We start from the raw sequence: 72,089 nt of genomic DNA, 5'->3' as shown, positions 1-72,089 counted from the left end.
TTTTTTATGGGGACAGTGCAGAGGGAGCTTTACTCTGTAAATAGGCAGGTTGTCTCATGAGGAAAGGTTGGACAGGCTAGGCCTGTATCCACTGGAGTTTAGAAGAATAACAGGTGACTTGATTGAAACATGTAGGATCCTGAGGGGTCTTGACAGGGTGGATGTGAAAAGGATGTTTCCTCTTGTGGGTGAATCTAGAACTAGGGGTCACTGTTTAAAAATAAGGGGTCACCAATTTAAGACAGAGATGAAGAGAATTTTTTTCCCTCAGAGGGTCATGAGTTTTTGGAACTCTCTTCCTCAAAAGGCAGTGAAGCAGAGTCTTTTGTTAAGGCAGAGGTAGATTCTTGATAAGCAAGGGGGTGAAAGGTTATCGGGGGAGGTGGGAATGTGGAGTCGAGGTTACAATCAGATCAGCCATGATCTTATTGAATGGCGGAGCAGGCTCGAGGGGCCGAGTGGCCTACTCCTGCTCCTAATTTGTATGTTCGTATGTATGTATCTATCTATCCCATGCTGTACCTGATCTGGGAGCCCTTGGCTTGTGATGACTAAGAAGTGTTCGTATCTCCAATAGTGATATTATTCATACTGAATGCAACAAATCCAGGGAACCCAGTAATAACGTATTTACCAGTCCTCAATGGTCAAGTATTCTGAGCTTGAATCTGCATGTAGCCTATCTCTTTTCATTTACTAGCAGCTACCCTTCACATTCCAATTGCCATTGCCTCATCCTGCTCTTATTTATCGAGCTTTTCAACAGCAACTTGCCTTTATAATGCACGTTTAACGTAGTAAAGTGTGCCAAGGTGCTTCACGGGAGAGTTATCAAACATAAAATATTAGCCCCAGGCAAGGAGACATTAAGACAGGTGACCAGAAGCTTGGTCAAAGAGTTAGATATTGAGCAGCATCTTAAAGGAAGAAAAAAAGAGAGGCGGAGAGGATTCGGGAGGGAAATTCCAGAGCTTGGGGCCTAGACAGCTGAAGGCACTGCCACCAATAGCGGAGCAAAGGAAATTGGGAAGCCAAGGTGGCTTGAAATTGATGTGGCCGGGGGTAGTTAAACGTTGATCCCTTCTTTCTTCTGCTTTCAGAGTTCTTTCCAAACCTCCATTATAGGGATGCCAGTGAGATGCTGTGCGAAAGCCGATAGTCTTGTTCCAATTTATGTAGACCTCCCTTGGCATTGCTCATGGTGCACTTAGTTGGCACCTCGTGGACATAACCTGCAATTACAGAATTAGCAAGCCTAGGTTACTTAGAGAATTCCTATTGTAACTGATGGCATTAGCATTTTCAACGTTAACCATTGAATAAAAAGGATGACCCAATAACCAGAAGTTAGGTTTGTGGTCAAGAAATGGAGGCATACACAAACTTTTAAGATAATGTATAAATTTCCTGCTCGGAATCATGGCGTGTTATGGCTCCACTGGTGCCAACAGCCATCTGGTGCCACGTCCAAAATTGGAACTTCATTTAAGCTGCTCGTGGCCCTGCCTAGTCTTGCCTATATAGCTTGGAGGGGTCGGTTTGTCATGGTGGCATAGTGGTAATGTCACTGAGCTAGTAATCCAGAGGTCCAAGCTAATCCCCTGAGGATAGGGATTCAAATCCCAACACAGCAGCACTTGGAATTTAAATTCAATTAATTAATTTAAAAAATCTGGAATTGAAAGCTAGTCTCCGTAATGGTGCCAGGAAACTATCATTGTTGTGAAAACCCATCTGGGTTCACTAATGTTTTTTAGGGAAGGAAATCTGCTGTCCTTACCTGGTCTGGCCTACATGTGACTCCAGACCCACAGCAAACTGCCCTTTGAAATGGCCGAGCAAGCCACTTGGTTGTCAAGGGCAATTAGGGATGGGCAACAAATGCCCACATCCCATGAAAGAATAAAAGAAAACTAGTTAATTTTGCAAACTAATGTACTAATTGGTAGTTCTAATTGAACAAGCAATGGGATCTACGCAGTTTCACTTGGTTAAGCTTCAGCAGTACCCCTGTACCTGGATTAGGTAAATTACGGATATCTGGGCTAAAAGGGATAAATTATGAGGACTGGTTGTATAGACTAAGCTTTTTTCCCTTGAGTATAGAAGATTAAAGCGTGATCTAATTGAGGGGCTTAAGATGACTAAAGGAGTTGATAGGGTAGATAGTGAGAAACTATTTCCTTGAGGAGGCGGGTTGTGGGGGGTTGGAGGAGACCAAAACAAGGGGCTGAATCTTAAAACTTGACCTGGGCTGTTCCAGGTGATATCAGAAACCACTTCTTCACACAAAGGATAATATAAATCTGGAACTCCCTCCTCCAAAAAAAAGCTGTTGAGGCCAGGAGTCAATTGATTATTTTGTAACTGAGGTTAGTAGTTTTGTTAGACAAGGGTATTAAGGGCTATGGAATCAAGGCAGATAGATAGAGTTAAGATATAGATCAGCCATGATCTAATTAAATGGTGGAAGAGGCTCAAGGGACTGAGTGGTCCCCTCCTGTTCCTATGGGAGAAAGGAAATGTGTATCATGGTGAAGAGACTCTTAAACATAGTGATGGGTTTTGGGGTCACACACACCAGAGTAAAGGTTATAAACATTAACTGTAGCACAAGTAGCATGTGTCCCAACAATGGTATCCCATACAAGTAAATTTTGAGCTGGATTCTGCACTTGCCCCTGCTATCGCCTTGTGTGACACACTCATGGCCCGATACATTCCCGTTCCATCACGTGCAGAAAACATATAGTTTTTCCCACACACAGCACTGCCAACACGGGACTAACCATATATCGGAGACCTGTACCCATACCGTAAACTCCCACATCCCCGCCATTGGCTATCCGACATTCTCATCACAAAAGCGAAATACTGCGGGTGCTGGAAATTTGAAATGAAAACAGAAAATGCACGGCGGCTCAGGCAGCATCTGGAGGGAGAGAAACAGAGTTAACGTTTTAGGTTGATGAACTTTCTTCAGAACTGGAAGGATCAGAGATTTAACAGTCCATGAGTGATAGGACTAGGAAAAGGAGGGGAGGAAAAAACAAAAGAGAAGGTCCGTGCTAAGATTGAGGGCGACAGAGATTAAATGACAAAAGAGATGATAGCACAAGGCAAAAGGGGATGACAGTAGGATAAGTAAAGAAACAGAAACAGGGCCAAAGAAGCTGTATTGGCAACAGTAGAACCATTACTCAACATTGAGTTCAACAAATTCCAATCATTACCGCATCTCCCATATTTCCAGGGAGTAGATACTGATAATGATTTCTCCTGTGCTGTCTCTCACTAGAGTGAGAGATCTGAGAGACAATGATGAAGGCAAGCCTATCCCCACATTCATAGCAATACCGAAACCCCTCTATCAAAAATATGCCATTGAACTTTTCACAGCCTATTATTTGAATAGAGGACTGTCACTATTGCAATGGATTTTGGGTGGCCCCAAACTACATTACATTCTCTCACCTTCCCTGTGAGAGACTGCACGGGAAATGCTGAATGTTACAGGCATAGTGCAATAATGATCTTTAGGTGCCAGCACAGGAGGATGCAGTCTTTGATGAGTGATTCTGGTGGCTGTGGTAGGAGTGGCTACATTTTCATGCCCTCCGATTCAGGCCCAGACTCCGTCTCAGACAAAGATCTGCAGTGCTCACATACACAAATCTTTGCAGGTGGAAGGACAAGTTGATAAAGCTGTTGAAATCGCATCTTATAAGCAGAGGCACAGTGTACAAAAGCAAAGGAAGTTATGCTAAATGATCATAAATCACAGATTTGGCCTCAGCTGGAGCATTGTGTCCAATTCTGGGGACCGCTCTTGAGGAAGGATGTTAAGGCACAGTGGCGCAGTGGTTAGCACCGCAGCCTCACAGCTCCAGTGACCTGGGTTCAATTCTGGGTACTGCCTGCGTGGAGTTTGCAAGTTCTCCCTGTGTTTGCGTGGGTTTCCTCCGGGTGCTCCGGTTTCCTCCCACATGCCAAAAACTTGCAGGTTGATAGGTAAATTGGCCATTAGCAATTGCTCCTAGTATAGGTACGTGGTAGGGAAATATAGGGACAAGTGGGGATGTGGTAGGAATATGGGATTAGTGTAGGATTAGCATAAATGGGTGGTTGATGGTCGGCACAGACTCGGTGGGCCGAAGGGCCTGTTTCAGTGCTGTATCTCTAAACTAAAACTAAAAGGCCTTGGAGAGGGCACAGAAGGGATGTCTGAGAATGGTGCCAGAGATGAGGGACTTGAGTTATGTGAGACTAAAGAGCAGAGAAGGTTAAGGAGAGATTTAATGGAGGTGTTCAAAATTATGAAGGAGAGAATAAGCAATGAAAAACTGCTTGCACTGGAAAGAGGGTTGGTAATCAGAGAATACAGCTTTAAGATAATTAGCTAAAGAACCAAAGTGGAGATGAGGAGAGATATTTTAATACAGTGGGAATGCATTGCCTGAAAGCAGATTCAGTAGTAACTTTCAAAGGGGAATTGGATACATACTTGAAAGGAAAAAATTTGTAGTTATGGGGAAAGAGTGGGGGAGTGGAACTAATTGGATAACTCCTTCAGAAGGCACAGTAAGTCGAATGGCTGCCTCCTGTTCTGTAACTTTCTGTGGTCTCAAGGTGCATAAATCCTTCTCAAACGCTGCTGGCAATATCACACGTTCCACGCCACTTAAATCTTGGTGTGAGAACAGAAAGCTCCCAACAATTCTGTTCTGCAAAACAGAAAGGCAGCTTAAAAAAATGCAAAGTTAATGAAGGCCTCAGGCTACGTTGTAGAAACACAAGTACCTTCCCACGTGATCTCCCTCCTCGCCGCGGCCCCACTGGGTTGAAGTCGAGACTCATTGTGTCGTCTCCTACTCTAACTCACAAATATAAGACTCGGCGTAAGGGGTTTAGGTCAGAGAGTTATACAGAGGGCTGTGAGGCTGTGGAATAGACTGTGAGAATTAGTGATTGCTGCACAGCCGACGTCAACATTGAAGAACGGGTTAGACAGGTGGTCTGCAGAAAATTGGACGGTGGCTTATTGTAGGTTTGTGGTTATGGTACTGGACTAACAATTCTTGTTGAAATGGGATAGCATCAAAAATAATTTTCTTTGAAAAAAAAAATCAGCTGGTTTGTGGGATGGCTCCAGAAAGTAACCGTGAAAACTGCTGGGTTGTTGTGAAGAACCCAACTTGTTCACTAATCCCTCAAGCTACACGTGACTCCAGTTCAACACTATGTGGTTGCATCTAGATGCCCGCAGGCCACTTGGGGACAGACAATAAGTGCCACTCATTCACTAACAACATTTACATTTAAAATGTAAAAAACCTACTAAAACCAGAATCAGATATTCCACTTTCTACGAGGAAGAGTTGACATTTTAACTTGGAGATTCAGGCAAATCTACTGACATAGCAAGGGCAGGGAACTGCACCCACTTAAGAAACTGTGATGAGGGGTGGAAAGTATATATTGCATGAAAGAAGGACAATTAGTGGAGCATCAAAGTAGGTCTGCTGCACTGGGTATGCTGTCTTACTGAGAGGTGCACTGTTGGTGAGAGCTGGTATTGAAGGTGGCGCACCTGACTTCTGACTGACTGAGATGCTTTTTTTGGAAGCTAAAACAATTACATCATTGGCATTAAAGATTTTGTGGGGGTACCCGGGGGCGTATCAGTGACAGAACAAACAGGTCAAGCCTACCTGGCAATTATGACACATACAAGGAACGTTTCTTAAACTGATTCATCCGCACATCACAAATGCACACTGTATTTATAGGAGAACTTCAGGACATCCCAAAGTTCTTTACAGTCAATGAAGTACTTTTGAAGTGTAGTCACTGTTAAAAATGTAGGCAATGTGGCAGCCAATTTGCACACAGCAAGCCCCCCACAAACAACAGTTTGATGATGGCCAGATAATCTGTTTTTAGTGATGGTGGTCTAGGGATAAATATTTCCCAGGATACTAGGGAGAACTCTCCAGTTCTTCTTCAAAGTAGTACCATGGGGTCTTTTATGTTCACCCAAAAAGGCAGCCGTACCCTCGGTTTAATGTCTCATCTGAAAGACGGCACCTCTGACAGTGCAGCACTCCCTCAGTTCTGCACTGGGGTTGTCAGCCTGGATTCTATGCTCAAGGCTCTGGACTTGAACACACAACCTCCAGACTCTGAGGCAAGCGTGCTGCCCACTGAACCACGGCCGACAGCAAAATTAATTTAAAGGTTATACAATAGCAACATTTGATTTGTCACATATTGGGAAAATATTAGGAGTTGAGGCTTAGCTGAACCAACCAGGCTTCATGGATGGAGCAAAACTCAAGGCCCAGGCTCCTGACAGAGGACAGGCCTCTCAGGACAAAAACTAGTGGGATGGATTTCCAGGAACTCGTCATCAATTTAATGAGGGTGTTTACAGAATTTATTTTGTGAAGTATATACAGCTTTATATTACAAACCTTATTTTTATAGCACCATGTCTTCAGGTTGCAGATAAAACAAGATGGCAATCAAGAACATTTTCAAAATATTTTGAGCAGTTCCGTTGGTTTGCCTCGACCTCCTTGACTGTGCTAACTTGATAGTGATCTGTTCATTTTCTGTTATTACTTTACTTTTACTGCCCATTGGTTTGTTAGGTTCCTGACCTGGTCGGCCAAATAAAGCAATCAGCATCATTGAGTTCACAGTGATTTGTTATTTAATGAGTATATTTAAATCAGTCACAAGTCACCATGATGTATCCACGCAAGTTAAAAAACTTTCATTTTATAGATAAATGCTATATAATAATATACACATGGTGCTGTAGCCCTTTATTAACAATGCATATGCACAGTGCTGTATCATAAGAGAACGAAAAGTGCCATAGATGAAATGCCAGGTTGCCCAGCACGTCTAGTTGATCAGGATCGCCTCAGGTCAAGGTGTGGCTAAGCCTTTGCAATTCTCCCAATGCATCTAAAATAAGCCGAGCTGTCCTGACTCACTATACTGCAGGAGGATCTCCTCCTTTGCACTGTTCCACTGCCCTCTCTGGAGTAGTACCTTTGGGAGGCTTCCCTGTTACGTTGGCAGTCAGGAGCTGGCAAAGGTGATGCAGACTCCTCTCAAGAGAGTCGTATGCCTTCAGGAGTGCATTGTTTCAACCAGATGCTCAAGGGTAAGACCATTGCAAAGTCTAATACTGCATGGTTGCTCAAACTATCCTGGTTCACCTCACAAACAGACTGTGAAGCTGTCAATCACTCCACACTGCGTAACAAACATTGCCAATTATAAGTACACAACCTTGTAACAACACTTGCTTGTACATAACTAAAGAAACATTAAGAAACTGGCAAACATTGGTTGTTACAAGTCCTCAGCCCTGTACACTTCAACAAAAAACAAGGAAGGTCAGCACAGATTAAAAGCTGAAACGAGCTTGCCCACCATTAACCCTTTCCTTCTCGATCCGGATCAGGTTGAGTCTCCCACTCCAGAGACTTGAGCACACAATCCGTGTTGTACTGAGGGAGTGCTGCAGTGTTGGAGGTGCCGTCTTTCGGATGAGAAGTTAGTGAGGGCCCCTTCTGCCCTCTCCGATGGATGTAAAAGATCCCGTGACACTATTTTTGAAGAAGAGCAGGATTATTCTCCTGGCGTCCTGGACAATATTTAACCCTCAATATCTAAAACAGATGATCTGGTCATTTATTTCATTTCTGTTTTGGAGAGCTTTCTGTGTGCAAATTGGCTGCCGATTTTCTCACGTTACAACAGTGACTACACGTCAGAAATGCATCATTGGCTGTACAATTCTTTGGGACATCCAGAGGCGAAAGGTGCTACATACTTTTTATCGTTCTTGCTTTGTTTCTCTCCCTCCTCTTAGTGCATTTTTCTCCCCTTTAGCCGCGGGCACTGAGGCCAATTGTAGTGCCCGAGCTGCTGTCTCAGGCTGAGATCAGCTGACTCTGAGATCTCATGTCACTTATGTCTCAGTACCACACCAGGCAAAGATGATTTGAGCTGACTATTGGGACCATTCCAAAATGTGTTGAGACAATTAAATACAAAAGGAGTGTTGTTCGAACACCTTACTTTGCAATGCTTTGGTACGCCATCATTTGGTTGAGGTCACCTAAAGACATTTCTGAGGTTCAGTGACAAACTGTGAAATGGCTCTAATTGCACAACTGTGTATCCTGCAAAAAAATAAGACTCAGAGATGCATTTCCAACCAATAGTGGAAAAGAGGTTATTGATTCCAAAGGTAACTGAGTGGACATCTTATAGAAAGGTATAGACCAGTAAAACAGTGCAGAAAAGGTAACAACAGAACACTATTTCAAGGTAAACTATGGCACCATTCAAACCGGTGAAGGGTGAATTGAGGTCTAATGTCAGGAAGCTCTTCTTCACATAGTTATTATAGTCTTTGTGGAAGACTCGAGGAAGTGAAAACCTTAGTGTCATTCAGGAGTAAGTTAAGCTGCTGTGATGTGGGCACTCTTCCTGAGTGGAGGAGCTAAAATGAGCCAAATCTCCTTCCTCCGCCATATTTAACTTGCAATGGCCCTGCTCTCTGGAACTTCAATTTTAAACCCATCCATCTTTTTTCTGACCTCAAAATCTACCTCTTTGACAATGCCTTTAACCAATGCCCAGTTTCTTGCTTGCTTCTTGCTCTCTGCCATCACTGCTTCTGTAAAACGTCATGGAGGGTGTCAATTGTTTTATTTTATTTATTTATTTTTTTTAGAGATACAGCACTGAAACAGGCCCTTCGGCCCACCGAGTCTGTGCCGACCAACAACCACCCATTTATACTAACCCTACAGTAATCCCATATTCCCTATCACCTCCCTACACTAGGGGCAATTTACAACGGTCAATTTACCTATCACCTGCAAGTCTTTGGATGTGGGAGGCAACCGGAGCACCCGGCGAAAACCCACGCAGACACAGGGAGAACTTGCAAACTCCACATAGGCAGTACCCAGAATTGAACCCGGGTCCCTGGAGCTGTGAGGCTGCGGTGCTAACCACTGCGCCGCCCATTTTATTGATAATTAAACACAATTACCACCCAATCATTGGAATTCCAATTCCCATTTACTTTTGAGCAGCAATTTACCATTTCCTCAAATTCAAGATGTCGATAGAACAGTAGATAGAACAAGACAAATGGTTATGTGGTATTGCAAAATGTCTACAGCACAGAAACTGGCTGAATTCAGCCCAACTGATACATGCCAGTGTTTTTGCTCCACACGCACCTCCTCCCACCCTTCTTCACCTCACCCGATTAACTCATCCTTCCATTCCTTTCTCCCTTATATGCTTATCTATCTTCCCCTTAGATATATCTATGCCAATCATCTCAACTACTCCTTGTGGTAACGAGTTGCACATTCTCACTACTCTCTGGGTAAAGAAGTTTCTCCTGAATTTCTTACTGGATTTATTAGTGGCTATCTTACAGGGGTCAAGTCCCACTCCAGAGACTTCAGCACATAGTCTAGGCTGACACTTCAATGTAGTACTAAGCAAGTGCTACAATGTCAGAGGTCCCAACTTTGTTGAAACTGAAGCCCTATCTGCCCTCTCAGGTTGATGTAAAAGATCTCACAGCACTATTTCAAAAAAGAGCAGGGAGTTCTCCCTGGCCAATATTTATCCTTTCAACCGACACTAAAACAGATTATCTTATCACATTGCTGTTTGTGGGAGCTTGCTGTGTGCAAAATGGCTGCTGCGTTTCCAACTTTACAACATTGATTACACTTTGAAAGTACTTCATTGGCTATTAAGCACTTTGGGATACCCTGCAGTTGTGAAAGGCACTATAGAAGCGCAAGTCTTTCTTTTAGTCAGCAAAAATGATGCTCTTGACCCTTGTTTAACAGGTTTTTTTTCTGCTGATGTCAACTGAAACAAAATGGTGCCAAACCCAAATATGAGGGAAGCAGGAACTTCACACAGTCGTGAAAGGGGAAAATGGCATCTATTCCCAAAATAATGTTTATCTATAGGATGTTGAGGGGGAGGGTAGCATAGTAGTAATGTTATTGGACTAGTAATCCAGAGGCTCAGACTAATGCTCCAGAGATATGAGTTCAAATCCCACCACGGCAGCTACCGAATTTAAATTCAATGAATAAATCTGGAATAAAATGCTACTCTCATTCATAATGATCATGAAACCACCAGGTTGTTGTAAAAACCATCTGGGTTCCTAATGCCCGTCAGGGAAGGAAATCTGCCACCCTTACCTGGTCTGGCTTACATGTGACTCCAGACCCACAGCAATGTGGTTGACTCTGCCCCCTGAAATGGCCTCGCAAGTCACTCATTGTATCAAATCGCTATGGAAATGAGCACTGTGGTTGTGCCTGGTTGTGGACTGCAGCGGTTTGAGGAGGTGGGTCTCCACCACCTTCTCAAGGGCACTTGGGGGATGGGTAATAAATGCTGGCTTTGCCAGCGACGCTCACCTCCCAAGAACGAATATTTTTAAAAAGGATGAAAATAACACCCCCTCCAACACCCCCTCCCCCACCCTCGAAAAGAAAACTAAAACAAGAAAGGATTCCAGAAAGTCCCTCATTGACAAACGGAAAATGATGATGATGGATTATTACGAAGATCGGAAAAGCAGGGCCAAAGGTAGTCTTGTGCCTGCAAACAGTGTACCAACTGCTGCAGACAGAAAGGCAACTAAGCATTGATACTGCACAAGGAGGAAGAGCAGATCCACTCAAGCCCCAGAATCTAGTAGGTTATTTTTAACATTCTATTGTGCCATTGCATTTGGAATGTAATTTATTGTATGTGAAGTGTTCTGAGAGGTTTCTGAGAGATGGGATAAGGCTCTTTCTTTCCTTAACTTCCTAATGAGATAGAGTAGGTGAAGCCACTAAAATACCATCATTAATGCTTATCCATCCCCAACTAAATTACATTTGTGACTTAAGCTGTGTTGACACGGTGTGCAAGGTCATTTAGGTTTAGACACCGCCTTGTATATCCACTTAGTTGATTCCACAGGAAAAATACACCATTTCTCACCTTGAAGAAGAGGCAGAAGATGAAGGACGAGTAAGACACTTGCCATCAATTAACTGAGGATCATACTACTGAGAACATGGAAAGGTTGGGAGGATGTCACTTCAGCAATCACTTATTCTGCAAAGCCCCCTCAGTGAAGAGATTGTCCTATTTTGCAGCAGGAAAACATGAAGTGATGGGTCAGCAATGTAGTCTCAGAGCTGCCTTCTTATTTTTTCCATACTCTGAGAGAAGGAATTTGTTTTTGTTACTGTGCCATTAGTTTCAGCTGCTTAATGGTCATTCATCTTTATGTCACATTGGTTGAGTACTGGTAACTGGGAAAGTTATCTGTCCCGTTTAGGCTCACTCACCTACAATGGCTCCCAGTCCGGCAACACCTCAATTTTAAAATTCTGATACTTGTTTTCAAATCCCTCCGTGGCCTCATCCCCCCCACCCCCCCCCCCCCCCCTCCCTATCTCTGGAACCTCCTCCAGCCCCACAAACCTCTGAGATCTCTGCACTCCTCCAATTTTGGCCTCTTCAGCTTCCCCAATTTTCTTCACCGTCTCCATTGGTGGCCATGCCTTCAGCTGTCTGGGCCATAAGCTCTGGAATTCCTTCCCTAAACCTCTTCACCTCACTCCCTGCTGCCTTACAACCTACCTGTCTGACCAACATTTTGGTCCGGCTAGGCTAGTTCTCCTATCCTAAAATCTCCTTACGTGACTCGGTATCAAATTTCGTCTGATAACCCTCTGTGAAGCATCCTTTCTCACTCTTCAAACAATGCAGAGAAAGACTTCATCCCCAACACACTAAATAACATTTATTGGATATGACTACAGGAGGAAGGGGAATGTGTTTCGAAGATTCCTGACATTTTGTTATAATGGTCTGTTCTGATTTCTATCAGCAATACCCCACTTTCCTGGAAAGAGAGTATTTTTTAGTTCTTGAAGGTGTTATCATTTACATTTTCTCTTCAGCCCCCTTGGGCTACCAAAGGAAGAATTAAGCAAGGTTTCCTACTCCAGGCCACTATCTAGCGACCCCTGATGCTATGTTAAACTTACTATATAAATCTAACCAGTTGTCATTCCTCATCAAGCAGCCACCTTCCCCTGGCCTAAATCCCATGGATGCCACCAATTATACCTTCTTAGAGTCTTCACACAGCCAGCTAGGCTAGATCTTTGTTTTTGTATAGTGTGATGATTTTCACATCACGCATTTCCTGTGGAAAAGAGCCTACATTCCAGCAGTGAAGAAGAAGGTCCTAAAGGCTTGGCAATAGATTGGACTGACTGTGCTTGAGCAGTTCAGCTGTAATTCCATCCTTGCCGGGCGCCCTTCTGTTTGCTAGGCAGTCTGTGGCCTTCTCGAGCTCCAGTGATGAGGGTTTTTCATCTAACTCATCCATGACAGGACGTTGCGGGACAGCATCAAGCACAAACTGGGAAATGTCCGACTACAGGAGTACAGCTCATAGTGGTGTTCAGCCCAGCGGGACGTCTATTTACTTCTGTCGGTGAGTAACCTCACCATCTTCCAACTTCAGGGGAGCAACTTTGGTGATGGCAGGGCCAGGTGCCCTCTTGATCCCTTCTTACATAGCTTGTAGATTTCCTTTTTCACATGCAGTTTGTATTTCTTGACATAAGTTGATCCAGTGTATGTTCGCACAGTTTCTCCCTGTCCTTTGCACGTCTGTCTTGGCTACCTTCAGGTCGTTCAGTGTCTTAGCTGTTGGGTTTATGTTGTGCATCGTGTAGGCTTTGTTTTTTGCATCAATGACAGATATTATCTCAGATGAGTAGGTCTCAAACCAGTCCTTGTGGATTCCACTTTTACCAAAAGATGCTTCTGTTGTTTTATAGATGATTGAGCTGAGTGACTTCCAAGCTTCATTGTAAGATCACTGGTGCAGGTTCAAGCGCTACTGTGTTCCTCTCTGAAACTGACTTTCAGGAGCATCCTCATAGTGACCCCAATGTCCGACTCTGAATATAATTACATAACAATTACTGCACAAAAACAGGCCATTCAGCCCAACCGATCTGTGATTGTCATGATGTTGATGGCTAGCACCTTTTTACTACAAACTATTATTTATCTTTTTGCTGACTCCTTATGAAATGTTTTTAAAAATGCCTTTTCATTGCCTAAGCATCGGCATTCTTCTTACTTCATGGTAGAAAGTTGTTTTTTAACTTTAGAGTCAATTACTTTTTGAAGCAGCGTCACTGTTGCAGTGTAGGAAACACAGCAGCCAGTTTGCCCACAGCAAGCTCCCGCACTCAGCAAAGTGATCATGACCAGATAACCTGTTTTACTGATGTTGCTTGATATTTAAATAATATTTATTTCAGTGATGCTGTAGCCCAGTGAATGGGAGCCAGAGAGAAAGACATAGACACCATTTAAGGTTTGCCAACCCTTCAGGATTGTCATGGTGTCTCCAGGAATTAAAGATAAATCCCCTTGATCTTGCTCTAAGCAAACTCAGTATTTACAGGACAGAAACAGACTATTCAGCTCAAGAGGCCAAAGCCGTTGTTTATGCTCCATACGAACTTCCTCCCATCCTTCATCGCACCCCATCAACCCTACCTAACACCACATGCTGTCACTCACTATGAACCAGGCCAAGGAGTTCCATCTGTTTTCAAGATTCACACAGCAAAGCTTAACATTTATAGTTTCTGCACCAAAGACAGGTCAAGTGAAGAAAAAAACATGAGCTTCTCAGTGTTCTGCTTCGAGTGTCTTTCCAAGATCTTTGTCTCCCTCCCCACTTTAATGTTCCTGCAAGCCACTCACCCCAAGAGATTGCAATACTATCTTACTGAGATATTATGGCCATTAACTGCCCCCAGGCGAGGAGCCAATAATGGGACCCTCAGAACAGTAATGAGTTCCTCTGACGCAGTGATTATACCCTCAGGGATAGCAAGAATTGCAGTCTCCGGAACAAGCTAATACATCCTTTCTCACTCTTCAAACAATGCAGAGGAAGGCTTCATTCCCTTCCATGTGCCCTCTCCCACAACACACTAAATAACATTTATCGGACATGGCTACAGGAGGGAGGAGGAAGTATATTGAAGGTTCCTGACATTTGGTCTTAATGGTCTGTTCTGATGTCTATCAGCATCCAAGGATACTCTCCTTTCCTGGAAAGAGAGGGGGTTTTTTTAGCTCTTGAAGGTGTTATCATTTACATTTTCTCTTCAGCCTCCTTGGACTACCAAAAGAAGAATTAAGCAAGGTTTCCTACTCCTGACTGTTATCTAGCGACCCCTGATGGAATGAGCAGGAGCAACATCAGGTTTAAACTGCGATGCTCCCTCCCCACCATCACCGACTTGTCTTGATACAGCGCTCTTTGTGACCAGAGAACATCCCAAAGCACTTTACAACTAATGAAGTACCTTTTGAAGTGTAGTCACTGTCGTAATGTTAAGAAACATGGCAGCCAATTTGTGCACAGCAAGCTCCCACAAACAGCAATGTGACAATGACCACACCATCTGTTTTAGTGATGTTGATCGAGGGATAAATATTGGCCAGGACACCAGATAGAACTCCCTTTCCTTTCTTCGACATAGTGTCCTGGGATCCTTTACATCCACCTGAGAGGGCAGACATGACCTCGGTTTATCATCTCATCAAAAAGGTGGCACCTCTGACAGTGCAGCACTCCCTCAGTACTGGCACTAAGATGTCAGCCTGCAATGTTGGCTCAACTCTCTGGAGTGGGACTTGAATTCACAACTTTCTGACTGAGCAGAAAGAGTGCTGCCCACTGAGCCGCCATCACCAAAGTAGCCTGCCATTCCACACAGGCAAGGGTAAGACAAAGGGCACTAGGGGGTGGCAGCACTTATGGATCCAGACCCCAGCCGAGCAATTGATGCCCTTTAGGAAGAGGAGAAAATTGGCATGGAGCTGAGATTGATCAGGGAAAATGGAAATCAATCCACCACCCCCACTCCTGGCTGTGATTCGCTGTTATCAGCTTGCCCTGGAGTACATTTGTGGTCTGGTACTGACTTCCTCCACATGAGCCTAGTACTGTTTAAATGCACCTGTACTCAGCATCACTGTGCTACCAAACACTAAACACCACAGCAGAAGCAGCCACAGATCATGTGCACGAGACATTTTGGGAACAGAAGCGATTAGACTTATCAATTTATCACCTCTCCCCCAGCACCCCCACCATTTCACCATATCATTTAAACCCCTTTCTCTCTTCAAACACATGTATCTGATCGTTCCATTTTAGATTGTCCACTTCAATAGCAACAACAACTGGCATTTATATCGCAATTTAACATAGTGAAACTTCAACACTCCACCTTATTCCGCCTGACTCCCCTTCCTACCCATAACTTCCTTATTTTTAAACTAGTCCTCACTGATGCCCTTCTCTTACAGTGAGCAGTTTAGCCAGATCAATTTTGGTCAGTTTCCTTCATCGCCCTGAAGGGTTCAATCTCTTTTTTTTCCAAAGACAGGGCTTCCTTAACATTCCCTCATCATCAACAGTCTCCTGCTCGAGTCTGTTTGCAATCGAAACTGAGCAGAGAATTGTGAATTCTGTACCTGCCTGGTTGGGTTAGATGGGGAATAGTCAGGGAATAGGCAACTCCGAGCCATGTGGTTACTCTGTGATTTGCCATCATTAGAGAATGTTTCACCGAACTTGCGCTCGATCACACTAGAGTTTGGATTGACAACTTCAAGATTTACTGCATAAAATAATCGTCAGTGTACATGCCAATGTGGTAGAACAGTAAGGTTCCTTCACTCTTGCTTCAAAAAACAAATAGCCTTTAAAGTATTATCTACAAGATGAACGAGCCCCTTTGTTTTACCACAGTGGACTGTGGACTGATTCAGGTTTCAAGAGCATAATTTAAATGTGTCAGTGAAGGGAGGATTCCCAGGCACTCCAGTATGTTTAGTGCATCCATAGTTGTTTTTCTCCGCCTATAAGAAAAAAAAGGAAGACTTGCATTTATCTAATGCCTTTCACAGCTATAGGTTGTCCCAGAGAGTTTTACACCCTATAAAGTACTTCCTTTGAAGTGTAATCACTATTGTAATATAGGAAACACAGCAGCCAATTTGCACACAGAAAGCTCCTACAAACAGCAATGTGATAATGATCCGATAATTTTGTTTTTGTGATGTTGATTGAGCGATAAGTATTGGCCAGGACATCATCTCTGCTCTTCTTCAAAATAGTGCTATGGGATCTTTTATGTCCACCTGAGTGAGCAGACAGGGCCTCAGTTTAACATCTCATTCAAAAGTCAGCACCTCCGACAGTGCAGCACTCCCTCATTACTGCACTGGAATATCAGCTTTGATTTTTGTGCTCAAGTCCTGGAGTGGAAATTGAACCCACAAGCTTTTGGACGTTTCGAGGTCAGATTGTAACCAACTATACAAATTCTATACAGCAGTTCATTTCATTATATCATTATAAGTTAGCTCTGTCTCACCACAACATAGCTGGAGCGATTGGGACCTGGATTATGTAGATGGCTGGACTACTGATGTTTCAACTGCCTGAGCTTAAAATCAACCGGAGCTGGTGGAATGTGATTTTGCTCTTGAGCAGCTGTCAAGGCTCTGGATTTGCCAGTTTCACCCTGGTTCAACAAGAAAAGAGGACTTGCATTTATGTAGCCCCTTTCACAATCTCAGGACATCCCACAGCCAATGAAATACTTTTTGAAGTGTAATAGGAACATAGGAAATAGGAGCAGGAGTAGGCCATTCAGCCCATTGAGCCTGTTCTGCCATTCAATTAGATCATGGCTGATCATCTTCCTCAACGTCATTTTCCCGCATTATCCCCATATCTCTTGATGTCATAAGTATCCAGAAATCTATCAATTTCTGTCTTGCACATGTTCAATTATTGAGCTGCCACAGCCCTCTGGGATAGAGAATTCCAAAGATTTACCACCCTCTGAGTGAAGAATTTCCTCCTCATCTCAATTTTAAATGGCCTACCCTTTATTCTGAGACTGTGTGCCCTGGTTCTAGACTCACCATCCAGAGGGAACATCCTATCTACATCCACCCTGCCAGGCACTGTAGATTTTGTAAATATCAATGAGATCACCTCTCATTCTTCGAAACTCTAGAGAATACAGGCCCAGTTTCCTCAATCTCAGGAAATGCATTTGGGCAGGGCAAACAAAGCAAGGGAATAGACAATAAACAGGAGGATATTGAGAGGAGTAGAAGAAATGAGAGACCTTGGAGTGCATGTCCACAGGTCCCTGAAGGTGGCAGGACGGATAGATAGAGTGGTGAAGAAGGCGTATGGAATGCTTTCCTTTATTAGCTGAGGTATAGAATACAAAAGCAGGGATGTAATGCTGGAACTGTATAAAACGCTGGTTAGGCCACAGCTGAAGTATTGTGTACAGTTCTGGTCACCACATTACAGGAAGGACATAATTGCTCTGGAGAGAGTACAGAGGAGATTTACAAGAATGTTGCCAGGGCTTGAAAGTAGCAGCTATGAGGAAAGATTGGATTGGCTACGGTTGTTTTCCTTGGAACAGAAGAGGTGACTTAATAGAGGTGTACAAAATTATGAGGGGCTTAGATAGACTAGACAGGAAGGACCTGTTTCCCTTAGCAGAGAGGTCAATCACCAGGGGGCACAGATTTAAGGTGATTGGTGGAAGGATTAGAGGGGATATGAGGAAAATCATTTTCACCCAGAGGTTGGTGGGTGTCTGGAATTCACTGCCAGGAATGGTGGCGGAGGCAGAAACCCTCAACTCTTTTTAAAGGTGTTTGGCATGCACCTGAAGTGCTATAACTTGTAAGGCTACGGACCAGGTGCTGGAAGGTGGGATTAGATTGGGCGGCTAGTTAGTTGGGCCGGCGCAGACACGATGGGCTGAATGGCCTCCTTCTGTGCTGTAACTTTTCTATGGTTCTAATCTCTCCTCATAAGACAATCCCGCTATCCCAGGGATTAGTCTGGTGAACCTCTGTTGCAGTCCCTCTATGACAAGTGTATCCTTCCTTAGATGACGAGACCAAATCTGTACACAATACTCCAGGCTGTAATGTTGTAAAGCCTCCTAAGGCACATCACAGATGCGTAATCAAATAAAAGTTGACTTTGAGTCAATGAAGATGTTAGGTTAAAAGCTTGGTCAAAGGTGCAGGTTTTATGGAGGGTCTTGAAGGAGGAGAGGAGGTGGGAAGCTAGAGATTTAGGGAGGGTCTTCCAGCACTGATGATCTTATTCCAGCTTCCGGGGCAAACGGCCATAGCTTCTCAAAATTCAACATCAGTTACCATTAGGGCAATCGAACTGAGGCCACAAGGATGGCTGATGTGCGAATAGAAATAGAGAGAAATAAAGAAAGACTTGTGTTTATATAGCACCCTTCACAACCTCAGAACCCAAAGCACTTTACAACCAATGAAGTACTTTTGAAGTGTAGTCACTATTGTAAGAATGCCCCAGTGTGGCACATGGGGAAGCTCCTCTGAGGCAGGGGTTAAGGCACATTAGGACAAGAAATTCTCTGGATGCTTTGTGTAGTCGTATATTAAATGATGCATGAAGCGTTCTCTTTAAAATACCAAAAGAAGAAATATTGACAAACAAATTTACAACATCCATTATACGTGGGGAACCAGAAGAATTCTTCACCAATAGCTTGGCTAATGTAGAGGGAGAGTGTGCAGTCAAACTGTGCTGTATCTAGTGTAGGACTACTTAATGTAGATGCAGATTCCCTCTCTATCTAACCTGTGCTTACCTGCCCTGAGAGTGTTTGATGAGACAATGTAGAGGGAGCTTTACTCTGTATCTAAACCGTTTTTTTTTTGTCTTCCGCTTGCAGCAGTCACACAGCCTCCACCTTCCAGCTTCCAGTCTTCAGTACACAGCCACAGTCAGTTGAACTTCATTATCCACTCAGCAGCTCCAATCATGCAACAGCCAAACCAGTGCTGTACCTGCCCTGGGAGTGTTTGATGGGACAGTGTAGAGGGAGCTTTACTCTGTACCTAACCTGTGCTGTACTACCCTGGGAGTGTTTGATGGGACAGTGTAGAAGGAGCTTTACTCTGTACCTAACCCGTGCTGTACTGCCCTGGGAGTATTTGATGGGGCAGTGTAAAAGGAGCATTATTCTGTATCTAACCCGTGCTGTACTGCCCTGGGAGTACTTGATGGGACAGTGTAGAGGGAGCTTTACTCTGTACCTAACCTGTGCTGTACTACCCTGGGAGTGTTTGATGGGACAGTGTAGAAGGAGCTTTATTCTGTATCTAACCCGTGCTGTACTACCCTGGGAGTATTTGATGGGACAGTGCAGAAGGAGCTTTATTCTGTATCTAACCCGTGCTGTACTACCCTGGGAGTATTTGATGGGGCAGTGTAGAAGGAGCTTTATTCTGTATCTAACCCGTGCTGTACTGCCCTGGGAGTATTTGATGGGACAGTGTCGAAGGAGCTTTATTCTGTATCTAACCCGTGCTGTACTACCCTGGGAGTATTTGATGGGGCAGTGTAGAAGGAGCTTTATTCTGTATCTAACCCGTGCTGTACTACCCTGGGAGTATTTGATGGGACAGTGTAGAAGGAGTTTTATTCTGTATCTAACCCGTGCTGTACTACCCTGGGAGTATTTGATGGGACAGTGTAGAAGGAGCTTTATTCTGTATCTAACCCGTGCTGTACTACCCTGGGAGTATTTGATGGGGCAGTGTAGAAGGAGCTTTATTCTGTATCTAACCCGTGCTGTACTGCCCTGGGAGTATTTGATGGGACAGTGTAGAAGGAGCTTTATTCTGTATCTAACCCGTGCTGTACTGCCCTGGGAGTATTTGATGGGGCAGTGTAGAGGAAGCTTTCTTCTGTATCTAACCCGTGCTGTACTGCCCTGGGAGTGTTTGGTGGGGCAGTGTAGAAGGAGCTTTATTCTGTATCTAACCCGTGCTGTACTGCCCTGGGAGTATTTGATGGGGCAGTGTAGAGGAAGCTTTCTTCTGTATCTAACCCATGCTGTACTGCCCTGGGAGTGTTTGGTGGGGCAGTGTAGAGGGAGCTTGACTCTATTAACCTGCGCTGTCCCTGCCCTGGGAATGTTTGATGGGAAAGTGCATCTCCCCTGCTTTGGGTCATTCTCTGACCTATAAGGTGGCCAGGCAGCTGACTATCAAGCCGATATTATTGCTAATATTCAGTCTACCACCCGACTGTGTACGACAGTGATTATCTCCAGCTTCCCATCCTACTGGGGAAGCTGCCATGATGTAGATATTACAACATCAACAACCCGTATTGTCATGCTACTCTGACCATCCGACAAAACTACTGCCTCCTGTTGGATTACAGTGCTCCCTGCTCTAGTTCTCGGGCACCAAGACCAGAGGTCAGAGGTTCCACTCTCACTTTGTACTGTAAGTGAGGTCTCACCTGCACCATGGACTGGGCACAATTTACCCCTATGCCTTTTTTGTTAATTAAGTCATGGAGAATTAATACACAGTTCACCAGCCTTAAGGGAAAGGCTGCCTCATAAAAATCTAGCAGTTACTTGCTGTCAACTCAGTGTTAGGAAGAAAAAATACTCTTCACGAGGTGCTGGTGACATCAATTCGTGTTGGGTAAGTAAGGCAAGCATTTAATTTATGGTGGTGGCTTTTCACAAAGTGTTTACTGATTTGATCCCCTTTTTTCTTCTCCCCTTAAAACCTGATAAAATAATTTACTTTTCCTCTTTGACTAGCTCGGACTGGCTCCTGGATCCACTGTCAAACACTTGCATTTTGGGAGCATGTTAAACGTCCAAGGGGATAAGGTGAAGGGATGGGGGAATGTACACGAAACAGCAGTCGGAGAATTAGGGGAGGCGGCTGAAGGTGAGGTCAAAGGTGAAGGTTTATGAGGAGCCTTTGGAGGCTGCAGAAAGCAGTAGCAAGAGGGAAGGGGTTTAGGGAGAGAAATCCAGAGCATTGGAGCAGGGATGGTTGAATGCCTCCACCTGCCTTCCAAGTGGCCATTTTTCACGTGTGCGCCTAGCTATGTGACTGTGGAGGGCATCATGTCTGTGGTCACAGGGTGGAGATCGGATCAAAGAAAGGAAGACTTGCATTTATATAACGCCTTTTGCAGTAAGCCAAAGCACATTACCACCAAAGAAGTACTTTTGAAGTGCAGTCACTGTTGTAATGTAGGAAAGGCGACAACCAATTTATGCAGAGCAAGCTCCCATAAACAGCAGTGAAATAAATGACCAGATCATCAGGGAGCCCTCCACTGCTCTGCTTTGAAATAGCACCCGCAGCAACTTTCACTTCCACCTGAGAGCCTCTGTTTTTCCACCTCATCCAAAAGACAGCACCTCCAACAATGCAGTACTCCCTTGTTAGTGCACTGAGGTGTTGCCTGGATACACACTCAAATCTCTAGAGCGGGGCTTGAACCAATACCCTTCTCACGCAGAGATAAGAGTGCTGCCCGGTGAGCCATGGTTAACACCTGTTGAGAGTCCTGTTTTTCTTGGTCTAGTAGCACTGAGACCAATTTTACCATGCTCACCATTACCCTCTCACCACTCAGTTATGCTCAGCCAATTCAGATCAAACCTGGAGACACATGGTTCCCATAGCTGCCAGACCATTTGTTGCCAGAACATCCAAAAGCACAACAGATACTCTGCTGCCCATATCCAACTTGTATCAAGTCCCGTTTGACTACCACCACTCTGCTCGCTGACGTACATTGGCTCCCAGTCCAGCAATACCCCAAATTTAAACATTTTGTCCTTTTCAAATCCCTCCATGACCTCATCCCCTCCCTATCTCCGTAACCCACTCCAGCCCTACAACCCTCCAAGATCTCTGCACTCCTGCATTGGCATCGCCAATTTCCTTCGCTCCACCACTGGTGGCTGTGCCTTCAGCCATCTAGGCCCCATGCTCTGGAATTATTTCCCTAAACCTCTGCTCTCCCCCTTTCCTCCTTTAAGACAGTCTTTCAAACCTACTTCTCTAACCAAGTTCAAGTCACCTGTCTTATTTTGCTGTGAAGATAACGGTAAGGCTAACAGTGCTCACCGTTATTTATGTGCAAATCACACAGCTAATTCTGGTGATTGGAGATGCACTGTTAAATGCAAAAATCCGGAGTTGCTGTCCGAGATATGTTGCTCCTCCGTAAACTGCATGAAAGCAACACCTTTATCTAGCTCCCTGTTCAGATATATTGATTGGTGTGATGTTTTTCTGCTGACGTTGTTGACACAGATTAAACTCACCACCAAAAGTGACATCAAGTCATTTCAGTCTAAGTACACATTTAAGCCTTAATTACTGCCTAACTACCTCTCTGCATCTGAAAGACTAACAAGAGTGGAAATCATTCCTTGACAATTTAGTTATTGCTGGAGATTAAACAATTTTTTTTTGTTTCTTTTCAACCAATCTCTCTTTCCCTCTCTTTATTTCACTTTCTGTACCCAATTTGACATTAAATTCACTATTCAAACTAACACTTCCTAGTTTGGACTCTGCGCTGCTCTTAATGATTCTTCGATAGGATTGGTTAAGGAAATACACAGTTTCTTGCCATGTTTGAGCAGGTCCCAGATGCCCTGTAGAGGGCACTGTGCTGTTTGGATGACCTGCTAACAGCAATTTGCCATGCAGTTCCCCCATAGAAAACTTCCGGGCAAGGCAAATCTAATAAAGGATGGGCACTGCTCATTTGCCTCCCACAGCAAGAACCACCCTATTATCTCCTTGCGTAGCTCAGTGTCAATTTTGTTTGATAACGCTCCTGTGAAGCATCTTGGGATGTGTTGCTGTATTAAAGACTATAAATGCAAGTTGTTGCTGTTTGATCATTCTGCACCCACTGCCTCCTCAGAGAGTTCCCTGTATCTCTGGCAAATGAATGGCACAGTTTGATGTCCCCTTGTGGGCACCCTCGGGGGTCAGATATAGAGCGCCCACACGATGTCACCACTTGAACCATGTCTCGTCTCTGTGAGAGAGGTATTACAGCTGTGATGTGGCAAGGAAACAGTCTCCCCCCTGCCTCCCCCCACTCCCCCAACCTTCTGCCAGTGTCTGGTGGTGTACTCACGGTGGGAGATGAGGGGTGCAGAGGGAAGAGGTGGATTCCATCAAAAATTGAAAGAACGTCAACCTGCCTGTCCTGTGACAACTTTTTACAAAAGAGACAAAAGTGGCAATTCTTTCAGCACTTGCAGGGTTAAGGATTAGATCTCGGAAACACAGCTCCAGTGGCACTGGGAATCGCTAAAGCAGCTTGTTCAACCCAGAGCTGGTTGCTTGAAGAGGCAGGCAGCACGGTGAGGAGAGAAGGATGTGAGGGCTGCCAGTTTTGCGGGGAATATTTTTTTTTTTTGTATGAACAGTAGGAGGGAGCAGGAAGGTGACGATGTGGTTCTGTCCCTCTCAGCTCAGGCTCCTAAACATCTCCAGGACCCTGCTAATCCAATTGGCCAATCGTTGCCAAGATGATGGTCTGTAATTAGATAATTGGATTTTATGTCTTGAAGTGAGAAGAGAGAGAGAGGGGGAGCAATTCTATGCATCGAAGGAGGGATATCCTTTCTCAGTCACAGTGAGTCGAAGTGGACATAATTCTTTTTTCTCGGAAAGAGACGCTGGGAATCTGTTGCAAAGCAGAAATTATAAGGGAAAATCCTTTCGGTTCTTTGTTGCTTGAGGACTGGACAGACTTGGGGCTGCAAGAGACACTGTAAAGGCTGCAGGACCGTCACTCCGTGCTTAAAAAAAACCAGAAAACAAATCTCTGCCCGGGTCTACCTGTTATTCGGAAGCAAGGAATCGTCTGAAGGTTAAAGGAAGGAGGGGGTGACAGAAAATGGATTGTGCTGCTGACTGCTGCAGGCTGTGCGCATTGATTTAAAGAGACAGCAAGCGAGGCAGTTGGGGGGGGGGGGGGGTACGGGGGGGGGGGGGTGGTGGGAAGAGAAGAAAAAATATACGGAGAAAGAAAAGGCAACGAGGAGGTGAAAAATAGAGATAGAGGAAGGAACTTGCAGCTGAGAAATACCCGCACTGCCGTGTGACTGGAAATCTTAATAACTTGACAAAGAAGAGATTATTCCACTAACAAAAGGCCATGAGAACAAGCCACGTTGAATAGGGTCCCACTGCAGGGTCTGAATCGGCAGGGGAGGGAAGAGGGAAACCAGAAAAAGAAATCGAGAGAGACAGAGAGTCGGTTAAAGCCATTGAACGAGCAGAAAATGCTGCAATTGTTCAAAAGTGTCAACTAGAGAAAGCAACTGAAGCCCATCTCCCCTGCTCCCTCCTCCTCTCCATCAAGCAGGAAAGAAAGATGGGAGTTGGACAATCTAGATCTGGAAAGACCGAGGCCTAATTGATTGATTTTCTTTTATAATTCTTCTGTTGAATTATTTCTTAATTTTTGGTGGGGCCTTGGGGGGAGGGGGTGGAAGGGGAGAACAGTGGGGGGAGGGGGGGGGCAATGCTTGGAAGTGGAGTGACTCTCGATGTCGAGCTAAGCTTGTGCTGCCATCTACTCTGTGACTGGGCGGAGAAGGGATTTTTGTTGTGAGGAGATGGAAGGAGGCGGAATAAATAAGAGGCTTTTCATGGGAGACGAGGAGCAGCTCGGAGAGGGTGAGTGGTAACCATGGTGACTGGGGTTCTTTTTTTTGTTTGGGCCATGGGCGACTGGTGTTTGGTGTTGGAGGGAGGGACCAGGAGTCAAGCAAGGAAGAGAAAGAATAAAGAGAGACTGTGAAAGGAACTCTACAGATAAAAAGATAATCGTCAATGAAAGGCTGATAGAAGCAGATTCAATAGGAACTTTCCAAATGCTTGAAGGGGAAACATTTTCAGGTGAAGAGCAGATGGAATGGGACTAAATGGATCGCACTTTCGAAGAGCCAGCACAGGCACGATGGGCCAAATGGCCGCCTTTTGTGCTGTATCATTCTATGATGGGACTAGTAGAGGAATAAGCGAGTGGACTGTGTGCTCAATTATGGAGAGAGAGGATAAAGAAAGAGGATTAAAAAGGAACAACAGAGAAAACAATATAGAGAAATTGAACAGCATAAGGAGCAATAATGAGAGACTGAAAATGAAAAGAGGGAGATTAATCTGAGCATAAATTCAGAGTGGCACAATGTGTGAGAAGACAGAAGAGTAGAGCACACAGGATAGAAAATGAGAATAGAAGGGACAAGAAACAGCAGACAGCAGAGACTGGAATACTGACAGGTTAGACAAAGAGAAAAGCAGAGGTCAGTCAGTACAGCGAGGTGAGAGTGAGGATAGTAGAGAGAAATGGCGAAACAGTAGACATAACGGATGTGTAAAGTAGACAAAGAGAGCATGTGTAAAGCAAATGGGACAGAGAAGTTAAGCGGTAGTGTAAGGGACACAGAGAAGTAAGAAGGAGAAACAACTGAGAGTGAACATCTGAAAGAAACAGGAAGTAGGCTGCATGAATGAAGTTTAACTTCAGTCTTGGTTGGAATGGGATGGTGTGACTCTCATTGCCAACCCTCCAGAATTGCCCTGGCATCTCCAGGAATTAAAAATTAATCTCCTGGGCACTGCCGTCGGTAACCCTGGAGCAAAGGTTTCTTTGAGCACTTTAATCTATTAGTTGTAAGAGTACTGGAGATGGGGGGGGGGGGGGGGTTGGTGGGGAAGGCTCTGCGACTTGTCAGTCGAGAGTCATCAGAATCTGGTAGAGTCTGCTCACTTTCCAATTGGCATGCGAGGATGGGCATGTTGGGTGACCAATGGCAGGAGTGCAGAGGTGGAGCCAGGAGGTCATGTGACAATACCTCCAGGAATTGGTCCTACACAAGTTGGCAACCGTCCATGGAGATTTAATGTAATCTGATTTTTCTTTGCTCTTTTCCCTTCTGCTTTTACTAAGTTGAGGTTCGGTTTTAAAGATCACAGAAAATTTAAACCACGAGGTCAAGCCAAACAGTAAGTGAGTAAGTTTGAGGGAGTCAACACTTGAGAGACAAGTTGAAAGTGAGGCACCTCTTCCAGTGACTTGACCTTGTGTAAAGGCAAAACCAGATACAGGACATAGTGTTATTGGCTAGAAAGTTCCAGCTTCGTTTCTCGATCTGTGCTTTGTTATCTGATCTCAGGCTGAGGAACGAGTTGGAGTTGGAGTTCTACAATTGGCCTCAGTTATGCAGCACTAGGTAGGGATGCCCTTGGATTCTATCCAATAACATCTGCTAGTAAGTATGCGTGTGCGGATAGCTGGAGAGGACTCAGACGCGAGGCCCTCCACAGCCAAATACACAACTGTTGCTCTCTTTCCAGGCTGTGGCATGAAGAAAGGTCACTTTAAGTGGGAAGGCCAGCAATTTCTGCCAAATAATAGCCCCATGTGAGTTACAGCCTTTAGAATAAAGTGGGAAGGGAATGGAGTCTCAACCAAATCCCAAATCTAGATCAAAACTCCTCTTAACCGTCCCACCAGCCAGCTCCTGTTGGCGAGATTTCAGAGCTACTCAGCAGGCCAAGCAGGAGTGGAACGCCCCATCTTGGAGGTCTAGTCCCACCTCCATCCTAGTCTACATTGGGGTAGTCAGTGGCAGACAAGTTTACGATCCCAGTTCATCACTCGCTCTTGACTTTATGAGGGAATGAGACGATGTAATGTGCACAGCAGGGCGAACAAAGGACGCAGAGATAAACAGAAGTTAAAAACTAAAGTGAACAGAGCTTGGGGGAGAGCATATTACCAGCAAAGGATTCACAGGGTCTCCATTCCGTTCGAATGCATGACATGAATTTCTTAGGGGCCAAGATCACTGGATTTCTGCTACACCACCAAACGTGGGTTGAAATGGAACTTCTGTCTGCTGACTGTCTGGCCCATTGACCCTGTACCAAATCCCAGAGTTACTTTAGTATTTGGGGTGGGAAGCCCAAGACTGTAGAGGCCCATTGGAGGCATTCACCTCCTCCCCGCAACCACCCACCCCCCCACACCCACTCTGAAAATCAGAGCAGTCCCAAAGGGATGGGACTCAGATCTTAAAGGGCCAAAGAGATAAGAGAATGAGCTTTCTACGGGGACACCACAGGCTGTATTCTAAGATGCTCTTTCCCATATGCAATGGGAAGGGGAGGCAGTGGCATAGTGGTATTGTCACTGGACTAGTAACCCAGAGACCCAGGGTATTGCTCTGGGGACATGGGTTCAAATCCCACCACAGCAGAAGGTGGGATTTGAATTCAATTAATAAATCTGGAATTAAAAGCTAGTCTAATGATGGCCATGAAACCATTGTCGATTGTTGTAAAAACCCATCTGGTTCACTAATGGCCTTTAGGGAAGGAAATCTGCTGTCCTTACCTGGTCTGGCCTACATGTGACTCCAGACCCACAGCAATGTGGTTGTCTCTTACATGCCCTCTGAAATGGCCTAGCAAGCCACTCAGTTGGGGTAATTAGGGATGGGCAATAAATGCTGGCCTGGCCAGCGATGCCCACATCCCATGAATGAATAAAAAATTTAAAAATCGATTTACCTTTGTTCTTTGACATCTTTGAGGCCTTCGGAAGGCCCAGTCTGGGACCTAAGCCTTTCGCTCAGCAGGCATGCTGCCTATCAGGTGGTGAAGTGGGCAGAAATTCCCCCTATGGCTCAAGAACTCCCTCACAGACACATCTGCAAGGTCTGTGCAGGACATGAGAGAAGCTGAATTCATGACACGGGGCGAAACCTTGGTGGATCTTAGTGGGTAGGTTGGCAACTAGAGGACACAGTTTTAAGGCAATTGACAAAAGAGCCAGAGGGGAGATAGGGAGAAACATTTTTTTCTGCAATGAGTTATGATGATCTGGGATGCGCTGCCTGAAAGGGCAGTGGAAGCAGATTGACTAAAAACTTCCAAAGGGGAATTGAAGAAGTACTTGAAGGGGAGAAAATTGCAGGGCTATGGGGAAAGTGTGGGAGAGTGGGACTAATTGGAACACTCTTTCACAGAGCTGGCACAGCTATGATGGGCCCAATGGCCGCCTTTTTGTTCTGTATGATTTAGGATCTGCACTGAAGTCTCAACATTTTGCAGTAGCAAAAAGCCCTGATTTCCATCCTCCCCCGAGCCAGAAAATTTGGACTCCACAGGTTTTTCAAAGAAACTTTCAGGCAGCTGATGCTGGGGTAAATTCACAGATGCCGCAGTTCTAATGAAGAGCCACAACACAAAGAACATGGGTCGAAGAGACCTAAACCATTTGCTTCTCTATTGCGGGTGAGGATGGCAGATGGTTGGTCAATGTAACCAAGCATCCATTGACTCTTGTCCCTGTGCATGCTCTCACTGTGTTGATCAAAGATAGAAATGGTCATTTAATGAAGAAATTGACATTCAGGGTAGGAAAGCATTGTCTCATGATGTAGCTGGAGGCCTTTCAGAGCTGAAGACTTTGCACTGTTTTTCCCAACAATGAGCTCAGATCAAATGGCCTTGACAGTCTACAATCAGGCAGCTCAGTTGATGAATGCAGCATGCAGTGTAAAGGGCACCCATGAGGCACAGGTTCCCTACTCATTCTGTACGATTAGGTAAGGATGACACAGTTGGACAAAGGGGCCCTGCACGAGTAAGGTGAAGAACATGAGCCAACTAGCAGAAGAATCAGCAATCCATGTTAAATGGCACATTGTGTGTTTGTGTTAGTGTGTGCACATGTGAGGGCGTGTGTCTGTGTGTGCGTGTGAATGAGTGTACATGTGAATGTGTCTGCGGGTCTGTGTGTGTGTGAATGTTTGTGATTGTGTGAGCATTTTCGTGTGAATGTGCGTGTGATAATGTGTTTGTGTATATGCAAGTGTGTGTGTCTGAATATGTGTATGTGTGTGTGAATGAGTGTGTGAGTGTGAGTATGAGAATATGTATGTGTGAGTGTGAATGTGCATGTGAGTGAGTGTGTTTGAGAATATGTATGTCTGTGAGCATTTGTGTGTGTGTGTGTGAGTGTGAATATGTGTTTGTGAGTGTGAATATGTGTTTGTGTGTGTTTGTGCATGTGTGTTTGTGTGTAGAGCTCAACTGCAGACAGTATCAGGCACCAGCAGTGAGCGAGTCCTCTGGCACTGTCTGTAGGTTCACACACGAAGAAAGGTCACTTGAACAAGGTCCTGGGGATCTGTACCCCTGATTCAGCACCATCAGGTGAGGAGGGGGAGAAATGTCAATGCTATAGAGGGGGCAGTGTATTATTTGCCCATTGTTGCTATTAGAGGGTTAATGCGGCATGATGGGATATGATTCCATCCATATTCAGATCAGACAGCTGCTGATAACTAGCAGGATTAAGAATGAGGTCTTAGTGTAGGAAGAATGAATCAGAATTGAATCATACCTTCAGTCGGCTGTTATACAAAAGCGTACCACTAGAACATGGATGGCACTTGGCGTCAGTAGATGAAGGTGTTGCACACTGGATTGTCAACTACAGAGCTTCATATTACAGCCACTCACATCTTGGAGAGTTTGATGTTGCTTGTCCTGTGGATCAGCTGAAAGGAGGCAACCACACGATAGCAAAGGCTGTTAGATCACAATGCAGGAACCCTCCTGATGCACTCACTCAGAATAGTCCTCCCTCTGCCAGTAACAGCATAAACACTCTGCCCACTGTCAGTCCAGTGAGCTATCATTACAGATTGCCTGCATGCTAACTCGCTCTGTGATCGCAGTGAAGCCATTTTGATCTGATCGAACAATGGAGGGCAAAGCATGAATCTACCAGAGCTTTTTTCCTTTTCACCACCTCGGAGTGTATATCTTTTTTTTTTAAAGTTTAGTATTTACGCTATACGATTGAGGAAAGCTCAGTTTGGACTGCACGGGAATGCGGTAGTGACGAACACTAAGATGGATCCTGGAGGGTCAAGACTGTCTTAGACGCACTCCGCTGCTTCATAATTGTGCTGAGGGTATTTATTTTCTCATCACTGCCATTTTCGTTTCCTCAAAATTGTTACAGTTCCTGATCGCAGTTCTCCTGGCTTCCCAGCAGCAGAACAGTGGAATGTTAGAAAGAGTGAGGAGGTGAAAAGGGGTGGCTGTACTTTTTTAATAGCGTGCTAGTTTCACATTTTGATGTTTCCAGTTCATCGGACAAACCTGTTGCCAGAGTGCTGTATGAGGAACTGAGGAAAGGCAAATCTGTCGTCTAGCAACAGCAGCTCCTAAGTCCATGTTGAAGGAAGCCATTTGCCCCTTCGGGTCTGTGCTGGCTCTCTTGAAGAGAAATCTGGTTGGTCCCAGCTCTTTCCCCGCATTCCTTTTCTCCTTCAAGTATTTATCCAATTCCTTTTTAATATCTAATAAGGAATCTGTATCCACCACCCTATCAGACAGTGCATTCCAAATCCTAACCACTCATTGGGTAAAGACGATTTTCCTCAAGTCACCTCTTGATTCTGTGCCCTCTGGTTATCGATCTTTCAGCCATCGGACACAGTTTCTCTTCATTTACTCCATCTAGACCCTTAATGACTTTGAACACCTCTATCAAATCTCTTCTGAGCCTTCTCTGCTCCAAGCAGAACAGCCCCAGATTCTCTAGTCTATCCATGTAACTATAATCTCTCACCCTGGGAATCATTCTAGTTATAGGAGGAAGAAGGGGTTCTGTGCCAGTTAGATTCAATTCTCACTTCAACTCCTGATTTAACAGATTTCCACCTCCAATCCATAATGCTGCTCTGAGTGGGCCTCCAAATGATATGTCGTCATGTGAGGGAGTTGGTAGATACCTTGGAGGAGACTGTGCCAAGTGTCCCACCTAAATGGATGGTGTATGTGTGTATGTGGGTCTGTAATATAATCTTGTACATCTATATCACCCTTTTAAAAACCTTCTCAAAGACCACCTCCTCAACTAAGCTTTGAACCATCTGTCCTCTTCTCATCTTGGCTCAGCGCCCATTCTTTTATTATTCTCGTCTATTCCCCCTCCCCCATTCAATAAATGCCATAACCCCCTGCACTCACTAACCTACACTGGCTCCTGTTGCAGCAATGACTCCGTTTTAAAATTATTCTTTTTTTCAAATGCCTGTAGGCTTCAACCCCCCCTCTGCCCCCAACCATCTCTGTAACTTCCTCCAGCCCTACAACCCTCCCCATCTCTGTAACCACCTCCAGCCCTACAACCCTCCCTATCTCTGCAACCTCCTCCAGCCCTACAACCCTCCCCATCTCTGTAACTTCCTCCAGCCCTACAACCCTCCCCATCTCTGTAACCACCTCCAGCCCTACAACCCTCCCCATCTCTGCAACCTCCTCCAGCCCTACAACCCTCCCCATCTCTGTAACCACCTCCAGCCCTACAACCCTCCCTATCTCTGCAACCTCCTCCAGCCCTACAACCCTCCCCATCTCTGTAACCTCCTCCAGCCCTACAACCCTCCCTATCTCTGCAACCTCCTCCAGCCCTACAACCCTCCCTTTCTCTGTAACCTCCTCCAGCCTGACAACTCTCCCTGTCTCTGTAACCTCCTCCAGCCCTACAACCCTCCCTATCTCTGTGCTGCTCCAATTCTGGCCTCTTCTACATCCACGATCTCCATTGCTCCACCATTAGCAATCGTGCTTTCAGTTGCCTGGGCCCTAGCTGTAGAATTCCCTCCCTTAAACCTCTCTATCTCTTTCTCATCCTTTAAGACATTCCTTCAAACCTACCTCCTTGACCAACAGACCTAATATCTCCTTATGTGGCTCAGTGTTAAATTTCGCTTGATGACACCCCTGTGAAGCACTTTGGGATGGTTTACTACATCAAAGGTGCTATATAAATGCAAGTTGTTGTTGCTGTTGTTTTCTATGTTAAAGGCACTATGAATGTTGCTGGAGTTAGATGAAGAAGGCTGGGAGGAGGCACCAGTATGGACTTGTTGGGCTGAATGGCCTATTTTGTGCTCTGAATATTGTATAATACTATGCTAGTGGAAGTTGTGAGTGTGTCTGGAGAAGGGAGTGATGGGAAAGAGGGACTGTTGAAAAGGGTCAGGCATAATTCTTGGGAGCACATTTACTTAAAGACTTTATTTTGCCCTTTCTCACCTGAAGGTGATTGGGCATCATTCTCCAGAGCCCAGCTCCATTCGGATCCCTCTCACAACTTGCCACTCTTCATGGTTGAGGCCAGTTAGTGAGTCCGCAGGATGATCAGTCAATCCCGACATACATTCAAAGTTCTCTTTCCATCGTGGGTCACTGCCTTACACCAGCCCAGCCCATAATCACTAAAGTTCTATGAATTGCCTTCCTGAGATCAGCTAACTCATCACTGGACCTCCCTGGTTATGGCTTGTTAACACTCTGGGCAGCGCACTTAACCAATTGAGATGGCACTGTTAAATCAAATAAAGCGAAGCTAGAATTTCATTCATGCATCATTCATGGCAGAGAAGATGGAGTCAAGATGCAGATCAGCCATGATCTGATTGGGTGGCAGAACAGGTTCAAGGGCTGAATGGCCTCCTCTGTTCCCTTTATGAAAATGCGATCTAAATTTGGATGGGCGACATTGGTGGCTGACCACACTGTCCCTGAAATTCCATGGGCGTTCTTCCAATCGCCCGCTGTAACTTTGGCATGAGATTGTGCTTGTGGGGTTCGGCCAATGTAAATGGCCCTGCTAAATTTCAGAAGTACTATTAGTAATTTTGCTCGTAGATCTCCCGTGGCATTGCTTAAAAGTATGGCTGTGGATAAAGTGGAACTCCACCACCACCTAGTGACCGGATGTTGCAATGACCGTGTCACCTGTTTGCTTCGGGGTTTGTAACTGATCACATTGACATTTTCTACGTCAAAGGTTGACATAGTAAGAATGACCAAGAATTGCAATAACACAAAAGTGAGGCTTCTGGAAAGGAAATGTTCACATATGGAAGATTTTTAATGTAATAATAGATTTTATCAGCGTTTTCGCTTCAACTGGGATTCGGGCGGCCAAAATGAATGTAATTTTCACTCCTGGGCCTCAACTACATGCCACTGGTTAGCTGCAGCCTGAAACCGGGGAAATGGGGGTGGTACGTGCCTGGCCAGCAGGAACAGAAGTTCGGATGGCCAAAGGAAAGGTTTGATGTCGGGGAAAAGATCTTGCATTTCTATAGCTCCTTTCACGACCTCAGAATGTTTTTTTTATTCATTCATGGAATGTGGGTGTCGCTGGCCAGGCCAGCATTTATTGCCCATCCATAATTGCCCTAACTGAGTGGCTTATTAGGCCATTTCAGAGGGCGTCTAAGAGTCAATCACATTGCTGTGGGTCTGGAGTCACGTGTAGGCCAGACCAGGTAAGGACAGCAGGTTTCCTTCCCTAAAGGACATTAGTGAACCAGATGGGTTTTTACAACAATCGACAATGGTTTCATGGTCATCATTAGACTAGCTTTTAATTCTAGATTTATTAATTGAATTCAAATTCCACCTTCTGCTGTGGTGGGATTTGAACCCATGTCCCCAGAGCAATACCCTGGGTCTCTGGGTTACTAGTCCAGTGACAATACCACTACGCCACCGCCTCCCAAATTATGTCCCAAAGTGCTTTACAGCCAATGAAAACTTTTTGAAGTGTTACTGTCGTTATGTGGGAAACACATCAGCCAATTCGCGCACAGCAAGCTCCCACAAACAGCAATGTGATAGTAACCACATAATCTGTTTTAGGGATGATGATTGACCAGGACACCAGGGAGAACTCCCCTGCTCTTTTTCAAAATAATGGGATCTTTTACATCCACCTGAGAGGGCAGACAGGGCCGCGGTTTAATGTCTCATCTGAAAAACGCACCTCCAACCATGCAGCAGCCCTTCAGTACTGTACTGGGAGTGTCAGCCTAAATGTTATGCTCTGGAGTGGGAGTTGAACCCACAACCTCTGATTCAGAGGTGAGAGTGGTACCCACCGAAGCACAGCTGACAGCGGCCTGGCATAGGGGAGACCTAACTGTTTAAAATGGGACCTGTAGGAGCACTCCTGCAAGGAATGTTAAAAAACAAATTCAGGTATTCTTCTGGTGCTGGATCCTCTTCCAGCTGTCTAACCGCAGCAGGCTTCCCTGCAGGTTAAAATTAAAGACAGTGGAATCCAGACTGAGCATCGGAGGGTCAGTCAACCAGATGATTTTTAACTGCGCATTCAACTAGATTCTGTCAGGCGGGTAGGGTTAAAATTGCTCCTTTTGATTCCAGCTATAGCTTGGGGTGATAATGTGCCAAATATCAGAAAGTCAGATGCTGACGGTGCGATTCTGCACTAACTTGTATAGGTTGACTGTTTGTTTCTAACCTACTCTCTATGGGCAGGGTATCTGGGTTTGGGGCCAATTTTAACCTAACGTGCCCAGGATCGGGTGCAACCCCCAGCCCAGAATTTACTCACCATCGAAGTCAATGAGGAATATTATTGGACAGGGTGTAAAACTAGCGTTCTATCTGATCCCATGGGTTACCCTTCCATCGAATTAGGTTAATATTAGCCCCAACTTTGTGCTGTTGCACCGAGCACCTAAAGGCTAGATTTGGGTGTTTAAGGGACACAAACCTGTGAGCCAATAGCTATACGTGGGATTTTCTGCTTTAACGGCAGACTTCCTGGCCTGGGAAAAGATGACGTTTCCCATTTTAGGCAGATTCCTTGGTCTCCACCTGGGAGCCATAGGCTGTGTAATGCTCTGGGCATCCGGGTTTAACTGTGGGTGCCAAACTCATTGGGCAGGATATCCCCAGTGCCAGGCTGGGAGGTGGGAGGGTAGGAAAATAACAGGAGCTGCATCAGGATGGCTCCCCCAATGCATTACCGCCGTGGAAAGCATGCGGATTGGCTGCCCGATCAATGGAGGTGGGCAGCCAATTCAAGTAATTAAGGCCCCAATTTGGGGCGAAGTTTCGCCCCCGCCAGCATTTTGCCAGCAGCAGAGTAGCCCACCAGCTACGTGCGGAAGCTGCCAGCTTAATGGAGGCGGCTTCCTACTGGCAGCCCAACGGGGGTCATCAGAGCAGGAGACTCACCCCTAAATGAGGGAGCTGCTGGCAGGGAAGACCCCTCCCGTAGCCCCATTGGGCCACCAGGAGGGGTTTCCCATCCGATCAGAGGGGGGCCTGCTTGCTTTGCCCCTCTGACTGTTTGTTTATTTTTAACTTACCTCTCTGAGGGCAACTCCATGTTGAGGAGCCCTCCCGATCCTCACCTCTGCCAGTGGGGCTGCCAAGGCTTCAGAGCATTGGGAGCCCGCCCGCCATACTTAATTGGAATCAAGCTCGGAGGCGGTCAATTAAGAGGCCACCTCCGGGAAAATCACTTCCCCTAGTCTGGCTCCCAGCAAATGTGGGCTCAGGATCCCCATTTGGTCCCGATGTCAGGCTCCCAACGCCCACGGTACAGTTCAGCCCATTTATTTTTAAATCCCCTCCAAACCATGTCAGTCTATGCAGTCAATAACCCTCTAATCAATTGCATAGATGTCAGGAGCCCTTTAAAATTCAAAAGGACGTTCCTTGGCCTTAGCAAATCCTGGATGCCAGGAAAGCATTGCTATTTCCAGCACTCGGCAGTGCTCTGGGGAAAATGAGGAGAGGTCCATCAGATGGTGCATTCCCATCATTTCAACGTCTTTCGAATTTGTCTGTCTGTATATGACAGTCATCACATTGGGCAGAAAGTCACAGAAGAGGTGGTAATAAGTGGAAAGTCAACTGGCAGGGACCGGGGAGCGGGTGGGGTGGGGAGGTGTGTTGGTGGTGGCGGAGGGCTGAGGAATTCCTGGCCTAACTCTGGCAGAAAACCCTCCCGAAGCCAAATGTGTGCGAGCTGAGTGATTTTTGGGAGATAACTCCAGGACCGATGTGTCTGAGCCAATTGCCTTTGCATTAGGAGATTTGATTGATTGAATGGTGGCCACATGGTTCAATCTAGTGATGGTCAGGAGATAAGATTTGAGGAAAATAGTGTGAATATTCAGTGAAGCATCCATATTTCAAACTCATGAGGATCAGCAAAGTACCAACGTATCAGTAATTCATCCAATTGACGATGCAGTTTCCCTGTTTCACTGTTTTGGAAGTTTTGGGAGCCCAGGAAGACTTGTATTTATATAGCACCTTTCCCCACCTCAGATCATCCCAAAGAACTTTACAGCCAATGAAGTACTCTTTGAGGTGTAGTCACTTTGTAATGTAGGAGACATGGCAGTCAATTTGCACACCGCAAGCTCCCACAAACAGCAATGTGCTAATGACCAAATCATCTATCTTTTCTTGTGATGTTGGTTGAGTGTTCACAATTAGGCAGGACATTGGAGAGAACTACCCCGTTCATCTTTTAAATCCACCTGAGAGGGCAGACGGGGCCTCGGTTGAACATCTCATCTGAAAGTCAGCACCTCCAACAGTGCAGCACTGCCTCAGTACTGCACTGGAGTACCAGCATAGGTTACGTGCTCAAGTCTCTGCCGTGGGAATATGTACCCGTAACCATTCTGACAGGAGTGCTACCCACAGAGTCACAGCTCTTTGTAATGATGTAACAGAATATATTAAATATCCAGTTCAGATAATAATAGGAAGGATTTTTTCAAAGAAGTCGAAATGCTATTTTCCCCTTCCCTTGGCGAAATAAATCCACAACACAAATGCAACCGCAATTCAACATTAATTGAGATGCCTTGTCTCACAAAGGAAGAGTGAAATGGTTGCATTGATACAGCTCTTTATCATGTTACTTACAAAAATCTCAAAAGCATATCACACACGATACTTTACTCTGAAATGCAGTGACACTTGTGTTATAGACAGCCAAGGCAACCATTTTGTGCACAGCAAGATTCCACAAGTAGCAATGAGATGAATGTCTAGATATATTGGTTTTGGTGGTGGTGATGAAGGGGACGTATGTTGTTGAAGACTCTGAAAAGGTTTCATACTGTTCTTCAGATAATGTCAGGAGATTGTTGCCATCCATTTGTGCCTTCACTGGGGGCTCTGAACAAAGCCATGTGGAGGGCGTATATTACAGAGGAACACAGGAGAGAACTGGGGGCAAATGTGCCTGACGCAATATACATTGCAGCATCTTTAATCGAACTTCCCCTTGGGCTGTTGTTCAGTTGAATTGGGGGGTAGGGGGGTCAACAAGAGTCACTGACTGTTTAGGTGGCCCAAAAAGTGCCCACAAGATGGTGTGAAAAACAAGGGCCTAGGTTGACTGTTTGGTTTTGCTGCTTTTTTTCCTCCTGCCATGCGCAAAGGTTTTTAAATTTCTCCTTTGTTACCTTCACAATGGCATGACTAAGATAGAGAACAACAATAGCTTGCATTTACATAGCACCTGTAACGTAGTAAAATTTCCACCAGGGTGATTCATAGGAGTGTCACCAAACAAAATTTGATTTGACACTGAGCCACATAAGGAAATATTAGGACAGGTGACCCAAAAGCTTGGCCAAAGAGGTAGGTTTTAAGGAGTAATAAAAGCAAAATACTGCAGATGCTGGAAATCTGAAATAAAAACAAAAAATACTCGAAATACTCAGCAGGTCTGGCAGCATCTGTGGAGAGAGAAGCAGAGTTAACGTTTCAGGTCAGTGACCCTTCTTCAGAACGAGCAGATATTAGAAATGTGAAAGGTTTTAAGCAAGTAAAGCAGGGGTGGGGCAAGAGATAACAAAGGAGAAGGTGTAGATGGGACAAGTTCACAGAGAATAACCGACCAGAAGGTCATGGAGCAAAGGCAAAGGGTATGTTAATGGTGTGTTGAAAGACGAAGCGTTAGTGCAGATAGGGTGTTAATGGGCTGAAAACTGAACAGCGATAGGTTTTAAGGAGTGTCCTAAAGGAGAGAGAGGTGGAGGGGTCTAGGGGGCGAGGTAGATGAAGGCATCACTGCCAATGGTGGAGCGATTAAAATCGGGGATGGGCAAGAGGACAGAATTGGAGGAGCATAGATATCTCGGAGGATTGTAGGGCTGAACGTTGTCAGAGAGATGGGGAAGGGTGAGGCCATTGAGGAAATGCACCACATAGGGAAACAGGGATAAAAGCCCAGTACTGTTCAATGGATTATCCTGTCAGAATATAACAATGTGTCATTATCTCCAAAGGTTGATGCAGTTTATAGTATTCTGATACAGTATAGAATATATACTTTTAAATGGATAGGTGGGAGGGCTTTATATCTGCAGTTTAGAGTAACTGTCTTTGAGATCCTTTAAAAATCTTAGTGAGTTTACTGTCTTGTGCTTACTCCTAAGAATTTGTCACACTGCTTGTCCGGCATTCAGACCTGGATGAGCAGAAATTGCCTACAGCTAAATATTGGGAAGACTGAAGACATTTTCTTCGGTCCCCACGACAAACTCCATTCCGTAGCCGACTCCATCCCTCTTCCTGGTCACTGAGGCTGAACCAGACCATTCACAACCTTGACAGCCTATTTGACCCTGAGATGAGATTCCGATCACGTATCCACTCCATTACCAAGACTGCCTACTTCCACCTCCGTACCCTCACCTGACTCTGCCCCTGCCTCAGCTCATCTGCTGCTGAAAACCTCATCCATGCATTTGTTACCTCTACACTTGACTATTCCAATGCTCTCCTGGCTGGTCTCCCATCTTCTATAAAGCTGAGCTTGCATCCTAACTCACACCGAGTCCCATTCTCTCATCACCCCCTGTGCTCATTGACCTACTTTGGCCCTCGTCCAGCAACAGCTCATTTTTAAAATTCCCATCCTTGTTTTCACATCCCTGCATGGTCTTACCCTCTCCCTGTCTCTGTAACCTCCTCCAGCCCTACAACCCTCCGGGATCTCTGCCTTCGTCCAATTCTAACCTCTTGTGTGTATCCTTGGTTCCCATCGCTCCATCATTGGCAGCCATGCCTTCAGCTGCCTGGCCCCGAAACTCTGGAATCTCTCCCTAAGCCCCTCCTCCTCTCCAATTCTCTCTCTTCCTTTGAGACACTCCTTGGGGGCGGCACAGTGGTGCAGTGGTTAGCACCGCAGCCTCACAGTTCCAGCGACTTAGGTTCAGTTCTGGGTACTGCCTGTGCATAGTTTGCAAGTGTTCCGGTTTCCTCCCACAGCCAAAGACTTGCAGGTTGATAGGTAAATTGTCCCTTGTAAATTGCCCCTAGTGTAGGCAGGTGGTAGGAGAATGGTGGGGATCTGGTAGGGAATATGGGGTTAATGTAGGATTAGTATAAAATGGGTGGTTGTTGGTCAGCACAGACGCGGTGGGCCGAAGGGCCTGTTTCAGTACTGTACCTCTAAATGAATAAAATCCACCTTTTTTTAATCAAGCTTTTGTTCAGCTGTCCTAATAACTCCTTATGTGGCTGTGTATCAAATTTTGACCAATTATGGTCCTGTGAAGCATCTTGGGATGTTTTACTATGTTAAAGATGCTATATAAATGCACGTTGTTGTGTTATTTTCTCTTTCTGTCTCAATCTGAGAGACTGTGGTTCCGGCGATGGAGTAGCTGATATTCAGGGGCTGTGACAGGCTAGTGATGGGATGAAGGAGCCGGTGAATTTAAAGAGTGCAGGCAGGGATTGGTGATGGTGGAGCTGGTACAGACTGTGCCAGTGTTGGGAGTGTTGGCACTTGAGGCCCTTTGTCACAGATCAGCAAAAAAGGAGCTCTGAGAACAGGGTATCAGTGTCTCAACTGGGGAATCGTGCACATCATGGGCAATTGAAGCAGGCAAACAAAGCTACACTGTGTGGGCTATTAGTATACAAAGATTAAACACACTAACATAGGAACAAGAGGACGCCATTCAGCCTCTTGTGCCTGCTCTGTCATTCAATGATTAACCTGTATTTCAACTCCAGTTACCCACCTTAGCTCCATATCCCTCCTTATCTCGAGAGACAATGGATACGCGCCTGGAGGTGGTCACTGGTTTGTGAAGCAGCGCCTGGAGTGGCTATAAAGGCCAATTCTAGAGTGACAGGCTCTTCCACAGGTGCTGCAGAGAAATTTGTTTGTCGGGGCTGTTGCACAGTTGGCTCTCCCCTTGCGCCTCTGTCTTTTTCCCTGCCAACTATTAAGTCTCTTCGACTCGCCACATTTTAGCCCTGTCTTTATGGCTGCCCGCCAGCTCTGGCGAACGCTGGCAACTGACTCCCACGACTTGTGATCAATGTCACAGGATTTCATGTCGCGTTTGCAGACGTCTTTATAGCGGAGACGTGGACATCTCGAAAACACCCAACAAAAATGTGCCGATCCCAGTCTTGAAAGCTCCAATTGGCTCCCAGCATCCATAGCCTTTTGGAAAGAAGGTTCTAGATTTCCCCTCCGTTTAATGTGGGAAAACTGCTTCCTGAGTTTGCTCCTGAATGGTCTAGCTCTAATTTTAAGATGGTGTTCCCAGTTCTTTATACCCCCCCTACCAGAGGAAATAGTTACTCCATGTCTAAGCCTTTTAATATGTTAAACTCTCTCTGTACAAATCACCCCTCAATCTCTTATACACAAGAGAATATACTCACCTGAACTGCCTCTGTTTGTTGTGTTAATAAAGGTGATAACCAATTTAAAATGAACAGGGTAACATCTCCATGGAGAGAGATGTCAGACACATGCTTTAAGCTTATCTCTAGGACCCTAATAAATAGCAATTATTGACAAACCAATTGGATAAAATGGCAGGGGTTTATTCCCTGCAGGACTGCTTTAAAATATGGTTGTTATTAATGGAGTGAGGTTTTCTTGCCAGGCTAGTTCCTGGATTGTCGATTATGTGCTACCTATTAAGATGTCCCAGAATCCCCACCATAGCAAGTTATGAGAATTGAATTTGATAAATCTGACAACTTGCAGGCTGGCATCAGAAGTAAAGAATGACCAAGAAAGCTGCCAAATTCTCAGCAAAAGTTCATTTGCTGGGCTTCAGCGAAGGGGAAACTACTGCCCCGGACTCTGGTCCGGCTTGCACATGAATCCCTCCCTATTTGCTTTCTCACGTGGTCGACTAAAAGCCACACAGTGAAAACATTGCTACTTTCTCAAGGCAACTGGCGATGGGTAATTTGTCTTTACCTGTCAGAGTGTGTATCAAAACCTCATATGAACCCATGGAGGAAGAAACTCCGAGTCCAAATTTGCATCCAGGATTCCCCTTTATTCCCAGTAGTCAAAGGGGCATTGTTTACTTGTATAGTTTATTTTTTTGTTACATAAAGTCTCCTGTCATGCCACCTAATTGTATCCGGAATTGTCCCATTGTCCCTTGCTTGATAAATTATTCTCAATATTTATCATTGCTGGAGTATATTTGTTGTAAATTTACCTTTCGCTCTTTTTCCAATATGTCTTCTGATCCTACTTCACTTGCTAAGTTTGACGTTGTAATCTGCGTTTATCTTATTGGGAGAGCTCACTCTCCTAGATTACACACTCTCTTTATGGACTGGAAAGCTTAGTCTTCACTCAAAAGACTTCGTAACTCATCCTCTTTACAACTGGGTTCAGTCTTGTTATTCCTTTCAGTAGTTGTATTATACTGCAGTCCCAACACTGAAACTTTGCTCAACGAGAGCAGGTCAAAAAGCCACTCATTGTCAACCTGTGTTTCTGTCTCAACAGTGGGAGCACAAAATCCCTGAACATTCCCTTGTACTACAAACACAGTTTGACTCATAAAGCCTTAATGTTACTTCTATCGTAATTAGGGATAACATGCATTATTTTGGTGTCTTTTGTGTAGTAGAACATCACAAAGGTGCTTCACAGGACTATTATCAGACATAAATTGACACGGAGCCACGTAGGGTGATATTAGGACAGGCGACCAAAAACTCGGTCAAAGAGGATGGTTTTAAGGAGCAAAGTTGAAGAAGCGGAGAGGTTTAGGGAGGGAATTCCAGAGCTTAGGGCCTCGGCAGCTGAAGCCACAGCTGCCAATTGGAGAGACGCAGAGATCGCGGAGCGTTGTGAGGCTGGAGGAGGTTACAGAGGTAGAGAGGGGGTGAGGCCATGGAAGGATTTGAACATGAGGATAAGAATTTTAAAATCGAGGCGTTGATGGACCTGGAGGCAATGCCAGTCGGTGAGTACAGGGGCGATGGGTGAACGGGACTTGGAGCGAGTTAGGATATGGACAGCAGAGTTTTGGATGAGCGTCAAGTTTACTGAGGGTGGAAGATGGGAGGTCAACCAGGAGAGCGTTGGAATAGTCTAATGCTAGAAATGGAAAATTATCATCAGTGCAGTCGAGCATGCTGTTCTGAGAATGGGATTATGATATACTGCCGGGTAAAACTGGGAGGAACTTTACCCTGCAACCAACTGGTGCCAAACCATATATAAGAGCGCTGGAAGAGGCCGGAATGAGGCGTCTGAGTTTCCATTTAAACTGCACTGTACCCAACCTGAAAATTACTTGATACTAACACTGGAAGAGAAAAATCAGAGTTGTTGTCGAGTCTAACATTCCTGACATTGATGAGTGTAAAATTTAACCAAAAATATTTATACGTTCTTTTAAAGTGTAGCGAGGCACAGTTGTATGCAAATTATACAGGTGCATATTTGCATATGAGAAAGAATAATTATTATCGTATGGGCCTTATCATGTTTCTCCGAGATTCCCCAAGCACTACTCATACAATGAATCCCTTTGAAGTGCAGTCAATGTTATGTAGGAGGACATGTCAGCAGAACAGGATGTAAATCATGGAGAAATGAAACTGTGTGATTTACAGGAGAGGGTGTTTGATCAATGTCGTTTTTTTAAGGCCAGGACAAAATGAAGATCCAGGGTAGCTCTCATTTAATTTGCCTCGTGATGATATTGCCCAACGGCTTCTGCAACTACACACATCACCTCACAGTGTTGTGTACTAATTGTCAAAGAAAAACTGTGGACACTTGATCATGGAAGATAGTCTCTTTTTTTAAAAAGCCCTCAAGTGTTCAAATTTAAATGTTCAAATGATATCTTGGGCTTGGAATGGGTGCAGCACAGATTCACCAGAATGATACCAGGGCTAAAAGGGTTAAATTTGAAGACAGGTTGCATCGACTAGGCTTGCAATCCCTCGAATGAAGATTAAGGGGCGATGTGATTGAGGCGTTTAGGATGATTTACAGGAATTGGTAGGGTAGATCGAGAGAAACCATTTCCTCTGGTGAAGGAGTCGAGAACAAGGGGGCAGAACTTTAAACGGGTGATGTCTCTCCCCAAAGAGCTGCTGAAGTTGGAAGATCAGTGGCAAGTTTCAAAACTGAGCCTGATAAATTTTTTGTACAGCAAGAGTATTAAGGATTATAGATCCAAGGCAGGTGAATGGAGCTAAAAAAAATAGTTCAGTCATGATCTCATTGAATGGTGGGAAAGGCTCAAAGGCCTGAATGACCTCCTCCCTTTCCTAAGGTCCCAGGTCCCTTTGTTCTTACTAACTATATAATCTCTGCTTCCATTTTTGGGTTGTTACTCTGAAGGGTAATTTGTGTGAGGCCCAGGTCACCACCCGGGCCTCGTATGTAGCCAACACACATTGAAAAATCAAGAGCAGTGCCCCAGAAATATTCCTGAAGCATGTTGTTCTGCATGAGCGGTCCCTTTTGTGTCACAGGCTGTCGTAATTTAGCTTTCGATATTTTCCTCAGACCGCACCTGTAAAATAAAAAGGATTTGCATCTATATAGCGCCTCTCACGGGATGTCCCAAAGTGCTTTACGGCCAATGAAATACTTTTGAAGTGCTGTCCCTGTTGGAATGTAGAAAACGCAGCAGCCAATTTGCTCACAGCAAGCTCCCAGAAACGGCATTGATGCGACAATCAGATGATTTGTTTTTAGTGATATTGGTTGGAGGATAAATATTGGCCCAGGGCGCGGGCAGGGGGGGGGGGGGAGAACTCCCCCAACTTTCTTCGAGCTAGTGCTGTGGAATCTTTTATGTTCATTAGAGGGGGTGTGCAGGGCCTCGTTTTTTAATATCTCATCCAAAAGACATAACCTCCAACAGTGCAGCACTCCCTCAATACTTCACTGGGCACGTCAGCCTAAATTTTGTGTTCACACTCATGGAGTTTGAACCTACGACCTTCTGACACAGAAGTGAGAATGCTACCAACTGAGTTACAGCTCAGTCCAATATAGGTCCTTACTCCCTCTGGGCCTTAACTCGCCCAATTCGTTGCGTGCCCAAGGATTGAATAGAAGATTTACTGGTTATATCACTTACGTTCATGTGATCACCCTTTGACTTCAAAAGGTGGGAGAATAAATACCTTAATGGACTCTGGTGTAGTATATAAACTGACAAAGAGATTTATTAAGCTGTAAATGGATGTGCACAGTAGCAACAAATGACTGTAGAGTTTACAGCAGTAATAAGCTTAACTATTTCCCTTCAAGTTGATAGAAAATAAAAAAGTTGCTACATTTGGCGGACTAAACTGAAAGACAAGTGTTGTATTACTGTTAAGGGGTAGTTATTTTTGTTAGTAGTTCACGGAGTTTCCCAGACCCTAGCCACTTCTCTCCCTGATGATTTCAAATGGACTGCAGGCTTTTAGACTGCAGCCTGTGAAGGCTCTGGGTAGCACTCTCACCTCAGAGTCAGAAGGTGGTAGATTCAAGTTCCACTCCAGGACTGGAGCTCAAAAATAAAGGCTGATGCTCAGTACAGTACTGAGGGGTGGTGTCATCTTTCAGATGAGACATTAAGCCGAGACCCCCATCTGCTCTCTCAGGTAAACATAAAGAGCTTGTGTACTAGATCAGGGGAGTTCTCCCTGGTGTCCTGGCTAATATTTATCCCTCAAACAACATCACAAAAAAAGATGATCTGGTCATTTTCGCATTGCTGTTTCTGGGAGCTTGCTGTGCGCAAATTGGCTGCTGCGTTTCCTACGTTGCAACAGTGACTACACTTCGATAGTACTTCATTGGCTGTAAAGCACTTTGGGACGTCCTGTAGTTGTGAGAGGTATTATATAAATGTAGGTCTTTTTTTTTTCTTTTATGAAAACTGACTGGGACAAAATAAGTTGAAATATTTTACTGTTGAACAAACAAAAAAAGTTGCCAATCAAGCAGATTATACAACATCCAGCAGATGTTTAGTATTTAAAATTGAATGGTGTGGAGACCTAACCCAGACAATAACCTTCCATTGGCTATCCAGCTGGTCCGTTTTCTGTGAGTGAAGCTGTTTCCTCCAACATGCCATCTACTCATGCAAAGTTCTGAGCTAGGTGTGCTAATGAATAAAACTTAACCTCCTCAGAGGGAGTTCCAAGTATTCCCTGATTCCTAGAGATTTGTCCTGGGATAGCTTGCTCATAGTCTAGACTTAAAAGAGTCCAATTAAGGTAACCTCCTATTTCTCCTTAAGCCAGATATCTGTACAGCATCATATTTTAACCCTTATTCTTCCACCCTTTAACATTGCCACTAAGTGGGGTCTGCACTTTTTTCACAGGATCTGTGAACTCGGAGAGACCCACGAAACTCAATGTTACTTCAAATCAAACAGTAACTTTAGAACTAAAAATCCAGTCCTTGAAATGTTTTAACAAACAGTTCCAATCAGCTTTTCGATAAAGCATGTGATATTTCAAGCCAATTATCTCCACAGTTCATTATATACAGACACCTCAGAGTGTTCATTCACTTGCAAATCCTGTGATGCGCTGAAGTATTTTTAATCCTTCTGATTGAAGCAGGAAGTTCAGACATAGCTCTCCATATGTTTACATTTCCTATGTGAAATGTAAGCATTAAAAAGAAACCTGTGTGAATTGCAGGACTCACCAATGAAGCCCAAGTGCAATTCTATCTAAATAGGAGAGACAGTCAATGGACGATGATCCCTGCAGAGCATAAGACAGCTAGAGAGAAAGAGAGACACATTGATTCACAACTCTTTAGATTGTTACTGTTTTCATTTCTTTGTTCTCTTCCCTTGGAGAACAGTGTGAAGTTATGGAAGGATTCACAGGCTGATTAACAGTCTGAAAAGGTGGTGTATTGGTTGTTTTCATATCTCTTCCCTTGAAGAGCAGTGTGAAATAGCAGAAAGATTTACATTTTGATTAATATTCTGGAAGGCTGAATTCTCCATCCATGGCTATAACCATCTTTGTACCAGCCAACGGCAGGGCCTAGTCCTCTTCACCTAGGAAGGTCTTATTGCCTGCCACTAGCCAGACAATACCACACACAGCTGGAGCTCTGGTCTCTACTCTCAGGGACTGTCTGATGTGGGAATTCACGCCCTGAACTTTGTGATTCAGAGACATGGATAGTTACGACCGAGCTAGTAGCTCACTCCATCCACTTTTGGAACAATCTAAAAATATATCAGCAAGGTTCACTTCCAACCTCATCAACAACAAAATGCATTTTTAACATTCTAATATCTATATTATCAGCTATGGTGTGTGCGTTAGCACTCTTACCTCTGAGTCAGACGGTTATGGGTTCAAGTCTCACGTCAGAGACTTAAGCACAAAATCTAGCTTGATGCTCCCAGTGCAGTATGGAGGGAGTGCTGCACTGTTGGTGGTTCTGTCTTTTGGATGGGATGTGAAACCGAGGCCCCGTCAATGCATTCAGGCAAAGGTAAAAGATCCCAAGGGCACTATTTCATAGAAGAACAGGGGAGTTCACCTTAGTATCATGACCAATATTTTATCTGTCAATCAACATCATTAAAACAGATATGTGGTGATTATCACAGTGCTGTTTGTGGGAGCTTGCTGTGCACAAATTGGCTGCCACATTTTTTGCATTACAGCAGTGACTGCAGTTCAAAAGTACTTCATTGGCTGCAAAGCACCTGATGTCATAAAAGGCATGGTGTACGTGCAAGTCTTTCTCTCTTTATTTGTCTTCATTATTCTCTTCATTTATTTATACTTCTCTTTTCTATTCAGAGAACTCACTTGCTTATATGATTCTTAGCTTGTTTTATCCCTAATACTACTTTACAATCCTATTTAACCAAATTGGTCCCTGTTGCCCTGTGATCTGTTTTGATTTTGCCAGATGCATCTAAATTGTAGCTTCAACAATATTTCCATAACTGCAACCAAGCTTCATTTATAAATCTTGGAGGAGGAGAAAATTCTTCACTCAAAGCATTGTGAATCTTTGGAATTCGCTACCACAGAGGCTGTGGATGCTCAGTCGTTGAGTATATTCAGGACTGAGATTGATAGATATTTGGGTTCTAAGGGTGTTAAGCAATATGGGGATAGTACGGGAAGATGCAGTTGAGGTAGAAGATCAGCTATGATCTTATTGAATGGCGGAGCAGGCTCGAAGGGGGTGAAAAGCCTACTCCTTCTATTTCTTAGATCTATCTCCCAAACATTATTGTGCTCTCATGAATTTTTTCTTTAAAATCTTTCTACTAAGTGTTACATTTTTGTTCCTTTCCCACACTCTGGAGTATTTCAATTCCAGTAACATCATAATTGCAAGATTCAAATGCTTCCCTACTTGTGCCTTATGTAGAAGCACCTTCACCACGTGGATGGCAGTGGTGCTAGAAGATGGCTCACCACCACCTTCTCAGGGGATAAGCAATAAATGTCAGCCTTGCCAATGATACCCACATCCTGAGAATGGTCTTCGACCACATTGGCCATTCTACAAAATGAGCAAGAAGCTATCACCCACCATATCTAGGACCTTGCCTGCTTCTAAAGATTTTCCTCTGTTGTTTTCTGTGTTGATATCTGGGTAATGGATCTTGCTGTTTATGGAAGAGATGAGAGGAAGGGTCTATAATTGCCTCCATTCTTTTGCATTAAACTGAGTTCTCATGTAACTATTCTATTGAGTGAAATGGGCATGAACAAGCCCATGATAGCAGCTGAAGAGGAATCAGGAAGTCCTCTAGTATTCTGGCCAACATTTCTCATCCAGCTATGTTTAATGGGTCATTCATTACGAAAGAGGCTACTGTGTTTTGCTGCACTGCAGTGATTATACTCCAAAATAATTATTGTACGAAAAGTGCTATGAAATCTTTCTGAGAGACCTGATAAAGTGCAAATATAAATTTATTTCTATCCTTGACTTCAATCCGCACTGTGTCCTCTGGCACTTGTATCATTTTGCTCGCTAAATGCAATGTTCCCTCTTACCCAAAGTTGTCACTCTTCACCCTGCTTTATTGGGAAGTCCTTTCTAAAAATTCTATGCCCTGGGATTGTAAACTCACAGTCGTTGCCCTGCGTTTACTGGACCTCTGTTATTCCCGTTAAATCACACCTTACCTTCAAGAAGCCATTTATTTTCCGTGTGCTTCGGAAGACAATGAACAATTATTAGGACCTCAGTGAGATTGTTGACGTGAAAAATACGAGATATAAATCCCCAGACCAGTTTCAAGAGTTACACAAGATTTCACATTTTAAGACTTTTATTATAACAGAATTTAATTCTAAAAGAAATCCCCAATTAACTGAATAGTACCCCAAATCACAAAGAAAGGTATTTACTTATTAAAAATACTTGAAAACCTCACACCACACTTATATGTTACGCAGTCGATGGAAAAATCCTTTGTGGTTAAAAGTCCCAAATTCCTCCCCATTGCAATGGGTTGGATCTCCCAGACTATTTCAAAAATCAATGTTCTCTTTGCTCACTTCTGCAAGCACTTTCAACTTGGATATCTGTGAAACGGCATTTCCTGGTCATCCTGCTGGTCTTCTCCAAAGCTTCGGACTCTCAAAACAGGTTCAAGTCTTCATAGCATTTTACTATAGCAGGCTTCAGAGAGGTGTCTGCTGTCTCTCTTGAGCTTCCACTGCAGGTTCCTTCTCTGAGAGGCTGTAACCGCTGAGTTCCCTTCTTCCAGCCTGCTTTGAGGCAACAGCTATTGATTTCTTTTCTTGCAGCCTGTTTGCCTTCAGAAAGTCTGTTAAATTTATCTGGACTCAGAAGTCAGCAGCTTATTGTTCTGCACCAAAATACAGAGTCCAGAAGTCTGATTTCATAAAGCCCCTTGGGCCTTCCGTTATTCCCAGGTGCTATCAACTGCCTGATACATTTACATTTTCTGAATTACCGACTCCTTGTTTTACGACCTGAAAGTCTGGGAGGGTGAAACCCATTGTCATTCAAGTGTTAGCCCTGCAGTCTCTGTTTTCAGAAGAAAGTCTTTGATCTGTGTTCTCTGTTGTCCCAGTAAACTTTTGCAGAGTGGAGATGAGGTCACCTGACCTTCCAGACTCCATCTTGAATCACAAGTTTTAAGACATAAATAATCATGTTACAAGGTCCAGCATTCATAACAACAATTAACTTTTGCCCTCTCTGTTTCATTATTTTTCCAAGGTGTCTTCTTTGATTCCTCATGCACTGTTGGTGTATCCATTTTCCCCTTGGGACCCAGGAATACACCTCCCTGTACTACTGTATCCCCCATTCACAACAAACAACTTGCATTTAACACAGTAAACCATCCCAAAGCACTTCTCAAGTGTTGTCAAGGTTTGACACTGAGCTATATCAGGGGATATTAGGACAGATGACCAAGAGCTTGGTCTAGGTGGTGGGTTTGAATACACATGCCCATGGCTAGGTCATGTTCTATAGTGGCAGCTAGCTGATCTGCCTTGGTTGAAGTACAGCCCATTAGACCTCATCCACCAACAGCCCCGATTCGATATAAACCCAGTCGGTTGGATCTTCAAATGCCGGCGCGGTTGGGACCGAGTATGGATGTAAAATTCACGGTCCCGGAGGACATCTCTCGATCCCGATGCCTCCGGGACAGACTCCAATTTTTACAAGGAGGGCCGGTGGGAGAAAACGGTGGAACCCGCTTTCCTCCAGTTAACGGCCCATTAAGCTCTTAGAGGAGCTGGTTAAAGGGGCTGGGGAGTATGGGGCCGGAATTTTCAATTTGGATATCGGTGCATGGCTGTCAGGGCGGCACAGTGGCGCAGTGGTTAGCACCGCAGCCTCACAGCTCCAGGGACCCAGGTTCGATTCCTGGTACTGCCTGTGTGGAGTTTGCAAGTTCTCCCTGTGTCTGCGTGGGTTTTCTCCGGGTGCTCCGGTTTCCTCCCACAAGCCAAAAGACTTGCAGGTTGATAGGTAAATTGGCCATTATAAATTGTCACTAGTATAGGTAGGTGGTAGGGAAATATAGGAACAGGTGGGGATGTTTGGTAGGAATATGGGATTAGTGTAGGATTAGTATAAATGGGTGGCTGATGTTCGGCACAGACTCGGTGGGCCGAAGGGCCTGTTTCAGTGCTGTATCTCTAATCTAAAAGGGTCACAGAGAGGCAAAAGAAAATTTTTTTGTAAGGTTAAAGATTATGGGGCCCTAGGGGATCTTGTACCCGATCATGAGCATTATATTTATTTTATATTATATTTGGATCTTTCAACAGCATCTTCCTTTATGTAGCTGGCCCTGTAAGGAGCTGCCTCCTCTCTTCAGCAAGGCAGCGGTAGGATGCCTCATGGCTGCCATCTACCTTAGCAACTCGCCCTCTGCAGGCAACTCCCACTTCCTGGAGACACTTGGTGCCACTCTTTGGCCACCGAGCTCACCTCCTGCCTAAACATATCAAAATAGCGACACATGAGCGGCGCAGACAGGGTTCAGGGTTGGGTCCCAGAAATTATCCAGGCATCGGATTCCCTGACCCTTTTTCGAAAATCCAGCCTAGTGCCTTCCAATGGGTATCATCAAGCAGCCACACAGTAAACCCCACACAAAAAAAATCTACTCTGAAATTCATTACAGTGAGCAAATATCAGTAATAACACAGTCCTACTGTTCCTTCAACTTCCTGGCAAGGTGCCTAACCCTACTTCTTGTGAACCTCCAGCTTACTTTCCCTTGTATTCCCACATGTGCAACCATTATGTACTATTGCATTTAGTATTTATAAATAATTTAAGTTATATTAAGTAGAATATAATGAAATGCAACAGATATAGCTCACTATAAATTTGTTCTGCATGTGCTGAGCATGAGGATAAACAATAATTAATTTCTTTCCCCCTATTTTAGTTTTTCTCCACTTTTTGCTTCTTTGGACTTAGATGACATGAGAAGAAATTTCTTAACTCAGAGGGTTGTGAATCTCTGGAATTCTCTACCCAAGAGAGTTGTGGATACTCGGCCATTGAGCATAATCAAGGTTGAGATCAATAGATATTTAAACTCTAAGGGAATCAATTGGGAAAGTGGAGTTGAGATTGAGGATCTTAATAAATTGCAGAGCAAGCTCAAGGGGTCAAATGGCCTACTACTACTCCTCCCCCACCCCCTAATTCTTATGTTCCCCCAAGCAATGTTGACTTTTATCCATTTCCCCTTGGGATCCAGAAATTCTCCTCTCAGTACCACTGTATCCTCCATTCATGACAACAACAATTTGCATTTATATAGGACCTTTAATGTCGTAAAACATCCCAAGGCACTTCACAGGAGCGATTATCAAACAAAATTTGACACTGAGTCACATAAGGAGATATTAGGGCAGATGACCAAAAGCTTGGCCAAAGAGATAGGTTTTAATTCACCGCAATTGGCCAGGTTGTTATCTATAGCGGTAGCTAACCATTTCATTAGTTGAAATGCAGCTATTTCCACATTATAAATATCACTTTTTGTGGCTTCCTGTGATTTTGACTTTCTATTTAAAGTTGTTATCTGTGTCCAATCTAACTGCTGCTCCTTTATTGGTGAAACAATTCTAACCTCTTTCTCGCACCCCTCAATTGTGGACCTCCTTTCATTGCAACTTTATTGCCTCTCTGCAGTTAATCTATATAACCAACACCCTTCTGAACTTACCTTTCTTGTTCTTTCTAAGCTCTACCCACTCTTTCCCTCATCACATCTTCATTACATCTTTACAGCAGGAGTGCTCCCCCACCCCCACCCCAGCTCTCTTCCCCCTCCCCCAAGCCCACCATCCTACCTGTTTCACTGCCATCAGATCCCCCTCAACCCCCACCCCCACCATCGGAACCTCCCCACCCCAGGGGTCAGAGTGCTGGCACCCTCTTCCCCCCCTCCACCCCCCACCCCACCCCCCCACAACCCCCCTCACCCATCTCGAGATCAGGGACCGGAACACCCTCCACACTCCCTGGGGTCAGAAATTGGATCCCACCCAACCCCACCAAGGATTGGAACCCATCCTCCAGAAGTGAGGATTGGACACCCCTCCCTCCTCACTGTCTCACACTCCCTGCAGACTCCCTAAATGCTTCTGGGGCCTGCTGTTGAGTGCTCCCCTTTCGACTGCAAGTCCAAATTCAATTGACTTCCGGACGGGGTCCCTGTTTTAAACAAAAAAGACGTATGCTGTGGAGTCAAAGTTCCAGAATTCCAGAAACCTGGAGCAAAACACTTTCCCACTACTTACAAACCCGCCCCCGTCAACAATTAATTCTGTTTTTCTCTCTCCACGGATGCCACCTGACCCGCTGAGTGTTTCCAGCATTTTCTGTTAATACTCACATCTTCTACTCAAATTCATTCTTTCCCAGGGCCTCAGTTCCTCACCTCCCTCGATTTTTTTTTTTGCCTCTTTCTTACAATGTACGGGCTTGGCCTTGCCTAGTCACGGGTTCTGAGGTTAATTTCTTCTTCATTCAATGTTACTCCTTTCAGTCTCGTTGGTCTTCTTCATGACCATCCTTGGTCATTACGTGGCAAACAAAAAGGATCATTCTCACTTTGGGCGTGAGTGGGAAACTGGTATCTGTGAATTGTCTGTCAGTTATACCCTACCTGATTTTTCTATTCACTTGAAGTGAAGTGAAATGAAGACTAGGTCCAGTGTATATCTCACACCCAATGTGAAAACCACCCACTAGATCTTCAACCAGTGGCTCAGTGGGCAGCACTCTTGTATCTGAGTCAGGAAAATTGTGGGTTCAAATCCCACTCCAGCAGCTTCACCACATCATTCAGGCTGATGCTCCCCATGCAGTACTGAGGGAGTGCTGCACTGTCAGAGGTGCCATATATCAGATGAGATGTTAAACTGAGGCACTGTCTTCCCTCTCTGGTGGAGGTAAAAAATCCCATGGCACTATTTCGAAGAAGAGCAGGGGAGTTTGTTTCTGTGTCCTGACCAATATTTATCCCTCAAGCAACATCACAAAAGCAGATTATCTGGTTGTTACCAATGCTGATTGTGGGAGCTTGCTGTGTGCAAATTGGCTGCTGCATTTCCTACATTCCAACAGTGACTACATTTCAAAAGTACTTCATTGGCTGTAAAGTGCTTTGGGATGTCCTGAGGTTGTGAAAGGTGCTATGCAAATGCAAGTTCTTCCTTTTTTTCTTGCACTTTGGGCAAAAAGCAAGCACCCTGTCTCTTCAAGCATAGTCTTAACAATTGGCCGGTCACAGTGTATGTAAACAAGACTCCTGCTCACAATAAGAACAAGCACATGGCGTTTCACTTGTTGCAGCAAGGTGAAATGAGTTTAGGTTTTTGGAAAGTCGCGTCACTTTGAAGCTGAGATTAGAAAAGATTTGCTCTTTGGCTGCATTCCATTTCAGGCTACACTCTTCATCCTTGGCAAAAGTTAATCATATAACTGTTCTGATGAAGGGTCTCTAACCTGAAACGTTAACTCTGCTTCTCTCTCCACAGATGCTGCCAGACCCGCTGAGTATTTCCAGCATTTCTTGTTTTTATTTTAATCATATAACTTGCTGTTTATTCAGCAGAGTCACAGTTACTCTCTGTGTAATTGCACAAACTTATTGTTAAATCAGCAGTTAATTCACTGTGTAATTGCACAGAGTTTCTGCTTGTTCAGCAGGGTCAGGTTTACACTGTGTAACTTTGTAGAGTTGCTATTCTTTCAGCTAAATAAGGGTTACTCTGCAACTCTACAAAGCTGTTCATTCAGATCAGCAAGGATGAGCTTGTGTAGTTTATGCAGAGTTGCTGCAGTTCAGCAGGTTAAGGGTTACTTGCTGTGTAACTGTATGGAGTTTCTGTTTATTCAGCAGGATAAGGATTACTCACTGTGTAACTGTGGAACTTCTGTTAGTTCAGCAGGTTAAGAATGAATGCGACATAATTGTACGGAGTTTCCTGTTCGTTCAGCAAGGTACATTACTGCGCAACTGTACACAATTGCTGTTTACTTAGCAGAGTAAAAGCTGACAATTCATTCCCGTTTGGATCGGGACACCTCGTACATGTAGAGTGGGGGAGGAGCAAGACTGAACATTTCAGGAGATCATTTAAGGGATACCAAATAATGAAGTGAATTTTCTCCGTACGCAAATCCCAAAACACATGCTGCTGAGGTTTGGCACATTAGAACGGAAATCAATTAATCGGTTCAACACCAAAATTGACATATATTTTATTATTTGTATTCCCAAGTTTTCTCTCCTTGTTTGCTTCCAAAGACACGGTCTCCTATTGGGCTACAGTTTTATGGCTGACAGTAAGTCTCTAGTATTTCACCCTAGTTGTCATACTTCAGGCAGAATCTACAGTCCTGCCAGGCTGTTTGACTGTGTGGTACCTCGCAGTTGAGCCTGTCATCATCCAACACTCAGCTTTGGCCAAGATCATCTAATGCAGCAAAGGCTGAGAATCTAACATACAAACCGGATGTAAGAACTAGGAGCAGGAGTAGGCTATTCGGTCCCTCGAGACTGCTCCGCCATTCTATAAGATCATGGCTGATCTGTTTGCGGACATAAGTCCATTTTCCTGCCAACCCCCAAACCCTTTGACTCCCTTGTTTGTCAAGAATCTATCTACCTCTGCTCTAAAAAACATTCAATGACCCTGTCTCCACCGCTCTACGAGGAAGAGAGTTCCACAGACTCACGACCTTCTAAGAGGAAACATTTCTCCTCATCTCTGTCTTAAATAGGAGACCCCTTATTTTTAAACTGTGCCCCCTGGTTTTAGTCTCACACACAAGGAGAAACATCCTTTCAATATCCACCCTGTCAAGTCCCCTCAGGATCTTATATATTTCAATAAGGTCACCTCTCATCCTTCTAAACTCCAATGACTACAGACCCAACCTTTCCTCATAAGATAACCCTTTCATTCCAGGAATCAGTCGAGTGAACCTTCTCTGAACTGCTTCCAATGCAATTACATCCTTTCTTAAGTAAGGAGACCAAAACTGTACACAATACTCTAGATGTGGTCTCACCAATGCCCTGTATAATTGTAGCAAAACATCTCTACTTTTAGCTTCCATTCTCCTTGCAATAAACAATAAGTGCATTTTCCTTCTTAATTACAAGCTGTACTTGCATACTAGCTTTTTGTGTTTCGTGTACCAGAACACCAGATCCCTCTGCATCTAAGAATTCTGCAATCTCCGTTTAAATAATATGTAGCTTTTCTATTTTTCCAGCCAGAGTGGACAAGTTCACACGTTCCCACATTATACTCCATCTGCCAAATCTTTGCCCACTCACTTAACCTATCTATAGCCCCTTCCAGACTCCTTATGTCCTTTTCACAACTTACTCTCCTCCCTACCTTTGTGTCATCAGCAAATTTGGCAACCTGTCCCTTCATCCAAGTCATTTATATAGATTGTAAATAGTTGAGGCCCCAGCACTGATCCCTGTGACACTCCACTAGTTACAGCATGGGGCCTTCTGGTCTGTCATAGCAACTTGGGAGTCACCCTTATTCAGCAGGCTGCTGTTGCAGCAACTTCATATATGTTTTAAGTTTGTTATTTCCCTCCTTCTGAAAGCCCCCATAACCAGGCAGCCGCCCCTCAGGGTGCCAGGTCTGCTGCCCCACCCTCAAGATGACGGCAAGCAATCAATTTGAAGATGCCTGAGCGCAACCCAGACTTATCCGCCTCCGAGGAGGCTCTTGGCCTTTTCCTAAACCTAGCTGGGATCAGGGCCTTGTCATTTCAGCAACTATCTGCTTAAAGCTGTGTCCCAGGTGAGGGAGTGCCCAGGTGACCACCCTTCTCCACTTTTAGCTTGGGTATAATGCAGTTATTATCGAATTTGCTTTGTTTGGAAGCATGAAAGGTACGGAAAGGTACTTCCAGCTATTCCAGCTCAGGAACCAGCGTCTGCAGTGAAAGAGAGGAAACTCTCAATGTCAAACTTACAGATCACCGAGTTCCTCCCAGAAGGCAGCGGATGCCATTCTTCCATCCTATCTGTCAATCAGAATTTGCCTGAGAAGTCATTTCAATGAGTTGCGAAGTCTCCATTCATCCCCCCGCCCCCATGCTGGCAATTACAATAGTGATCAAGAGGGAGTTCCACTCTGTGGCTAGCTTCAAGCTAGATTTTGGGAGTGCTTGATTGGACACTGTAGAAGTTTAATCTACTTTTGCTGTACTGCAACTGATCTGCAGCTGCTTAATGGGAAGTTTGGTTTGTACCTAACTCCCACTACTTTGACTGGGAGTGTTGGATGAGGCAGTGTAAAGGGAGCTTCACTCCGTACCTAACCTATACTTTCTCTGCCCTAGGAATGTTTGATGGGGCATTGTGGAAAGAACCTTACTCTGTACCTAACTTGGGAGTCTTGGATGAGATCGTGTAGAGGCAGCTGTACTCTGAATATAACCTGTGCTGTACCTGTCCTGGGAGTGTTTGATGTGGACAGTGTAGAGGGAGCTTTACTCTGTATCTAACCCCGTGCTGTACCTGCCCTGTGAGTGTTTGACGGGGACAGTGTAGAGGGAGCTTTACTCTGTATCAAACCGTGTGCTGTACCTGTCCTGGGAGTGTTTGACGGGGACAGTGTAGAGGGAGCTTTATTCTGTATCTAACCCGTGCTGTACTGGCCCTGGGACCCATTAGGGGTAAAAAGAGCTTGGGTCCCTCATATTGACAAATGTAGAATCCATCAGTGAAGTCTCACTGAAGTTTATGTTCTCGCAGTGTTAAAGATTTCACTCACTTACATCATGACATAGATGGAAACTAAAGGATTTTGGAAGCAAGGGAGGGTTAAACTGCCAGGATTATCTTGGGGACTCTCTGGTCTTCTGGTAACAGATTGTCCCATTTTTGCAAGCAGTAAGGACAGGATGATTCAGGCTGATGCCAGCCCGATACATCAGCAATGGAGCGTAGGAGATTGAGAAGACAGAAGTCATTCTAAATATAAACTCTGCAATTCCTCAGACAGTTTGGCATGCGTCACACACTCAAGTGGCTCAGAGCCGTTATAGCCTGGTAACAAAAGGCACTGGGGGGTCAATGACAAGCTGAACAAAACATAGGCTTATTTACATTTTAATAAAATACAGGCCGTAATAAATAAGGGCGATAAGATCTGATGAATTTATATGGGTGTCTGCCAGATCAGTCGATAACTTTCCTGCCTCGATGTCAGTAGATCATCTGTTCAAGCTCAGCTCTAGGGATATGAGCAAATAACCTTTGCTGACACTTCCAGTGTGGTACTGAGGGAGTGCTACATTGGTGGAGGTACTGCCTTTCAGATGAAATAGTGAACCGAGCCACGTCTGCTCTCTCCAGTGGCTCCCATGGCAATATTGGAAGAAGAGCAGTTGACCTGATCAATATGTTTCCCTCAACAAACATCACTAAAGCAGATTATCTGGTGACTGCCTTTTTTGGGAGCTTGCTGTGCACAAATTGGCTGCTGTGATTACAGTAACAGTAACTACACTTTGAGAGTAGTTCATTAGCTGTGAAACGCTTTGGGGCGTCCTGAGGGCATGAAAGGCGCTATAGAAAGGCAGGTTCTTCACTTGAGAGAGAGACCATTTTTGAAAGTTTAGCAATTGAAGAGAGTCCAAAGGCTGCAAGCGGATTGAAGGTGAAAGGGGTAATTGCCCGCTGGTTGGGAGCCTCGTCCACTGCAAGGGCATTATCAGGTGTTCTGACAAGCCCAAACCCATGATTTTCTGATGGGAAAATCAAATGTCTAAATATGCTGTCGCTGGGTGAGGTGCCCTCCCAGCACCTGGGAAGGGAAGAAAGATAGACACATTTATATCGCACCTTTCATGATCCACTAGGCTGGTTGGGACCTCCCTTCTCTCCTAGTCCCACGCCTAAGGCATCTACAACGCTTTCGCTCACCAGCTGTAAGAAACACTTCCACATCCCACAACTGGGCAGATTACGAAGACACAGAAAGCAATACAGGAAGAAAGGGAAAAGAGGATAAGGAAGGAGAGAAGGACAATACATGAACGCCACTCGATTGTTACCTGCATCAGAGTTACACAGAGGCAGCTCGTCCCGTTCTGCTATTTTTAGATTTGTGCCACCTGTGAGCAGAGCTTGGATATACAGCTCATGTCTCACACCTAGGAGTTGGCAGCTCTGAGACTGGACCACCAGGAAACTACTGATAATACGTAATTCCTAATCCAATAGCAAGTGGAGGACTATGAGGCCGGAGGGAGAGACAAATATCTATTAGATCAACCTGCAAGCTGAGACAGTATGCTGGTGTAGTGCTCATGTTACTGGGTTACCACTCCAGAGTGCATGAGTTCAAACCCCAGCATGGCCATTTGAGAATTAGAATTTGCATTTAGAAATTTGGAAATTTAAAAGTTACCGTGAAGCTGTCAAATTGAAGCAAAAAGGTTATTCTTCCTCAAGATGTACAGCAGCAGACAGCAGTCTTGTGATTCATTCAATCACTGGATCGGCAATGCCCTGTGATAACCCATTGGCATATCCAGTAACGATTCAGCAGACGAGCCAACAAAAGTTCACTAGTTGAAGAAAAGACGTGTATTTATGTAGCGCCTTTCACAGCCTCAGGATGTCCTAAAGCACTTTACAGCCAATGAAGAACTTTTGAAGTGTTGTCACTGTCGAGTTGGGAGAGGCAGCCAATTTGTGCACAGCAAGCTCCCACAAACAGCAACAAGATAATGACCAGATAATCTGTTTCAGTGATGTTAGTTGAGAGAGAGACACATTTAGTGATGTTGACTGAAGGATAAGTGTTGGCCAGGATACTGGGGAGAAGATCCCTGCTCTTCGGCTAGTGCTATGGGATCTCTTACATCCAGCTGATAGGGAAGACAGCCTCTTGGCTTAATTTCCTCGTCCAAAAGATGGTACCTCCAACAGTGCAGCACTCCATCGGTGCTACTGCACTGAAGTGTCAGCCTGGAGTTTGTGTCCAGGTCTCTGGAGTAAAGCTTAAACGTGCAACCTTCTGACTCGGAGGTAAAAGTGCTGCCAACTGAGGCACAGCTGACTGTTTATTCTCCTGCAAGTTATAAGAATACACACTAACTGGACAGGAATGGAATCAATACATTGAAAGTGCTTTGGGTAAAAGAAATGTAATCTTGTTTGGTGCAATCTACACTGTCAAACACAAAGTGGGGAATTTAAACTCTGCCCTGCTGTTGGTTTGGAGGTGGGGAGAGCTTAAAATTGGGTGAGATGGTGGCGGGGTGGATTCCCATCACCTTCCTGCCTCCACCAAAATTTAGTCCGGGCTGGGAAGGCCTGTGAACAGCCTTCCTGCCCCACTGCCAGTTGAGGCCTTTAACCGGGCAATGAATCCCCAATTAAGGGCCTCATCCCTCCGCCACAATTAGCCGTGTTGCCGCACGGGAAACACTGCATGAAGGAACATGCAGGCTGCTTCCCGGCTCCAGGGAGGAGGGTGTCATAGTGCCTGAACAAGGGACCCGGCATTGGGAAGAGGTGGGCCCGCTGAGAGCCACCCCCCTGCTCTTGCTAATGACCCCCTTACATTCCATCCCCCCCCCCCCGTGACTCCCACCCCACGAGAGCCCTCCCACCCACTCTGACCTGTGGCCTGGGTCCAGTGCTGCTCCTGGGCCTCAGGTGGGTGCTCCACTGACAGAAGCCACCTCCTTCCGCGGTGGCACTGTACGATGAAAGAGCTGCCGGCCTCTGATTGACCAAGAGCTCTCCAAGGGCGGGACTTCTGACGCCGGGGTCTTTGATCCCTGATTGACACTAGATTCGGCAGGCCTGCCGGAGAAGAGACGACACGGGGGTTCTCGGTGTCACTTCTTCTGCACTTCGAAACCCCCATCTCCAGTGTGAAATCCTGACCATAGTGATTAGAAAAGGAACAGTGCTCAAAGATGGAAAAAACGCTCTGATTTAGCTCTGTTTTAATGTCAAAAAATGAACATTTCCAGTACACACCAAGAGGTTTACAATATTAACTTGCATTCCTTCTTCTTCTTCTTCTTCGGCCTCCTTGTCTCGAGAGACAATGGGTAAGCGCCTGGAGGTGGTCAGTGGTTTGTGGAGCAGCGCCTGGAGTGGTTATAAAGGCCAATTCTAGAGTGACAGACTCTTCCACAGGTGCTGTAGAAAAATTTGTTTGTCGGGGCTGTTACACAGTTGGCGCTCCCCTTGCGCTTCTGTCTTTTTTCCTGCCAACTGCTAAGTCTCTTCGACTCGCCACACTTTAGCCCCGCCTTTATGGCTGCCCGCCAGCTCTGGCGATCGCTGGCAACTGACTCCCACGACTTGTGATCAATGTCACAGGACTTCATGTTTCGTTTGCAGACGTCTTTAAAGCGGAGACATGGACGGCCGGTGGGTCTGATACCAGTGGCGAGCTCGCTGTACAATGTGTCTTTGGGGATCCTGCCATCTTCCATGCGGCTCACATGGCCAAGCCATCTCAAGCGCCGCTGACTCAGTAGGGTGTATAAGCTGGGGATGTTGGCCGCCTCGAGGACTTCTGTGTTGGAGATACGGTCCTGCCACATAGTAAAATGTCCCAAGGCACTTTATAGGAGCAGTTATCAAACAAAATATGACGCTGAGGCACACAAGTTGGTAATAGGGCAGATGACCAAAAGCTTTGACAAAGACGTAGGTTTTAAGCAATGTCTTAAAGAAGGAAAGAGAGGTTTAGAGAGAGAATTTCAGATCTTGGGGCCTCGGAAGCTAAAGGCACAGCCACCAATGGTGGAGCAGTGGATATCAAGAGGCAAGAGTTGGAGAAGCACAGATATTTAATGGGCAAGTAATTAGCTTATAACTAACATGTAAAATTGGATGGAATTTGATTCCCTAAACACTGCTAAAAGATCCAGAACTCCGTGTAATAAAAATGGAATTTAACTAATTCTGTCGCTTTCAATGAGCAAGCCAATCATTTGTAACCGTGTTTGGCCAATAAATGGGGCTCTGCCTGAGAACAAATAAAAACACACTATTAAACCACTGGTTCTTTTTTGTAGCATTCATTTTTGGGAAGTGCATCAGTGGCAAAGCCAACATTTATTGCCCATTGATACAAATGAGTGGTTTGCTTGGTCACTTTAGAGGGTCGTTAAGGGACAACCACATCGGTGTGAGACTGGAGTCACATATAGACCAGACTGGGTAAGGACCGCAGATTTCCTTCTTTAAAGGATATTCGAGAACAAGTTGTGTTTTGAAGAAAATCTCACAGCCTCATTGTCACTTTTACTGATTTCAGAATTGCAGAATATTTTAAACTGAGTTCAAATTCTCGAACTGCCAAGTGAGATTTAACAGGATTATTAATCCAGACTTTTTTGGATTACTGGTCCAGTAATGTAACCACGACACTGCAGTATCTACTAATAATTGCGATCATAGGGAATTACGAATGAACATACAAACTAGGAACAGGAGTAGGCTATTCGGCACCTCGAACCTGCTATGCCATTCTATAAAATCATGGCTGATTTGTTTGTGGACTCAACTCCACTTTCCTGCCTACCCCCGATACCCTTTGACTCCTTGTTTATCAAGAATGTGTCTACCTCTGCCTTAAAAACATCCAATGACCCTGCCTCTACCACTCTCTGGGGAAGAGAATTCCAGAGACTCACGACCCTCTGAGAGAAAAAATTGCTCCTCATCTCTGTCTTAAATGGGAGACCCCTTATTTTTAAACTGTGTCCCTTAGTTTTAGTCTCACACACAAGGGGAAATATCCTTTCAACATCTCGCCTGTCAAGGCCCCTCAGGATCTTGTATGTTTCAATAAGATCACCTCTCATCCTTCTAAACTCCAGTGAATACAGAACCAACCTGTCCAACCTTTCCTCATAAGATAACCTTCTCATCCCAGGAACCAGTCGAGTGAACCTTCTCTGAACTGCTTCCAATGCATTACATCCTTTCATAAGTAAGGAGACCAAAACTGTACACAATACTCTAGATGTGGTCTCACCAATGCCCTGTACAACTGCAGCAAAACATCACGGAAGGTTATTCTTAAAACAAAAGCAAAACGCCATGAATCCTGTGCAATAAAAATTGAATTGGTCACAAAACTGTAGCCTTCGCATCTGAGTAGGGAGAAAGAGCTCGGTGATGCTGTGGAACAGGTTTCTGAACTACTTCCTCCAACATTGGTCACCGTGTGTGTACTCATCAATTTATTCGTTTATCTTGGCAATTATTTCTTCTTTTTAGATTGGTGTCGGTTTTGGGATTGACTACAAAAATGTTGATCAATTAGATATGGGATAAATGAGTTTCCTTGCTGGCTCCTTTGTTTAATGCATAAATCCGTGGAAAACCAATCCAAACGGAACACAAAGAAGTCGAGATTCAGTCCTACTCCGCCTCTGACCTCAGAATGATACCGGGGACTAAAAGGGTTAAATTGTGAGGACAGACTAGTCTTGTATTCCCTCGCGTATAGAAGATAAATTGAGGTACTTAAAATGGAATTGGTGGGTAGATAGAGAGAAACAATTTCCTCCAGTGGGGGGGGGGGGGAGTCCAGAACAAGGGGGCATAACCTTAAAATGAGAGCCAGGCCATTCAGGGGTGATGTCAGGAAGCACTTCTTCACACACAAAGGGTAGTGGAAATCTGAAACTCTCTCCCTCAACTGGCCTTGAAGAGAGTGCATTGTAGATTTACCAGAATGCAACCTGAACTCCAAGGGTAAGCCCTTGGAGAGATGAAACAACCTAGGGTTATATTCCTTGGAATTTAGAAGGTGAAGGGGTGATTTGATCGAAGTTTGAAGGTATTGAGTGGAACAAATAAGGTAGATAGAGAGAAACTATTTCAACTGATTGGGGAGTCGAGGACTAGGAAGCATAGTCTAAAAATTAGAGCCAGACATTTCAGGAGTGAAATTAGGAAACGTTTCTTCTCGCAAAGGGTGGTAGAAGTTTGGAACTCTCTTCCATAAATGGCAATTGATGCTGGATCAGTTGTTGATTTTAAATCTGAGATTAATTAGATTTTCGTTATCTAAAGGTATTAAGGGATATGGGACAAAGGCAGGTATCTCATTGAGTGGCGGCAGAACAGTCCCAAGGGGCTGAATGGCCTCCTGCTGCTCCTATGTCGCTAATAGCCTTAGTATCTCCTCCAAGAGGAGGAGATTCGGGAGGGTGGGGGTCTGCAGGGGGGATAAAACAGGCGCAGGGGGTTAAATGGCCTCCTGCTGTTCCTGTGTCCTATGTGCATGGGCCACAATGAGAGCATTTAGTATCTGTCATACAAATATTCCGACCACCGAAATTAACTTCTTTAATGCCCCTGTCTGTTTCAGCCCACAGAGCGATCTGGATGTTTTGGTCGAGAAACGTTAATAAATTATGAATGTGAGCGATGATGATGATGATGATGAAGGCACATCAAACGCAAAGGATGAGATTCAACTTTGGCAGGACTGTTAGCCGTCTCGTGTTTTTGACCCTTTGGGCTTTGTCACTGCTGGCCGGACTCGTCCAGTCTCACGTCTGCCCCAAGGGCTGCTCGTGCAGCAACCAGTTCAGCAAGGTGATCTGCACACGCTACGAGCTGCGGGAGGTGCCTGACAGCATCTCCACTAATACCCGCTACCTTAACCTGCAGGAGAACGTCATCCAGGTCATCAAGGCGGACACCTTCAAGCAGCTGCGGCACCTGGAGATCCTGCAGCTCAGTAAGAACCTGATCCGGCAGGTGGAAGTCGGGGCCTTCAATGGTCTCACCAACCTCAACACGTTGGAGCTCTTCGACAACCGGCTCACCACCGTGCCCAGCGGGGCTTTCGAATACCTGTCAAAACTCAGAGAACTTTGGCTGAGGAACAACCCCATCGAGAGCATCCCTTCCTATGCTTTCAACCGGGTGCCCTCGCTGCGGCGTCTAGATCTGGGCGAACTGAAGAAATTGGAGTATATCTCAGACGCAGCCTTTGAGGGGCTGATCAACCTGAGGTACCTCAACCTGGGAATGTGTAACCTGATGGAGATCCCAAACCTCACTCCCCTCATTAAACTGGAGGAGCTAGAGTTATCGGGCAACCGCCTGGAGGTGATTCAGCCGGGCTCCTTCCAAGGCCTCACCAACCTGCGCAAGTTGTGGCTGATGCACGCCCAGATTCAACTGATCGAGCGCAATGCCTTCGACGACCTCCAGTCTCTGGAGGAGCTCAACCTGTCCCACAACAACTTGACATCGCTGCCTCACGACCTCTTTACGCCCTTGCACCGGCTGGAGCGCGTCCACCTCAACCACAACCCCTGGCACTGCAACTGCGACGTGCTGTGGCTCAGCTGGTGGCTCAAGGAGACGGTGCCCAGCAACACCACCTGCTGCGCCCGCTGCCACTCGCCCCCCAACCTGAAGGCCCGCTACATCGGGGAGCTGGACCAGAGCCACTTCACCTGCTACGCGCCAGTCATCGTCGAGCCGCCCACCGACCTCAACGTGACCGAGGGCATGGCGGCCGAGCTCAAGTGCCGGGCGGCCACCTCCATGACCTCCGTCAACTGGATGACCCCCAACGGCACGCTGATGACCCACGGCTCATACCGGGTGCGCATCTCGGTCCTGCATGACGGCACGCTCAACTTCACCAACGTGACGGTGCAGGACACGGGCCTCTACACCTGCCTCGTCAGCAACTCAGCTGGCAACGCCACAGCCTCCGCTACCCTCAACGTCTCGGCTGTTGACAGCAGCAACAGCTACAGTTACTTCACCACCGTGACAGTGGAGACCGTAGAAGTGGTGGACGAGCCCAAGTCGACGGAGCGCGAGCCCGGGCCTACCCCTTCAGGCCACTGGGAGACGCCCTACTCCACCACCTCCCTCACCCCCCGCAGCACTAAGTCCACCGAGAAGGCCTTCACTGTCCCCATCACCACGGAGGTGACAGACAACATCATGGCCGGCTTGGACGACGTGATGAAGACGACCAAGATCATCATCGGCTGCTTCGTCGCCATCACCTTCATGGCCGCCGTCATGCTGATCATCTTCTACAAGCTGCGCAAGCAGCACCAGCTCCACAAGCACCACGGCCAGGCCCGCACCATCGAGATCATCAACGTGGAGGACGACATGGCGGAGGCCACGCCCGGAGACAACTGCCTGACCCTCCCAGCCGTCGACCACGAGCATCTCAACCATTACACGGCCTACAAGGCCCATTACAACAACAACACCACAACCACCGGCGGCGGTGGCGGCGCCCTGAACTGCACCAAAAACCCGCTTCACAACTCTGTGCACGAACCGCTACTTTTTAAATCCAGCTCCAAAGAGAACGTGCAAGAGACGCAGATTTAATACCCGTCGCTGGTCCTTTGACTCGATGCTTAAACGCAAACAGAGAGAAAAGGGGAATGACCGCAGAACTGAACGTTTTATTGCACCTCTAACCCTCCTCAGCTCTCCCCACCCCACCGACAGCCCAGGACTGCTTTGGCAGATGAAGGTGTGTAACATTCCAGTGTGACACTGCTGTCAATCAGTCCATTCTACTGACTTACACAAATGGACCCGACAGGTACAGGCTAGGCCGGCAATCATTTGCATTGACTCTCTCTCTCTCAGTGCCTCTTTGCAAATCCCTTTCCTGACTCTGCAGTCCAGACTAGGCTAGCATTTGCATTGTTTCTATTAGCTCCATTTTCTAAACTTTGCGTTAGTACACCAGCAGCCATTTGCAGTGTCCCCATCAGTTCCATTTTCCTGCTCTGCAGTCGAGACTAGCAGCCATTTACAGTGTCCCAATCAGTCCCATTTTCCTGACTCTACCAGTCAGGCTGGCAGCCATTTGCAGTGTCCCAATCAGTTCCATTTTCCTGACACTACCAGTCAGGCTGGCAGCCATTTGCAGTGTCCCAATCAGTCCCATTTTCCTGACTCTACCAGTCAGGCTGGCAGCCATTTGCAGTGTCCCAATCAGTCCCATTTTCCTGACACTACCATTCAGGCTGGCAGCCATTTGCAGTGTCCCCATCAGTCTAAGCCAGCATTGTCCCTTTAAGTCCCATTCTAACATCTACTTTCCTGATTCTTCACTCCAGACTGACAGCCGTTTGCAAACACCAGCGAATAACTTGGCTGAGCTTCTAAATGACCCCCAAGGTTCAAGAGGTCAGCACACGCCTGACCGAGATAAGTGAGATAATCACTGCAAGAATCAGGAGAATTTAGCCTGGCCAGACACTGGCATTTTCCATTTGTGTTGCACTGCACCAAGTCAAAAACAAAAGGGCCCTATCTCGTCCTCTGGTGATCTGTCCAAGGATGCTTCAGGGGGAAGCACCAACATTGGATATACTCAAAGCCTGTGTCGTGGGTGGGGAAGCAACGTCAGAATTTCTGCGAAGCGAAGTTATGAAAGGACTGTGTCGTTGTTTTAAGCTGACGTCATCGGAATAAGCATAAGACTTTATTGGGGATTTTTACATGCAAGGCTTCAAGGCCATTAGGGGGAGGGGCTATGGAACCTCGGGAGAGCTGCAGCGGATTTCTTTCAGGAAGTACCCCATGACGGACCTGTCATTGACATTTTGTGGGCCTTCCTATCTTTTTCCCTTCAAGACGTGTAACCATACAGTCTGTAGGGTGCTGAAATCCGAGGACAAATCTCAACCAATTATCTAACTCCCATTTTTACAGCTAACTGTAAGGCCTCAACTTTGACCCTTGCAATTGAGCCAACTCCTCCCTGCCCAAGCAACATTTAAGAATGCTTTCTGTGGATGCAAGAGAACGTAACGGAACACCAGCTCTTGATTGTGAAAACTACATGTTCCTCTCAAAAGAAGGGGGGGGGGTGGAATGGGGGGAAAGCACGTTTTAAACATTATGACAAAAGAAGGTTACGTCTAACACAAGTTTTTTTTTAATGGTCTAATGTAATGGGCTCCTTTTTTATTCTTTTGTCAACAGCCCCAATCTGTAGGTCAAGACTGAGAAAAGGGACCGGGGATCGCAATGCGTTCTACAGAGTCTGTTCTGTCATGAGCTCAATCCTTTCCTTTAGTCGTGGGTGCAGCAAGCATGCTGAATCCAATTTACTGCCCTCAGATCCATTAGCTTTTTCATCCCTTCCCATTCTCTGACTTTCAATACTTGCCTCCCAATCGAGGAAGGGTGTGTCGGGAGCAGGGGCTAGGGAAAACAAGCCAGCTCTTCACTTCAACATATTCATTTCCATCATTATTTTCTTCTTTTTTTTTTGAACCCTCTTTCCTCTTCTTCAGTGTTGAGGAAAGACGATTATGCATTGAGTGGAGCCCAAAGAATTCACATCAATTGTCCCTTGGAAATTTTGTTTTTTTTTAATGGTATTATTTGAAAAGAGGTGAGGTTAGGTAAAGCCAATGTTAACAGCGTCAAAGGTAGGAGGACTATTGAGTTGCTTTTTTGTGATTCTTCAGTATTTTTAAAGCTTGTCGTGAGGTTGATATAAAAAGGAAATGTGGTTATTTTATCTCTTCTAGTATTATTTCACTGTGAGATGCAGTGGGTCGTAACCTTTTCTAACACAGGAAAGCCCTATCAGGACTGATTGTCCGCTTTTCCAAAGGCAACTGGACTTCCTCAGAATTCTGGAATTCTGAAATCTTGATGCAGATTCAGGTTCACTCCCCCACCAAGTTATGGGATGAGGAGCTCACATATAAGAGCGTGAGGAAGTCTCCGCCGGGATCATCCTGTGCAGAAAGGCCCCTTTTTTGTGAGTCCGCTTGGGAAGAGCAGCAATCGTGAGACCTGGGGCCAACAGCCCCCGGGCTGAAGTGGGAAGCCTGACAATGGGAGACACTTGGGTGGGGCAGGGAACCAAATCCCAGTTGCAGACAAACAAAAACCTAGGAACTACCTTAATCAGCACAGAAATTGTGAGGAAATAGATATTATTTTATACAACAGGATGCCACATTTTAGCAATAATCACATCCACAGCTCATGACGCAGCCTGGAAGGATTCTGAATAGTAGTTTAAATGAAAATATACACTATCTTCAGGATATTGAGCGGCAGATACAGGATACAAAGACCCTAGATCAATGGCTGTGCTGCTGGGACGTTTTGAAGGGGCTACAGGGATTGGACACCTGCTATAGGCCTTGCCAGGTCCTCTGTCATCACAGCCGTGCAGAGAAGTAGCAGGACCTGTGCTGCAAGCTGCTGTAAGAGAAGCTTTTTAGCAAAGCTCCACCTTGAAGCTTAGTTAAGTTTCCCTCCCATGACTTCCCAATTATTTTTCTATTCCTTTCTCCCACCCCCCCCCCCACCCCACCTCCCCCTCCCCACCCAAAACAGGCAGGAGTTCCCAACGGAGGGAGTAACACGTCGAGTGTTTCGTGTCCTTTTGCACCTTCTAACAACACACGTTTTCTCTACATTTCTACTGAATGTCATACATGATGTCAAACTTGAGAAATTTGTACAGAACCATACAACTGTATTCTCTGAATTAAGTAAAAAAAAAGAAAAAATGTTTGTCAGTGGGGACATGCTGCTGTTGTCTACCAGCTGTCACTTTTACAAGTGTTATGTTATAGATTGAAAGGGTTTTTGATTAAATTTAATACCCAAACCTTTTTTGTGATTTTCCAAGGTGGCCTCCCTTTGTCCCAAAATGCATTGCCAGCTCAAGGCCGCGATCACTCTGTGCCAAAACAAAGCCTAATTAAAATACCCAAAAGACCGAAGCTAATAAAATAAAATACAATAAGCAAGGCTTACTGTACTTTATAATGATGTAAAGTAATCATTGTCGTATTGAGTAATAAAATTTATAATGAGGTTAGCTGTTAGTTCCACAGTGGCTCCTTTGCTTCCACAAAATACAACAAAATAAAACTCACAACATCCAGTTTAACAATCAGTAACCCCGTTCAGCAATTTCCATTTTACAAGTGTTTTATAAATGGGCCTTCACAGTCGAGGGTGTGCAGAAATTACCAGTTCTATGAGAAAATCAAATTGAGGAACCTTCAAGATTTAATATAAATACACAAAATGGTAATGGAGAAAGTAATGAGACTAAAGATTAACAAATCTCCAGGACCTGATGGTTTCCGCTCTAAGATACTAAAAGAAGTAGGTGAGGAAATTGTAGATGCTTCAGTCATGATCTTCCAAAATTCCCTTGATCCAGGAATTGTCCTCTTAGATTGTCACTCCATTATTTAAGAAGAGCAAGAGAGACAAACTAGAAAGGCAACTGTAAGCTTATTAGTCTGTTGTGGGTAAGTTACTAGAATCCTCAGCGACAAAATGACTGAGAACTTAGAGAAACATGAATTGATCAGAGAGAGTCAGCATGGATTTGTAAAAGGTAGGTCCTATCTAATGAACCTTGGTGCATTTTTTTGAGGAAATAACTAATGCAGGAGTTCTATGAATGTTATTTATACAGACTTGCAGAAAGCATTTAACCAGGTTCCACATAGGAGACCGTTAACAATAATGAGAGAGCATGGAATGAGAGGCAAGCTATTGACATGGGTGGTGGATTGATTAGGAGGTAGGCAACAGAGAATAGAGACAAGGGGCGTGCACTGAAATTGTCAGGATGTGACTCGTGCTGACCTCCCGGGAATCCGTACTAGGGCCTCAGCATTTCATTATATTTAGAAATGACTTAGACAAATGAATACAGAGCCATATAATCCCAGTTTGCTGATAACACCAAGTTAGGTGGCGCAGTAAGTAATGTGCAGATGCAACCAGATCATTGCATAGGGACATTGATAGATAGCAGAACTGTAGCAGATGGAGTTCAATGTGAGGTGAGGACATTCCACTTTGGATCTAAAAAAGATAGAGCAGAGTACTTTCTAAATGATTGAGAAGCTAGGATCTGTAGAAGAGCAGAGTGCTTTAGGAATCCAACTAGAGAAATCACAAAATGCTCGTGGACAAATATAAAAAAAAAATCAAAAAGGCTCACGGAATGTTGGCATTTGGGGGCTGGAATACAAAGGGGATGAAAGTTATCAGGCTAGAATGATGTAAGAACATAAGATGATAAGAAATAGGAGCAGGAGTAGGCCATTCGGTCCCTCGAGCCTGCTCAACCACTCTGTAAGATCATGGCTGATCTGATTGTGGCCTGAACTCCATTTTCCTGCCTGTTCCCCATAGCCCTGTACTCCCACGTAAATCAAAAATCTATCTAACCCAGCCTTGAATATATTCAATGACCCAGCCTCCACTGCTCTCTGGGGTAGAAAATTCCAAAGGTTGACGACCCTCTGAAAGAAGAAATTCCTCCTCATCTTCATCTTAAATGGGAGACCCCTTATTTTGAAACTGTACCCCCGAATTCTAGATTCCCCCATAAGAGGAAACATCCTCTCAGCACCTGCCCTGTCAAGTCTCCTCTGAATCTTATATATGCTCAGCTCCAATGAGTATGGGCCCAACCTGTTCAACTGTTCCTCATAAGACAGTCCTTTCATCCCGGGGCTAATAGCGTTAAGTTAAGAGGACAGGAGAGATAGACGAGGCTTGAATTCCCTTGAGTATAGAAAATTAAGAGGTAATCGAACTGAGATGTTAAAGGTGATTAAAGGATTTGATAGGGTAGATCGAGAGAGACTATTTCCTCTGATGGAGGAATCCAGAACAAGGAGGCAGAACATTAAAATTAGAACTAGGCCATTCAGGGGTGATGTTAGGGAGCCTTTCTTCACACAAATCTGAAACTGTCTCCCCTAAAAAGCTTTTGAGGTTGTGGGGACGGCGGGGTTAATCAAAAATTAAAAAATTGTGATTGATAGATTTTTGTTAGGTAAGTGTATTAAGGGTTTGGGAACCAAGGCAGATGAAGGGAGTTAAGATACAGATCAGCCGTGATCTAATTGAATGGTAGAGCAGGCTCAGAGAAGTGGCAGAGAATCTGAATGGGCTCCTCCTTTTTTTATATAAAAGCAAAATACTGCGGATGCTGGAAATCTGAAATAAAAACAAGAAATGCTGGAATCACTCAGCAGGTCTGGCAGCATCTGTGGAAAGAGAAGCAGAGTTAACGTTTCGGGTCAGTGACCCTTCATCGGAACTGACAAATATTAGAAAAGTCACAGGTTATAAGCAAGTGAGGTGGGGGTGGGGCAAGAGATAACACCCCCTCCTTTTCTTATGTTCTGTCTACTGGAAGCCCATCTGGTGGGAAGCAGCCAGTGACTGTGACAAGGCTAGTCATATTGCGACTTGGAAATAAACTCTGGGCCTTGAACCCCCTCCTTGACCTGATAATGCTGCCCTCACACTGACACTTGTTTTTAATTCTTTCATGGGATGTGAGCATCGCTGGCAAGGTCAGCATTTGTTGCCCATCCTTAATTGGCCTTAACAACAGAGTGGCTTGCTAGGCCACTTCAGAGGGCAGTTAAGAGTCAACCACATTGCTGTGGATCTGGAGACATGTAGGCCAGACCAGGTAAGGATGGCAGATTTCCTTCACTAGTTTAGTTTTAGTTTAGTTTAGAGATACAGCACTGGAACAGGCCCTTTGGCCCACCAAGTCTGTGCCGACCATCAACCACCCATTTATACTAATCCTACACTAATCCCATATTCCTACCACATCCCCACCTGTCCCTATATTTCCCTACCACCTACCTATACTAGGGGCAATTTACCATGGCCAATTTACCTACCAACCTGCAAGTCTTTTGGCTTGTGGGAGGAAACTGGAGCACCCGGAGGAAACCCACGCAGACACAGGGAGAACTTGCAAACTCCACACAGGCAGTACCCAGA

At 45.1% G+C, this 72,089-nt stretch overlaps 1 protein-coding gene across 2 annotated transcripts; it reads left to right on the top strand.

Moving 5' to 3' along the window:
• Positions 1 to 23,582: 23,582 nt before the first annotated feature.
• lrrc4ba (leucine rich repeat containing 4Ba) lies at positions 23,583 to 68,578 on the top strand. 2 transcript variants are annotated; one of them, XM_068020019.1, is made up of 2 exons: positions 23,583 to 23,707; positions 63,640 to 68,578. In XM_068020019.1, the coding sequence occupies exon 2, from the start codon at positions 63,699 to 63,701 to the stop codon at positions 65,646 to 65,648; it is 1,950 nt and encodes a 649-aa protein (XP_067876120.1). In that variant the 5' UTR covers positions 23,583 to 23,707; positions 63,640 to 63,698; the 3' UTR covers positions 65,649 to 68,578. The 2 variants fall into 2 exon arrangements, with proteins under 2 accessions (XP_067876120.1, XP_067876119.1); XM_068020018.1 differs by lacking the exon at positions 23,583 to 23,707 and adding an exon at positions 24,657 to 24,756.
• The last annotated feature ends 3,511 nt before the right edge of the window (positions 68,579 to 72,089 follow it).

This window comes from Heterodontus francisci, chromosome 41 (genome assembly GCF_036365525.1).
Source record: "Heterodontus francisci isolate sHetFra1 chromosome 41, sHetFra1.hap1, whole genome shotgun sequence".
Lineage (NCBI taxonomy): Eukaryota > Metazoa > Chordata > Chondrichthyes > Heterodontiformes > Heterodontidae > Heterodontus > Heterodontus francisci.
Note: the sequence above shows the minus strand (reverse complement) of the source record. Positions and strands in the feature narration are given on the sequence as shown.

Excerpts from the sequence above, each read along its gene's own strand:
- lrrc4ba (XM_068020019.1), top strand. The coding sequence starts at position 63,699 with ATGATGATGATGATGATGAAGGCACATCAAACGCAAAGGATGAGATTC.